The sequence below is a fragment of the Phodopus roborovskii genome, unplaced genomic scaffold, assembly GCF_943737965.1.
Source record: "Phodopus roborovskii unplaced genomic scaffold, PHOROB, whole genome shotgun sequence".
In the NCBI taxonomy this organism is placed as follows: Eukaryota; Metazoa; Chordata; class Mammalia; order Rodentia; family Cricetidae; genus Phodopus; species Phodopus roborovskii.
In genome coordinates this window covers 8,882,053-8,954,141 of record NW_026126578.1, presented here as the reverse complement: position 1 = coordinate 8,954,141, position 72,089 = coordinate 8,882,053, and the positions used below count along the sequence as shown (strand labels likewise).

General features: G+C 39.6%; 4 protein-coding genes and 1 pseudogene across 4 annotated transcripts; 1 reads left to right on the top strand and 4 right to left on the bottom strand.

Moving 5' to 3' along the window:
* Window positions 1–23,737: 23,737 nt before the first annotated feature.
* Window positions 23,738–24,670, top strand: LOC127236207 (olfactory receptor 6M1). The gene has a single exon (XM_051203739.1). The coding sequence runs from the start codon at window positions 23,738–23,740 to the stop codon at window positions 24,668–24,670; it is 933 nt and encodes a 310-aa protein (XP_051059696.1).
* Window positions 24,671–31,932: 7,262 nt separating this feature from the next.
* On the bottom strand, window positions 31,933–33,883 carry LOC127236100 (Y-box-binding protein 1-like; annotated as a pseudogene).
* A 12,357-nt stretch (window positions 33,884–46,240) lies between these two features.
* Window positions 46,241–50,624, bottom strand: LOC127236099 (olfactory receptor 6C75). The gene is made up of 2 exons (XM_051203536.1): window positions 50,337–50,624; window positions 46,241–47,200 (listed from the first exon to the last, which is right to left on the bottom strand). Exons 1-2 carry the CDS (start codon window positions 50,622–50,624, stop codon window positions 46,241–46,243), a joined length of 1,248 nt encoding a protein of 415 aa, XP_051059493.1.
* Window positions 50,625–56,165: 5,541 nt separating this feature from the next.
* LOC127236098 (olfactory receptor 6C4) lies at window positions 56,166–59,803 on the bottom strand. The gene is made up of 2 exons (XM_051203535.1): window positions 59,791–59,803; window positions 56,166–57,145 (listed from the first exon to the last, which is right to left on the bottom strand). The coding sequence occupies exons 1-2, from the start codon at window positions 59,801–59,803 to the stop codon at window positions 56,166–56,168; spliced, it is 993 nt and encodes a 330-aa protein (XP_051059492.1).
* A 9,127-nt stretch (window positions 59,804–68,930) lies between these two features.
* LOC127236192 (olfactory receptor 13A1-like) lies at window positions 68,931–69,916 on the bottom strand. The gene is given in 2 exon segments (XM_051203718.1): window positions 68,931–69,865; window positions 69,868–69,916. Coding segments are annotated over 2 exon segments (984 nt in total).
* Between the last annotated feature and the right edge of the window lie 2,173 nt (window positions 69,917–72,089).

Here is a 72,089-nt window from a genome sequence, read left to right as displayed (position 1 = left end):
CCCTGCCTTGTCCACGAACATAAGACTTTCATTAATTCTTCAGCCTGGTTTCCCTCGTGGCCAATCTTCTTGAAAAGCTGATTTATACTTAAGAGGACTGAAATGAGAGCCAAAGGAATATGAAATTGGGCATAGGCTCTCTATGGCCAGCAGCTATTTCTCCTATAGGAAGTAGTTTTAAATGGGCTTTCTTGGGTGCCATATATAGACAAAGAAACTCTTGGGTTTTAACTAAGAAACCTGTGATTTCACAACCCTCCAGGTGATATTGATGTCCAAAATTTCTACAAGTGGGAACTTAGTAATTGGCTAGAAGTGGTATAATGAGCAAGAAGTATGTGTTGTTAGTACCTATTAAATTATTTTCCTTTGTGTTTGGAAGTCAACTTATCACTGCACCAAGTTGCAGAACAGAGTAGATAAGCAGAACATCCATGCTGGGTATGATGGGTGGACAGTGAGAAAAGCCTACATTTCCCTCTCTACTTTCTGGTTCTAGAAGCATGAATCTCTTAGCTGGTACCCCAAATAATATCTTTGACTGTTACCCCAAATAACATCTTCCTAATAAAACTCCACTCTTCTCTGTAAGTAGTGTTAAAAACTGCTTCACAAGTGTATCTTTTTGCAAAAACATGTATTATTTGGTCCTAGTGTATAGTCCCTTTTTCTCAATAGTCCTTAGAGAATTTTGTACAATGTATTTGGATCATATTCATCCCCCACTCCATTTCCTCTCTGATCCATCTCCATTTCCTACTCATCTAACTTTTGTCTTTAAAAAAAAAACACCAAGTACAATTTGTGCTGTCCATCTATTATGGATTTGTGGCCTTCCACTGGAGCTTGATGAACCTACCATTTATTAACTACTGGTCATAATGCTTGTACTGCCAAGGAGTGATGGTTTGAATGAGAAGGGCCCTCTTAGACTCATATATTTTAGTACTTGGTCCCCAGTTGGTGTAACCCTTTGGGAAGGATCTAGAGGTATGGCCATGTTAGAGATGTATCACTGGGGACTGGTTTGAGACTCCAGCAGACTCCTGCCATTCCCATTATGCTCTTTGCTTTCCCATTTGTGGCTCTGGATGGGAACTCTCAGCTGCTACTCCAGCACTACATCTACCCACCTGCCGCCATGCTGCCTGCCATGATGCCATAGGCTCCTATTCCTCTGGAACTGTAAGTCCAAAATAAACCCTTCCTTTTTATAAGTTACCTCAGTCATGGTGTTTTACCACAGCAACAGAAAAGTAACTAATGTAACAGGTCTTGTTCAGAAAGTTTTTTTCTCGTGCCAGTGCGTTAAGCACATCCCCTACTCTCTCCACCATCACATTTAGGGTTTCATGCCTTTACATTCTACATATGACTACCCAATTTAGCCAGTACCACTTCTTAAAGATGCTATATTTTCTCTGGGGTGCATTTGGGGACTTCTTGGTCAAGAATCAAGTGCCCATACCTATGTGGAGTTACATACTAGTCTCCCATTCTGTTCTATTGATCAATATTTTCATGCCAACACCATGCTGTTTTTATCGCTATAACTCTGTAGTATAACTTGACATCTGGGACGGTGATTTCTCTGCAGTTCTTCTACTATTCAGGGTTATCTTTTAGCTAACTTGGTTTTCACATTTCCACATGAAGTTAAAGATGTGTTTTTCCAATTTGTGTGAATTGTGTTGGAATTTTTGTGGAGATCGTACTGAATCTGTAGACTACTTATGGTAAGGCAGCCATTTTCACAGTAGTAATTCTACTGATCTGAGAACATGGGCAGTCTGCCTATATTTTGACTATTTTGACGTCCTCTTCAATTTCTTTCTTTGATGACTTGAAGATTTTATTATATATGTCTTCCACTTGCTTCATTAGAGTTCTTGAAATGTAATTTTGAGGGCATTATGAAATGCTGCCCCCCCACACTTTTTGTTTGTTTGTTTGCTTTTTTTTTTTTTTTTTTTTTTTTTTTTTGAAACAGGGTTTCTCTGTGAAATCCTGGCTGTCCTGGAGTTTGCACTGTAGACCACATTTCCCTGGAACTTAGAAATCCACCTGCCTCTGCCTCATGAGTGCTGGAATTAAAGGTGTGTGCTACCACACCACACAAGTTTCCCTTCTTTATTTGTCAGTGTTTGTCGTCTGTCTAGGAAGGCTACTGATTCTTGTGTGTTGATTTTATATTCTGTTACTTTGCTGGAAGTGTTTATCTTCTGTATAAATTTCCTGGGAGTCTTTAGGGTCCTCTGTGTATAAAGCCATAATTTCTGCAATAAGAATTCTTTGACTTCTTCCTTTACTATTTGTATCTTCTTTATTTCTTTCAATTGTCTTATTGCCCTAGATAAGATTTAAAGTACTATACTGAACAGGTATCAAGAGAGTTGACAACCTTGTTTTGTTCAGTTAGTGGAAATACTTTGAATTTCTCTACATTTAGAATGATGTTGGCTCTGGGTTGTTGTAAATTCCTTTTATTATATTGAGATGTGTTGCTCATACCCATAGTGTTTCTAGGACTTTTATCATGAAGGAATGTTGGATTTTGTCAAAGGCCTTTTCTGATTCTAATGAGATAATTATGCTTTTGGTCTTTTAGTATGGTTAGGCTGAATATGGTGCTTATTAATTTACATGTGTTGAAGCACCCGTGTATCTTTGGAATGAAGCTAACATGATGATGGTGGGTAATATTTTGATGTACTCTTAAATTCATTTTGCAAATATTTTATTGAGAATTTTTAGGTAATTTGGGTAAAGGTTTGCAAATCTTGTTAATTTTTTTTTAAAGAACCAGTTGTTAATTTCAATGCTTTTTTTAAATTGTTTCCTGTTTGTGTTTGTTTTTAGTTTCTTAATTACATCCTAAGTTTGATTATTTCTTCTCATCAACTCTTTGTGGGTGTTTTGTTTTGTTTTCTTCTTGTCTTTCTAAACCTTTCAAGTGTGTCATTAAGCTATTAATATGAGCCATTCAAGGTTTTTAATGTAGGTACTTAATTCTAGAACTTTTCTTAGTGTTGCTGTCACATGTCACAGTTGATTATAGTCACAACAGATGGCATAAATTTGTAGATTAATGTTGAGGAACATTGCTAAACCAGCAATGCCCTTTTGTAATTATGGAATGCCTTTCATTTATTTGGGCCTTACACTCAAATTCTTGCTTCAGGTTCTGCTTTCCAAATTATGGTAATGAATTTCCTTCCTGTTCTTATGCCTTTTACTAATCCTTCCAGAAGTGTGTATGTGTGTGTGTGTGATTCCATTTACTTTACCACTTACAATACAAGTTATCCAAAGTAAATTAAATATTTAAGTGTAGATTTAACTTCATAACCATTGTAATATAAACAGTCCTGTTATGAAGGTTATTTTGTGACTCAATCATTATTTCAATTCAAATTAGCTTTCACCCAAGAAATGCCTTTATCAAAACAAAACAAAAAGCAACAACAACAAACCCTTTCACTTTAAAGTAATTTTAGAGGGATAGAGTTCATTGAAACGTTTCCTAATGGAGCATGAGCCCAAGAGTGGAGCTCTGTACTACCCTTCCCTTTTTAATTTGTTGGGATTGCTGGGGCTATTTTATGAATCATGTTGACAATCACTGTCTTGTCTTTTCAGAATCATTAAGTATGAGGTAGAATAACTGAATAATTCACTATTTAACTAGGACTTTTGAGAGAAGGAAGATTAATAATTATGCCATCTAACAGCCATTGAATAGATGAAGCCATGTAGCCTTCCTCTTTATCCAGACTTCACTCCTGGTGGTTTGGAATAGTGCATGCTGACTATCTATGTCTATGTCAATGTGTGGGGTCCCTATTTTTTAGGGCTCACATCAACATTCTGCTTTCCATCAACAATAGTAACTATATACTCAAAGATGGATACTATCCTAATTTCTAGCATCATAGATTGCTTTTTGACATTTTTGAAATTTGTATAATTTCTGAGATATGGATGGTTTTATACATCTGACTTATTTTACTCAACTTTATTTTTGTTTGAGAATTTCTTACTTGCATATATAATCAGATCTTTGTCCCTAATCCACCCCTTCTAATCAATTCCCTAACCCTCTACCACTTTACCCCCTCACCTTTTTTAAACCCACTGAATCTACTTAGTTCTGCTATTATGTGCATTGATATGGAACCATCTACTAGAACATGAGTAGTCTCTGATAGTCCTCATCACTGAAGAAAATGGACCTTTCCTCCCCCAGCAACCATCAACTACCAAACGTTTCTCAGATAGGGGTGGGACTTCATTAGTGTCTCCACATCCATGCTGGGAGTTTGGCTGGCCTGATCTTGTGTAAGTCTGGAGCACGAAGTCTTATCTGCTATTGGTTTTTGTGTGTGATATATCCAGCAAATATTGTTTCACTGTGGATGTCCACTATGTATGGATCTTACAACATGTCTGCCCCCTTTTTGGATGATCCCTGAGACTATAGCTAAGCATTCTACTCGCTCTTATTCTCTGTATGTTGACCAACATGGATCACCATCTATGACTGAAAGATTTTTCTCATAAGGATTGAGAGATGCATTAATATATTCTATTTAGGTAAGAATTGTGGGGGGGCAGTTATAACTAAGTCCCTTAGAAAACTAATACTAAGTTCTCCGCTATGGCCTATGTCCTGGTCTTCCATGGGTCTTTAGCCCAGACACTGTAGGTATGCATTCTGTCTTTAAAGCCAATCAGAAAGTACTTGATTACTCCCACAACATTTGTGTCTCATTTACACCAGTGGGCATATCTTATCAGGTTATTGTAGCTCACAGGATTCATAATTGGGCGACACCACCAATCATTTTTCTCCCCCAGTAGCATACATGGAACCTTCTAGCACTATGAAAACTATCCATCGGGGATGAAGTTTCCAAGTAATTACCAGCTGAATTTTCCCATGGCCTATGACTCAGATATATGGTCTGTGGTGGTTTGAATAAGAATGGCCCCCGTAGGCTCATATGTTTGAATGCTCACTTACCAGGCAGTGAAACTATTTGAAAGGCTCACAAGGATTAGGTGTTGCCTTGTTGGAATGGATATGGACATGTTGGAGGAAGTGTGTTATTAGAAGTGGGCTTTTAGGATTGCAAAAGCCCATGTGAGGCCTAGCCCATCCCCCTCTCTTGGATCAGGATATAGCCCTCAGCTACTGCTCCAACTCCATATGTGTCACAATGCTCCCTGCCATGATGGTAACTAAACTCTGAAATTGTAAGCAAGTCCCTAATGTCTTCTTTTATAAGAGTTGCTTTGGTCATGGTGTCTCTTCCCAGCAATAGAATGGTGACTTTGACAGAAATGGGTACCAAAAAGAAAGATACTACTGTGACAAGCATGACCATGTTATTTGTTGAAGGAATATGGAAACCTTTAGGACTTTGGACTACAAAAACAGCTAACACTCTAAACTGGGGCTTAATGGGCTGTCCTAGCAGCCAGGGCTGAGGGCAACTTGAACTGTGAGAACTCAGCTCAAAAAGTTTTAAAGAGGGCAAAGTATTAGTAAGGGGCCTAAAAGTCATTCTTGTGATATTTTGACAAACAATGTGGCCATTTTTTTTTATCTTGTCCTAAAATTCTCCCTGAGGCTAAACTGAGAGTTTTGGGTTAATGGTATGGGTAGAGAAGATTTCAAAACAGCCTCATATTGGCTGACTCTTGTGGCTATTAGTAAGCACTCTTATCCAAATCTGTGATGAAAGAAAGCAAGCTGGACAAAGAGAAACACAAAGTGCACAGTTGGAGAAGAAAGGGAGCATCGCAAAGTGTATGGAGCTCAGTCCGGTGCTCAAGGATGTAAGAAGTTTAAAAACAAGCCTGGTGCTAAGTGTAGTAAAGGAAGCAGTGACCCCACCCAGCTAAACTTCCAACTTGTATAAAGGAATTAAAGAAAAGCTTAAGCAGTGAAGGAAACTATCAACAACAGAAACCTAGTACACATGTGATTGAATAGCAGACCCAAGTTCCAGAGCATCAAGCAGTAGAATTTGTCAGCTTCAGCTACATGGCTCTGGCTTTAGAGTCAAAGCTACAAGAAAGGGATTGTAAAATCTCCCTCTGTGGCTAAGGAAAGCTGCTGAAGCCAAGCATGTGGCAGGGGTGTCCTGTAGTGATGCTAAGACAAGCCATTATGTGAAGCAGTGGAGGTGAAGTCTGCATTTCCTTGGAGACCTCAAGATGTTGGAGATGCCAGAGTCATGAGTCATGGGTTATCCACTAAGAAGAGTTTCAGACCTGGTGTGGAACCAGCCCAATAAAGCTGGAAGGATTTGGAGTTCTAAGAGTCCTTTGACATGAGACATGGAGATGCAGAATTTGGTGTTTGCCCTGCTAGATTTCAGTCATCTTTGGTCCAGTATTTCCTCACTATTCTCACTTTCCTCCCTTTTGTAATGGTAATGTATGACCTGTACCATTGTATGCTGGAAGTATGCAATCTGTTTATTATTATTATTATTATTATTATTATTATTATTATTATTATTATTTTGATTTCATAGGGGATTACAGTTAAGAGATTGCCATGAGTCTCAGGAGAGACTATGAACTTTGGACTTTTAATAGTATTGAGACTGAAAGACTGTGGGGTTTCTGAAGTTGGACTGAATACATTTTGCATTGCAATATGGCTAAAAGCCTGTGGTGGCCAGGGAATGGAATATGATTTGGACAAGAACTTGGATCATATATTTGAACACCTCTTCACCAGGGAGTAGAGATGTTTGGAAAGAGGACAAGGGTTAGGAAGTGTGACCTCCTTGGAGGAAGTGTATCACTGAAGTAGGCTTTGAGAAATCTTTGAGATTTTCAAAAGCATATGCCAGGCCTGGCCCCACCCCCACCCCCTCTGCCTTTGGATCAGGATTTAGCTCTCAGCTACTACTCCAGTGCCATGCACGCTGCCATGCTCTGTGCCGTGATGACGATGGACTAAACCTTTGGCACTGTAAGCCAGCCTTCAATTTAGAACAGTGACTAAGACATGGGATTTTCGGCAATAAAGTCTTTCCATCATGATCTGGTGAGTAACCAAGAGCAAAGGCAATATTCTGTAATGTTTGGATGGTTCGTGGGACCCCACTGAACAACACATTTTTTTTAAAAAAAATGGTAACTTGTACCTGACACCGAGCTTTTCATTTGAGAACCTATAGTGTCTAGAAGACACCATAGGGGACCTTCTATAATAGAATAACTCCATTTAAACTCAATTTATGTATTTACATACATCTATTTAATGAAGATCTACAGTAGTGGGTTTTTATATGTCCTTTTCAAAGATCTTTACTATTAGTTATCCCTCCTCATAATCCTTCTACTCTTCCCTCTCACTCCTCATCCCACTTAATCTTTCCTACTCCATTATTCCTCTTTCCCCGCTTATGCCATTTGTGTTTTATCCCCCTTCCCTTGAAATCAGCCCCATCATTCTTCTTAGTAGGATTTTTGGTTGTGAGCCTAGCCTTTAACAGCCGAGCCATCTCTCCAGCTCTCTCCGTAGTAGGGTTTTTAATGTATGCAAGTACTCTATTTTAAACACACACATGTGCTGGTTAGTTTTTGGTGTGTGTGTGTGTGTGTGTGTGTGTGTGTGTGTGTGTTTTGTCAACTTGAAGTAAGATGACATCATGTGGAAAAAGGGAACCTCTTGAGAAAATGCCTTCATAAGACTGGCCTCTTGACAAGTCTATGAGGTGTTTTATTGATTACATATTGATGTGGGAGGCCCCAGCACACCATGGGTAGTGTGACTTTGTGAAGGGGGTCCTTAGTTATCAGAAAGCAAACTGAGTGATCCATGGGGAGCAAGCCAGTGTTCTTCTATGGCCTCTGCTTCAGTTCATGCCTATGATCCCGGCTTCTGCTTGAGTTCTTGCTCTGATTTCCCTCAATGATGGGCTGTGATCAAAATGTGTAAACCAAATAAGCCCCTTCCTCTCAAAGTTCAGTTTGGTCAGAGTTACCACAGAAATAGAAAACAAACTAAGAAGAAACTGGTACTAGTTTAATGGGGAATTACTGTGACACATTTGCCCATTTTTCTTTTTATTTTACATATCCATCCCAGTTCCCTCTCCCTCCTTTATTCTCCCTCTCTCTCCCTCCCATGTCCCCTGACCACTCTCCCATCCCATCCCCCCCCATTCCACATGTAGGGTGATGCCTTCCTGGAGGGGTCATCTATGTCTGTCAAGTCATTTGGAGTAGGGTCTAGGCCCTCTCTCCTGTCTCTAGGTTGAGGGAGTATCCCTCCATGGGGAATGTCTTCCCAAAGTCCTTTTGTGCACCAGAGATACATCCATTTTTTCTTTTAATTTAATAAAATGTAATCATTTCCCTTCCTTCTCATCCCTCCAATAACATCCATGTTTTCTTTTTCCCTTTCAAATTCATGGCCTCTTTTTCTTTAATTTTTATTGGTGTGTGTGTGTGTGTGTGTGTGTGTGTGTGTGTGTGTGTGTGTGTGAGTGTATAAATCAACCTACTGAGTCCATTTGGTATTGATTGTATAGATATATTTCAGACTGGCCTTTTGGGATTTGATAACCACTGAGGGAATCATCTCGGGAGAAGACAAACTCTCACAGTCTCAGTGGTTTTTAATAGCCTGTAGTCCTTTTATTTATTTTTTTCTTTGTCTTAGTAAGATTTGTTTTATTTGGTTGGCGCATCTGAGAAGCACAGAAATCAAGGGAAAGGTCAAAAGAGGACAATAATATCGAGGAAACACGATTTGAATATCTAAAGTCTACTTGAAAATGTACCGGAAAGAAGAAGAAACATCTTAATTCAAAGATGCTCTTCCTCTTGCAGAAGATGTCCTTCTTGTACAGAGGTCTGTGTTTTTGACAGAAATAATTTTTTGTAAAAAGGTAACTATCAAACTATAAGTAAAAGACAAGGCTGGAAGGACCTAGAATGAACAGATCTCATTTTTTTTCAATTAAAAATATTTATTTAAATTTCATTTTACATTCCAAAGTTCCCCCTCCCACCACTCATCCTGGCCCTCTCCCTTCTTCTGCAACCCATCCCCTATCCACTCCTAGCTGGTAAGAGCTCCCATGGGGAGTTGACACAGTGTGGCACATTTAGTTGGGCAGGACCAAGCCCCTCCCCTCCACATTTTCTGAGCATGGCATCCATTTATAGGGAATGGACCCTAACAAGCCAGTTCATACACCAGAGATAGATCCTGATCCTACTTCAAGGGGCCCCTCAAGTAGCCCAAGCTTCACAACTATCTCCCACACACGTAGGACCTAGATCAGACCCATGGAGGCTCCACAGCTGTCAGTTCAGAGTTCATGAGTTTCCACGAGTTTGGTTCAGCTGACTCTAGATTTCTTCATTATGACCTTGTCCATCCTTGCTCATATATTCCCTCCTCCCTCTCTTTGACTGGATTCCTGGTGTTTAGCCTGGTGCTTGGTTGTGGATCTCTGCATCTGATTCCATCAATTACTGGCTGTGGATTGTAGTCGGGTTATCCTTTGCTTTATATCTACTTAGGAGTGAGTACATACCATGTTTATCTTTCCAAGTCTGGGTTACCTCACTCAGGATGTTTTTTTCTAGTTCCACCCATTTGCAAATTTCATGATGTTACTGTTTTATGATTTGTTTTTGGCTTTCTATTTTTTATTTATGATAATTTTTATTTAAATTTGAAACAATCTTGTTTTACATATTAATCCCAGTTACCTCACCCTCCCCTCCTCCCCTTCCCCCGCAACCCCCCTCATCCCATTCCCTTTCTACTCTCCAGGGGATCTTCAAAGTCTGTTATATCATTGGGAGTAGGGCCTCCCTTGTGTGTCTAGGCTGAGAGAGTATCCCTCTATGTGGAATGGACTCCCAAAGTTCATTTGAATGCTAGGGATAAATACTGATCCACTACCAAAGGCCCCATAGACTTCCCAGTCCTCCTAACTAACACCCACGTTCAGGTGGTCTGGGTCTGGGTTGGTCCTATGCTTGTTTCCCAGCTATCAGACTGGGGTCCATGAGCTCCCCCTTGTTCAGGTCAGCTGTTTCTGTGGGTTTCTCCAGCCTGTCTTGACCCCTTTGCTCATCATTCCTTCCTCTCTGCAACTGGATTCCAGGAGTTGGGCTCAGTGTTTAGCTGTGGGTGTCTGCTTCTGCTTCCATCAGCTACTAGATGAAGGCTCTAGGATGGCATATAAGGTAGTCACCAATCTCATTATCAGGGAAGAAAATTTAAAGTAGCTTCTCCACTATTGCTTACATTGTTGGTTGGGTCATCCTTGTAGATCTCTGGACCTCCCTAGTGCCAGATTTCTCTTTAAATCTATAATGGCTCCCTCTATTATGGTATCTCTTTTCTTGCTCTCCTCTATTCTTTCCCTGACTCAATCTTCCTGTTCCTTCATGCCCTCCTCTCCTCTTCCCTCCTCTTCTCTCTTTCCCTTCTCTTTCTCCTAACTCCCTCTCCCTTCCCCCATGCACCCAATTTTCTCAGGACATCTTGTCCCTTTCCCCTTCTTGGGGGAGCATTTTGTCTCTCTCAGGGTCCTCCTTGTTTCCTAGCTTTTCTGGCAGTGTGGATTTATAGGCTGGCAATCCTTTTCTCTATGTCTAAAATTCATATATGAGTGAGTATATGCCATGTTTGTCTTACTCGGTATGGTTTCTTCTAGTTCCATCCATTTGCCTGCCAATTTCAAGATTCCATTGTGTAAATGTATCACATTTTCTGCATCCATTCTTCAGTTGAGGGGCATTTAGGTCCCTTTCAGGTTCTGGCTATTACAAATAATGCTGCTATGAACATATTTGAACAGATGTTTTGTTGAATGAATGTGCATCATTTGGGTATATGCCTAAGAGTGGGATTATTGGATCTTGTGGTAGACTGATTCCCATTTTCCTGAGGAACGGTCATACTGATTTCCAAAGTAGCTGTATGAGTTTGCACTCCCACCAGCAGTGGAGGAGTGTTCCCCTTTCTCCACATCCTCTCCAGCATAAACTGCCTTTGGCATTTTTGATTTTAGCCATTCTGACAGGAGTAATATGGTATCTCAGAGTTCTTTTGATTTGCATTTCCCTGATGGCTGTGAATGTTGAGCACTTTCTTAAGTGTCTTTTAGCCATTTTAGATACCTCTATTGAGAAATCTCTATTTAGTTCTGTACCCCACTTTTTAATTGGATTATTTGGTGCTTTGGTAACTAGCTTCTTGAGTTCTTTGTATATCTTGGAAATCAGCCCTCTGTCAGATGTGCAGTTGGTGAAGATCTTTTCCCATTCTGTGGGCTGCCGTTTGTCTTATTGACTGTGTCCTTTGCCTTACAGAAACTTTTCAATATCAGGAGGCTCTATTTATTTATTAATTGTTGATCTCAGTGTCTGTGCTACTGGTGTTTTGTTCAGGAAGCAGTCTCCTGTACCAATTTGTTCAATGGTACCTCCCACTTTCTTTTCTAAGAGGTTCAATGTGGCTGAATTTATGTTGAGTATTTTTGCATCAATGTTCATGAGGTAGCTTGGTCTGTAGCTCTCTTTCTTAGTTGTGTCTTTGTGTGGCTTGGGTTCCACGATAATTATAACCTCATAAAAAGAGTTTGGCAAAGATCCTTCTCCTTCTCTTGTTTGGAACACTTTGAGGAGTATTGGTATTAGCTGTTCTTTGGATTTCTATTAGAATCCTGCACTGAAACCACCTGGCCCTGGGCATTTTTTTTTTTTTTTTGAGTTTACAGTTGTGCTGTTAATTCCCCAGTGTGACTATTCTCCAGTTTCTTCATGTGGACACTTAGTGCTATGAAATTTCCTCTTAGCATTACTTTCAAAGTGTCCCATAAATTTGGGTATGTTGTGTCTTCATTCTCAATGAATTCTAGGAAGTCTTTAATTTCTTTCTTTATTTCTTCCCTGACCCAGGAATGATGTAATTGCACATTTTTCAGTTTCTATGAGTTTGTAGGGTTTATGTACTTTGTGTTGTTGTTGAATTCTAACTTTAAAGCATGGTGGTCTGATAAGATAGAGGGGGTTATTCCATTTTTTTTTTTTTTTTACCGATTGAGGTTTGCGATATTGCCAGGTATGTGGTTGATTTTAGAGAAGGTTCCATGTGGAGCTGAGAATAAGGTATATTCTTTTGTGTTTGGATGGAATGTTCTACAAATGTCTGTTAAACCCAGTTGGGTCATAACTTCTGTTAGTTCCTTTGTTTCTTTGTTATGTTTCTGTCTGGTGGACCTGTCTAGTATTGGAAGTAGGATGTTGATATCTCCCACTCTAAGTGTGTGAGGTTTTCTGTGTGATTTGAGTTTTAGTAATTTTTTTTATGAATGTGGGTGCCTTTGTATTTGGGGCATAGATGTTCAGAATTGAGACTTCATCTTGATGGATTTCTCTTGTGATGAATAAGAAATGACCCCTGGAGTCTCCAGAGTTGTAGCTCTAGAGTTCATGAGTTTCCACAAGCTTGGTTCAGCTGTCTCTAGATTTCTCCATCATGATCTTAATCTCCCTTGCTCATATATTCCCTCTTGGTTCTTGGTTGTAGATCTCTGTATCTGGTTCCATCAATTACTGGATGAGGGCTCTTTGATGATAGAGTATTCATCAATCTGGTTACAGGGGTAGCCCAGTTCAAGCATCCCCTCTAATACTGTTAGGAGTCTTAGCTGGGGTCCTCCTTATGGATTCTTGGGAGTTACCATAGCACCATAGTAACTCTCCCTAAGCCCATAGTAACTCTCTCTTTTAAGATATCTCTTTTATTGTTCTTCCCTTGTAAACCTCCCCACCTTAGCCATCTCGTTGTTTCCCCTGTTCTCATCCCTCCTCCTCTTCCCCTTGCCCCCATCCCCATCCCCAGTTTTCTCCATAAAACACATCTAATTTCCCTTCCAAGGGTGATCCATGTGCCCCTCTTAGGGTTCTCCTTATTACCTAGCTTCTCTGGCATCGTGGATTGTAGCCTGGTTATCCTTTGCTTTACATCTAATATACAATTTTACTATTCTTTAAAATTGAGCAGTATTCCATAGTGAATATTCACCACATTTCCAATATCCATTCATCAGTTGGAGGATGTTTGGGTAGTTTTCATTTCCAATCTATTTCAAGTAGAGAGTCAGTTCAAATGGATGGGCAAATATATGTGGAGAAGGATGTTGAATCCTTTTAGCATAAGAGAAGTAATGCTGTAACTGGGTTGGTCACATGGTAGGTTTATGTTCAGCTTTCTGATGGTTCTCTACACTGATTTCCAGAGTGACAGACCAGTTTGCAATCCCACCAAGAGTGAATATGGTTCCTTTTTCTTCACATCATCTCCAGAAATTGTTGTCTGTTGTTTTGGTGATCATACTGGAGTAAGATAAAAAGCTCAAAGTTGTTTTAATTTGCATTTCCAAAATTCCCAGGGATGATGAATATATTTTAAGACACTTATTATCCATCTTTATTTATCATTTTGAGAACTCTCTATTTGGAACCATAGCCCATTCTTTGAATGGGTTGTTTGCTGTTGTGATATCTTGTTTAGACAAAGTGTGTCTGTTTGAAGATTAGGGGGCGGAGCTTGCCACTAGCTAACAGATAGACAGACAGGAAGTGAGGTGACTGGGCAGAGAAAGGATTACAGGCAGGAGGAAACAGTAACTCATTCTCTTTCCAGATGGGAAGTTAGAAAGGTAAGGCGTGGCTATGGCTTGCTCCTTCATCTCTTTGATTTTTCAGCTTTTACCCCTATATCTGATTCTGGGCCTTTATTATTAAAGCCTATCAGAACCTGTGATACAGTTTGTTTGCTTGATTCTTTGCTTTTCGAATTCTTTATATATCCTGGCTGTTAATTCTCTGTCAGGGTTATAGATAGAAAGAAAAGATTTTCTCCCATTCTGTGAGCTCTTCACTCAATTGATTGTTTCCCTTTCTGTACAGATACTTTTTTTTTTTAATTTTATAAGAACGCTTGTCAATTGTTGGCCTTAATTCTTGGGCAAATGGTGTCCTATCCAGAAAGGCCTTTTCTACATCTATAATCTATAGGGTGCTGCCTATTTTTTTCTTTTGGTAGTTCCTATATTTCAAGTTTCACATTGAGATCTTTGATACATTTGGAGTTAGTCTTTGTGAAAAATGATGAATATGAACCTAATGATACCTTCCACTTATGGACATCTATGTTTTTTCAGTACCAGTTGTTGTTGAAGATACTTGTCCAGTGTATATTTTTTTGGCATCTTTGTCAAATATCAGATGTTATAGTTACAATTTCACATATTTGGGTTTTTTCCATTGGTCTACATGTATGTTTCTGTACCAGTGGCATTTTTTAATTACTATGGCTCTATAATATATCTTTAGATCTGGAATGGTAAACCTTCCAGTATTGTTCCTTTTGCTCAGGACTGCTTTGGCTGCCAAAGGTCTTTTGTGGTTCTAGATGAGCTTTAGGAGAATTTGTTCTATTTCTAGTTTTTTAAAATGCCATTACAGAAAACCACAACCAATCAAAATGCAGACTTGTGGAGCTCAGTCCTAGTGGCTATATCTACAGATAATTCCCAAAGCTAAGGCTTAGGGTTGTGGAAGAGGAGCAGAAAGATTTCTAATAGCCAGAGGATCTGTGAGTTAGTCCTTTCATTTTTTTTAAAGACTGTTGTACCCATGATGCTTTATGACTCATTTTGTTCATATTGTTTAGTATTTTAGATTCTAAAAGGTTAAGTGCAATATGTACTTACTTAACTATAATTTGACAATGGCGGATACAGTTGTGCTATACCGATGTGATAATCTGCACGTTTCTTTACTCTCATCTGTAACATACAGTGAAGTCTGGAAAAAGGTTCTCTCAATGAGACCCTGAACTTAAAGCAGTTATGTATTAGGCATATTGAAAAGTCTATGTAAGCATTAGCTTTTATAATTTATTATTAAAACATTTTTAGAATTTCCTAATGACTAAATCTAAGAATTATAAAATGGAGCAGTCAGGTTAGAGCTGTTTAATGCATTAAAATGGCCACAAAAACCATGAATATTTTCCTAGGGTAGAGAACACTATGAGCATTTATTGTCACCTAAAGCAGCTTCTGTGGGAAGTTTCCACATTGTTTTGAATAATGACAGTAATGTTATAGTGAATTTATAGAATACTTACTTAGAGCATATATTATCAGAAGCTGAATGGCTTAAAGTAACAGTGCGAACGTTCTAGAACATTTCCTTCTGCGTGCTCAGGAGAGAATGTTTTGTGTGTGATTTGGCATTGCCTCTGCTACTTGGCAGTGCTTTGCTTGCCGCTCATCTCTCTGATCTCAGTCTGGTCCCACTGTAGCTCATTCTATTTGTTTCCATCTAGGCTCAGAATCTCCTTTTGAATAACACAAGTTATGTGTTGACATTTTCATTTCTATTTTAAAACTCTAAACACCCAACTTTCAAATAAGGTTATATTCACAAGCACTAGAAGACAGAATGTGAATTTATAATGTTTTAGAGTCACAACTGAATCAAAATAGTAAATAAAATATGGCATTTTGTAAGAAAAAAAAGAGCCAGTGCTGAGATGGGGGTTTTAGTTGGGATTGAATTGAATTTGTAAATGAGTCATGGTAGAATGGTTATTTTCATATTAGTTCTTACAATTCATTAATTAATAGGGTGTCTTTCTACTTCCTACTGTCTTTGTCAATGTCTTTCCTCAGAGACTTCAGATACTATTATAGGAGTCTTTAACATCTTCAGTTAGGTATGTTGTAGACACTTCATTTTCTTTTAAGCTCTTATGAATAGAGTGTGTCCCAGTTAGCTCCCACTAGTTCAGGTCAGCTGTCTCTATGGTTTTCCCCATCATGATCTTGGCCCCCACCTTGCTCATATGTTCCCTCCTCCCTCTCTTCAGCTGAACTCCAAGAGCTCCAGTGTTTGGCTCTGGGTTACTGCATCTGCTTCCATCAGTTACTGGATGAAGGTTCTCTGGTGACAGGGTGGTCACTAATCTGATTATAGGGAAAGGCCAGTTCAGGCACCCTCTCCACTATTGCTACGAGTCTTAGCTGGGCTCATCCTTGCGGATTCCTAGGAGTTTCTCTAGCACCAGGTTTCTCCCTAACCTCATAATGGCTCCCTCTGTCAAGATATCTCTTTCATTGCTCTGTCTCTCTTTATCCCTCCCCCAACTCAGCCATCTCCACCCCTCATGTTCCCATCCCTTCCCTTTTATCCACCCCACAGTTTAGCCAGTAGATCTTAACTATTTACCCTTCCTGGGCCCTCCTTTTTATCTAGCTTCACTGAGGCTGTGGATTGTTAGGAATAATGCAGTTATGAACATAGTTGAGCAAGTGTCCTTGTGCACCCTTTGAGTATATCCCAAAGAGTGATATCTCTGGGTCTTGAGGTAAACTGAGTCCCAAGAGAAGCCACCATACCAATTTCCAAGTTTGCACTTCCACCAGCAATGGAGGAATGTTTTTTCCTTATGCCACATAAGATGTGTTTCTTGCAGACAACAGATACATGGTGTAATTTTGAGAAAGTGTCATTCAAGAGAAAGATGACATGGGACAGAGTTTAAACGGAGGTTGAGGTTGTTGTTGTTGTTTTTTTTTTTTTTAAATGAGGAAAAACGGATTGTAAAAAGGGGAAAGGGGGGAGACTGACCCCCAGGGACAAACAGCATGAGAGAGGAAAGAGAGAAGGACAGACAGAGGGAGGGAGAGAAAGGAATGAAAGAAAGAAAGAGAGAGAGAGAGAAAGGAAGGATGGGAGAGAGGGAGGGAGAAGAGAGAGGGATGGAGGAGAGAGAGAGAGAAAGGGAGGATGAGAGAGAGGGAGGGAGAGAGGGAAGGAGGGGTGGAGGAGAGAGAGAGAGAGAGAGAGAGAGAGAGAGAGAGAGAGAGAGAGGAGAATGGGAGGTGGGCAGGGCTCTTTGAAAAGGGAACCTAGTGAAGGTGCACAGGTTGTACTCTTAGTGGCAGCAGCTCAGGGCTTATCCTGTCAGGACTCCCAGGGCAGGCCAGTACAAATGCCTAAATACTAATATATGGATTTTGTTTCATAATCTATTCAGCCAGCCTGTGTCGTTTGATTGGAGAATGAAGGCCATTAATATTTAAATGTATTACTGAAAGGCATGTATTAGTTGTATTCATTGCATTGTTGATTTTTGATGATGTTTGTGTTCTTGTGGGTTCTATCTGTTTCAGTAATACAGTTTCATTTGTTTCCTTGCTACAGTCCTTTGTCTATGCTCATTTTTTTAAAAAATTTAGTCCAAAATATGATTTTCTGTATATTCTTCAGGTTTGGTCTATTGGATATGGGTATATATTTTTAGGTTGTTTATATCATGGAAATTTCCCCTTTGTCCTTCAACTGTGGCAGAAACTTTTGCTGAGTGCCATAGTCTAGGTTGATAATCTAGGTCTTTTAGGACTTGAAATGCATTACTGCAAGCTCTTCTGGCTTTCAAAGTTGCTACTGAGATCAACTGTTATTGTGATGAATTTTCCCTTGTAATGAATTGTGGTTTTTCTCTTGCAGCTCCCTATACTCTTTCTTTGTTGTGTTGTGTATACATGTATACTTAGTGTTTTAACTATGATATTCCATAGGGACAAATGGCTTTTCCCGGTTGGGGGGGAGTTTTCTTCCATGTGCTTGTTGAAGATCTGATCTATCCCATTGACCTGGAAATTTTCTCCTTCATCTATGACTGTAGTTAGAAGATTTAGGTTTGTTTGTTTGTTTGTTTTTAATCCCACATTTCTTCAGTGTTCTTGTCCTATGTCTTTAATTTTCTCATATCCTTTGCTTATTGGGTCTAAATTGTCTAATTTATCTACAGATCCTGATAATCTATTTTCTGTTTGAAACTCCCAAACATGCTGTTCAATCAGTCCTTTTTCTGTTGGCCATCTATTTTTGGGCATGTGGCTTTGTCTTTCAGTTTGGGGATTATATGTATTGTTTTAAATTTGTTAAGCCATCCTTGAATCTCTAAGATGAAGCCTACTTGATCACAATGGGTGATCTTTTGATGTGTTCTTGAATTTGGCTTGCAAGAATTTTATTAAGAATTTTTGCATCTATTTTCATAAGGGAAATGGTGGATTCTCTTTTTGTTGTTGTTGTTGGGTTTCTATGTGGTTTGGGTATCTACATAACTATTGCCTCATAAAACCAACTGGGAAGTGTTCCTTGTGTTTCTATTTGGTGAAATAATTTGAGAGATATTGGTGTTAACTCATTGAAAGTTTTCTAGAATCTACGCTAAAACCATCTGGCCCTGGGCTCTTTTTGATTGGTAGTGTTTTTGTTATGGCTTTGATTGTACTTGAGGATAAAGGTTTGTTTAAATTGCCTATCTGATCTTGATTTAGGTAAGTGGTTTGTACAGAGAAAATTATCCATTTCTTGTAGATTTTCCAATTTTGTGAAGTACAGGTTTGTGAAGAATGTCCTTGTGATTCTCAGGATTTCCTCAGTGTCAGTTATGTCCCCTCTTTCAGGTCTAAGTTTGTTAATTTGGATTTTTCCCTGCCTTTTAATTTGGTCAAGGGTTTGTCAATCTTGTTTATTTTCTTGGATAACCAACTCTTTGTTTCATTGATTGTTTATATTGCTTTTGTTGGTTTATATTTTAATTTCATCTGAGTTTGCTTATTTACTTGCTATGTATTTCCTTTGAGTGTGATTTCTTTTTGTTTTAGACTTTTCAGGTTCCTGTTAGATGAGACATCATGATTTTTTTTTTTTAATGTAGGCACTTAGTCTTTGCATTTGCTGTTTAGACCCTTCTTTGTGCCCCATAAATTTGTGTATGTTGTGTGTTTATTTTTATTCAATTTTAGAAAGAATTTAATTTCTTTCTTGATGTAACCTGAATTCTAATTGTTCTTAATAATAAAAACCCAGAGTAATCTATCAGGGGTGAAAGCTGAAAGATCAGAGAAGCAGAGCAGCCAATCACTAGTTCTTACCTCTGCCTCAGATCAAAAGAGCGATCCTGTTTCTAAGACTCCTGAGGCTAAATGCCCAGAGCTCCTGTCTCCTCCCACCTTATATTCATCTGTCCACCCAGCCACATCCCTTCCTGTCTCCACCTCCCTAGTGCTGGGATTAAAGGTATATAACTCCCAAGTGCTGGGATTAAAGGTGTGTGCCACCACTGCCTGGCCTCCATGGCTAACTAGTGGCTTAGCACTACCCTCTGATCATCAGGCAAGCTTTATTTGTTAGAGCACAAAATATCACATTTAAAATGAAAATTATCTTGACCCATTTTTTCAGTCAGCAATGAGTTAAGTTTCCATGAGTTTGTAAACTTTCTGGGTTTTTGTTGTTGTTATTGATACCCAGCTTTAATTGTGGTAGTCAGATAGGATTCCGAATGTTATTTCAATTTTCTGGCATCTATTGAGACTTGCTCTGTGTGTGAATAGGTGATCAGTTTTGATGTTCCCACTATCAGTATATTTTGTGAAGATCAGTATGTAGGTAAGCTGCAGTAATGTTTCTTTTATGAACTTGGGTGCTCTTGTGTTCAGGGCATAGATGTTGAAATTGCAATGCTCTCTCAGTAGATTTTTTTTCCTTTGGATGAGTAGTTAGAGTCTTTCCCAAACTCTTCTGATTAATATTAGTTTGAAGTCCGTTTTGTCAGATATTAAAATGGCTACATTGGCTTGATCCTTGGGTCCACTTGTTTGCAATATCTTTTTCTATTGTTTAATCCTGAGGTAGCATCTATCCTTGATATTAATATACAGCTGAATGATGAGTCTTGTTTTTGCATCCATCTGTTAACCTGTGTCCTTTTATTGAGGAGTTGAGACCATTGATGTTGAGTTGTCATGAATAGTCTTTGTTGATTCCTATTTTTTTGGTGTTGTGATGGTGTGTGTGTGTGTGTGTGTGTGTGTGTGTGTGTGTGTGTGTGTGTTTCCTCTCTTTTTATTTGCTTGTCTGGAAATATTTATTCCACATTATTTTGGAGCTGCTATTATTCTCCTCCTGTTGAAAATTTCATTCTAATGCCTCCTGTAGGGCTGGATTTGTAGCTAGATATTGCTTAAATGTGGTTTTACCATGCAGTGCCTTATAACCACTTTACTAGACAACTGATCACTAGCTGCATTAGAAAACTTAGCCTTTTCCCAACAGTAAATATGGTTTTCACCCTTCATCAAAGAAGCTCCTCTTTATAGCAAATGAAGACAATTACAAAACATCACATGGGTCACAGAACAGAAATCAATAGATTGTGTGGAGCCCAGCCTCAATGATTATGTCTACAACACAACTCTTGACCCTAAGACTTGGGGACCATTGGGAAAGAGGGGATAAAAGGTTACAAGATCCAGAATCCTAGGAAGTCTTCTGTGAGATTGTATTTCCCTGAAATGACTGGGAAACTACACTCATGACACCTCAACAATATGGATGCTTAAACAAGGTGTGGGCAATGATAATATCAGTGGGTATGCTAATGAAGAAGGGAGAAATCTCACAGATTACTACACCTAGACTAGACAAGAGCTACAGGTTACTAATGATGGCAGAGAGAGGGAATATTAACATCTCCCAGGGATGAGCCCCCTACTTGGTCCTTCAATACAAAGTGATCTGCCCTGAAATTATACACACACAGGCCATGCTAACCGGACTCAGTAGGTTATAGTTATATAATTATGTATATATTTATGTGTAATAAGAATAAAAAAGAGGTCATGAATTTAAGAAGGACTAACAGTACAGGGAGTTTTAGAGGCAGGTTGATATGAGAAGGATTGGAAGAAGGGACATGGTGTAATTATATTTCAATTAAAAGTTTTAATAAAATAAATAATAAAAAGACATTCTACAATATTTTCTTTTGAATAGTAAATTGTTAAACCATTTATTTTAGATCTATTAAATGTCTGGATTTGTTTTCTTTCATTTTCTGATTTCATTCTTACATGATTGTGGTGATATTTTGTTGATGATCTAAAAAGCTTGCCTGAAGATCAGAGTGCAAAGTTAGCCACACTAGTTAGCCATAGAGGTCAAGCAGTAGTAGCACACACCTTTAATCTCAGCACTGGGGGAGACAGAGGCAAATGGATCTCTGTGAGTTCAAGGCCACCCTGAGCTACAGGAAACTGATCCAGTCTAAAAGAGAAACAACTCACACAAAGTTGTTTCCTAACCCTTGGAGTGACACGCCTTTAATCCCAGCACTAGGGAGGTGGAGACAGGAAGGGATGTTGCTGGGCATAGTGAGGAATGTAAGGTGGGAGGAGACAGCAGCTCATGACAGACTGGGGATGCAATCTGAGGAATCAGTCTGGGGATTTGTGGAGAAGAGATTGCCCATTCAGTCTGAGGTAGAGGTTAGAGATATCTGACTCCAGGTTCTTATTGTGGAGAACAATTAGAATTCACATCTGGCACCCAACTTTTGGGGTACAAATTCACAAAACAGCCATTTGCCTGTGACTTTGCAGCCACCAGCATAGGCCAGAGCTACATGCAGCTGGAGTCACCCTCCTACAGGCTAGATTTTCTTTTCTTCTCTCCTAGTGGGCTTTCCCTGGACCTCCTTTCATGGGCTGCTGCCAAACTAGATAGGTACCTTGAAACTGATTGCATGGTGTGTAATAGCATCTGGCCTTGCCAGTGAATTTGTGTTAGTGCCCATACGCCTTTGGGCGTGCCAGGAGATACATGACCTTCCATGTATCTTTATGGAGAAATAAGGATTACATTTCCCTATTTAAGGAGGCTGGGCCAGCAAAGAAAGTACTCGGCTGATAAAAAAAAAAAAGAAAGAAAGAAACTGCAGTGACTGGTACCCATATATACCCATATAAGCATGTGCAGAAGAAATATTAACCTTACATATGTTAATTTCCACTCCAATTGTTTATCAGGTTAAAATATAATGGAAATGATATTCACACGCATAGGTGAACAGATGAAGGTAAAATCCACTCTCTTTTGCACACCTTCCTTCTCCATAAGTCTGACAAAAACAAGAGACAGAGACGAGTTCCTTATGATCATGTGTTTGCATTTAGTACATTGCTTTGGCCTCGGTATACATATCACATGTAGAAAATGAAGTCTGGACTTTGGCTTTTGCAAGTTGAGATCTGAGAAATCCTTAGTGAATTAGAGGAAAATGTCTCAGCAGAGGACAGTATGCACTTCCTGTCACCCAGACAGGAAACATTGTTCCACCAAGAACTCTTGTTCTCAAAAGTGACCAATTAGACGTCTCTAGGGGGCCCAACTGTTCAAAAATTTTTTTTTCTTATTCCTTCCACTCATAACAAGCTCTGAGAGCACCCTATTCCCTGGCTGGGGACATCATGCTAGTGACCAAATTCTTGTGGGGAAATCATCAAAGACATATTAGACCTGTGTTTTGCAAGATTTTCATTCTTGATAAAACTGAACACAAACAATTCTGTGATTAGTTATGTGGATTACAAAGGAGAAAATCACGTAGCAGGAAGGTCAGTTGCACACCCAAGAGATGAACAGTGTGCCATAATATTCCTTAGGCTACTCCTCGGGTCCTGAAGCATGAAGGAGAGTGAAGTAATCAGTATATTCAGGTCTTGGCCATGGCAGTGTGGGACACACGCATATTACACCCTGCTGCCAGCAACTTGGCACTCAGATGAGATGGAAGAGAAATTGACAAAGTTGGGGACCACTGCTATGAGTGAAGGTTAATGCTTTGAAGACCTCCACCAACATCTTCATCTGTGCCAGAAGTGCCAGGTTAAGTCTTTGATCTACCCTGTAACAGTAGTGCCCGGTCATCTCAATGTCCTTCTGTTAGGTGGTTGTGTGTGCTGAGACATATCTGGTCTAAGAACTATAGTGTCCTTAGGACCACCCTATGCCATTACTATCACTGGATGAGAAAGTGGGGTCAATAGAGTGTACCTATCACATATATTGGAGAGATTGTCAGTTGGACATTTTTGTGGGGAAAAATTTTCGTTCTTGGTGTAAGTGAACACAAACAATTCCGCACTCAGTTATGTGGGATTACAAAGGAGAAAGATCAGGTATAAAAGTCTCTTATAAAGAATATCATTTCTGGTATTTGTCTCCAAGCCTAATGACATGAATTTGATCTCCAGGACCCATAAGGTGCAAGAAGAAACTGACTTCTGCAAACTGTCTTCTTACCTCCACACACATGTCCCCCACATGTACAGTTATTCTAACAATAAATACAAATGTAATACATTAAAAGACTTTGTCATAATATTGAGAAACAGCAGGAGTTTTGGAATCCAGTAGGAGTTCAGTCTTTAACTGGTATATGAGCCAACCTCTCTGAGACTCTGAAAATTTTGATCTCTCCTCCTGGTGAAACAGGGTTGATAAAAACCTAATGCTTATGATGCTGTGGGGACAGAGAGGAATACTGACTTCAGGTGGTTGGTATAGTAGCGTAAGCGGTGATGGTGACAGTTAAAGGTGACTGTGATGGCTGACCCCAAGAATAATATGCCAATAATTATATTATAGCTTAATTTAGGAACATATGGGTTTATGTCAAAAGGAAAGAGAGTAACATGTTTCCTCATATTTAATCTTCATTACACTTTGAACAGGCTGCTGAATGACCCATTTGTGGGCACCGTGAGAACATCTCTGCTCTCTGTGATCTCTTTACCATAAGACAGTAGAAATGGTGAATGTGACAACTGTCCAGGAATTTACCCTGGAGGGATTTCCTGCTGTCCAGCACCTGGGGAGGCTGCTCTTCTCGGTGCACCTGCTGGCATACCTGGCCTCCATCACAGGAAATGTAGTCATTGTCTCCGTCATCTGTACCAGTACCCATCTGAAAACCCCCATGTACTTTTTCCTTGGTATTTTCTCCTTCTTTGAGTGTTGTTTTACCAGTGCTGTTATTCCTAAGTTGTTGGCTATATTTCTTTTAGGGAAACAAACAATTTCCTTTGTTGCCTGTTTCATACAAGCCTTTATCTTTGTATTCATTGGGGCATTTGGTTTTCTTCTCATAGCTGTGATGTCAGTGGACAGGTGTGTGGCTATTTGCAAGCCTCTGCATTATCCCACCATAATGAACCTGAGGACCTGCACCCTCCTAGTCATAGCCTGCCTTACTATGACCTTCGCCCTTATCACTTGCATAATAGGGAAAGTATCACGGTTATCCTTCTGTGGCCCCCATGTCATCCCACACTTCTTCTGTGACATTGGTCCTCTGATCCATCTCTCCTGCTCAGACACCAGATCTGCTGAAACTCTGACTTTTGGCCTTGCTTTTGTTATCATTCTCTCATCCCTCGTTATAACCACCATTGCATACAGCAGCATAGTAGTCACAATTGTACGTCTCCCATCAGCCAAGGAGAGACAGAAAGCTTTCTCCACCTGCTCATCCCATCTCATCGTCCTCTCTCTAATGTATGGTAGCTGTGTATTTATATATGTGAAACCAAAGCAAACAAGTAGGCTAGAATCCAACAGAGAGGCTGCTCTTGTGAACACAGTGGTGACACCGCTTCTGAACCCTGTCATCTACACCCTGCGCAACAAGCAGGTCCACCAAGCTCTGAGGGAAACTGTGAGCAAAATAAAAATATCAAGATAAGAAAACACCATGTGTTCTTGGGGTGGAAATCATCAAAAAATTTTCTGCAATTTAACAAGTGCACAAGCCTTAGCATTTTAGAACACAGAATTCACATGCCTTCCATGTGAATATATCCATAAGATGCCCATGTTTGTCAACTCATGGTACATTTTAATGCACCATGTGCCTAATCCATTCTCTTTATTACACATATGTCTGGTAATAGATTTTTTTGTTTGTTCAATTTTCAAGGCATGGTCTCCCTGTGTAATCCTAGCTGTCCTGGAACTCACTCTGTAGACTAAGTTGGCCTCAAATTCACAGAAATCCACCTGCCTCTAACTCCTGAGTACTGGGATTAAAGATGTGCGCCATCACTGCCCAGCCAGGCAATAGACTTTGACTGCAAAATCTACTGAACTTTTTCATTCAAGTGATAGGTACTGTGTGCTTGAAATATCTGAAGTATATTGAACTATATCATTTAAATTGTGCGGTCTTCATGAATTAGTATAGTTTAGCAGAAATAATAGTTATTTACCAATGATGGTAAAATAACTAAAACAATTAGTGATTTTATTTGAATTGAAGCTTTGAAAATATTAGTGGAAATCACCTATGCTTAGCCCATATTCCCTGTGTAACTAGTTGGAGGGAATGTGGTCACAGAATCCTTCACCTTGTAAAATAGATGTCATAGTGTGTGTCATCTCCATGTCTCTTCTCTTAACTTGGCTCAACTGTATATGAATGACTCATTCCAATGCTAAAGTGAAATACACCATTGGGGTGGTCTCAGTTCATTCTTCAAAATGTGAAACTGGCTACTGCCTCCCAAGTGCTGGGATTAAAAGCATGCACCACCACACCTAGCTTCCTTCCTTCCTTCCTTTCTTTCTTTTTTTTTCTTTCTTTCTTTGTAATTTCTATTCTGATCTGTTACTAAGAAAAATGTACATAAGCTGGTTGAGAGAGGTCATACTTAATATTCATTAGCAGGAGTTTCTTCAGATTCAAGGGTAGTTGTTTATCTGCTTGGAGTTATTAGTCAAAATAATTTAAACCAATTAGAGATTGTGTTTCCTGGTAGAATTGTGCTTTCAATTACAGTTACCTTCTAATTAATTACCTACTTTAAAGCCTGTTGCTCAGATTTTTACTTTGCATGCAGTTGGTCCAATTGTCCAGGATATAGTAAGTCTGTCTTATCTTTAGAAGAAATACCTCTGAAAAGGTTATGATTTATTATTGTGTGTTTTGAAATCAGCTCTCACTATGTGGTAGGTTTGGACTTTCATGTGCCTTATGCTTTAGACACCTGAGTCCAGTGATAGCCGAAATGGGGCACCTTGCCCAGATCTTTCCTTTTAGCTGAACGAAATGATTATACAACCACAAATAACATTTTATGAAATTACTTTAGGCTCATGATTGGCCTTGAAAATCACAATTCACACTTCACCCAAACTCACAGGCACAGCCCAAATTACAAACTCCAGCTGCACAGTTCCTGCTCTAGCTTGGTCTTGTGGGTCCCCTCAAAATTAAGCCTGCCCACACCATGTTCATGCTTCCAGACCTATCTCTGAACACACAAAACCCGTACTGCTTTGCCTGGTGGGTCCTCTTGGAACCAAGTCTGCCCCTGCCATCTCCACAATCCTAGGCCCACCTCTACAAATTCAGCTCACACACCAGTTCTGCCAGATGACCTCTCCTGATCCTAAACTATGCATCTTACATCTCCATAACAGCAGCCTAGACCCAATCTAGCAGCTTCTATAGTAATTGAACATGGCCTAAATCCAGTCATGTGGCTCCTGTCCAACCTGAGGTAGTCTAGATTTTTACCTCAGACACATGTCCAATGAAATAAGTTCACATGCCCAGGTCACATCACAAACACATACACACACACACACACACACACACACACACACACAAATGATAGGACAAGACAGTGTGTCCCACCTCAAACCCACCACCTCTATCAGAATGCTCTCTAATAAGAATGTCCTAGATGAGCCCTATGGCAGAGTTTAAAAGAACAATTATAAATCCATCAAAGAATTCAAGGGCTTTAACGAAGACACACAAAAATCAGTGCAACCACATTAGAGAGACTAAACAATAAATGTCAGAGTGATTCACAAGGAATCATTACTATGCTGCTAGATGAGATGATGAAGACAATACAGGATTCAGAAGTTGAACTCAGTAAAGAGATTAAAATATTGAAGGGGATTCAAGCTGAAATTAAGATTGAATTAAAAAAACGTAACAATCCAAATTAAAACCCGTGGGGGAAAGCCCTAGAGATGGGCTGGATAAGCAGGTGATAAAATATCATGACTCAAAAGTAAAACAGAAGAACTGGACAACTCAAGCAAAGAATATGACAAGAATACACAAGAACTGTGTGACACCATGAAAATATCATGTCTTTGAATTATAAACATGGATGAATGCGAAGAATCCCAGGCCAAATCACAGACCGAATTGTCAACATTCCCCAAATAAAGGAAAAACACAGCCATAAAATAAAAGAAGCACACGGAACCAAATAGACCTAAAAAAGAAACTCCTCATTGCATATTGTAATTGAAACATTAAAGATACAAATCCAAGAGAGGCTAATGAAAAATGCCGAGAAAAACTCCAAGCCACATAAATATAAAACCGAATAACAGCTGATTTCTCCATGGAAATTTTAAAATCCAGAAGAGCCTTGAATATACTTTAAGTTCAAAAAGAATCATACATGCCAACATAGATTATTGTATCCAGCAAAACTATCTACCAGTTGAATAAGAAAGAAAGCATTTCCAAGGTACAAACAGGCCAAAAGAATGCATTTTCATCATATCAGCCCTACAGAGAATATTAGAGGCAACACTTCAGACTAAAGAGAGGGATAAGCATAGCCAAGACACTACACAGAGCAAAGAAGTGAAGCCACAATTCCTACAATCATGAAGGGGAGTCAAACAATAATGCAATCATCACATAACCTTCAATAACTTTAAATGTTAATAAACTTAGCTTGCCCATCAAGACACACATTAGCTCAAGAAAGAAAAACCCTTCTTTCTGTTTGTCTACAAAAAACCTCTTATTTTTAATGATAGGCTCCACTTTAAGTTGATAACAAGAAAATGGGATTAATGATAGGATCCACTTTAAGTTGACAGCAAAAAAAAAAAAAAAAAAAAAAAAAAAAGGATCTGGAAGTGAGCATTTGGAGATATTTGGAGATATTCTAGCATCTGTTAAAATAGAGTTCAAAACAAAACTATTCAGAAGAAATAAAGGGCACTTTAATCAAGGAATTAACCAAGAAGACATTGCAATCCTAAACATAGGTGCACGAAACTCTAGTACACTCAATGTCATAAAAAGCACATTATGAGACTTAAAGATACAGATAAAAACCCAGCTCAGTTGCAGTAAGTGTCTTAGTTTGCCTTTTATTGCTATGAAAAGACAACATGACACTCATAAAGAACACATCTAAGTTTAATTAAGATGGTAGTTTACAGTTTCAGAGGTTCAGTCCATTGTCATCGTGACCAGGAACATGGCTGCATACAGGCATACATGGTGATGGCTACATCTTGGCAGAAGGAGCAGGAAGCTGATTGACTCAGTGAGTGGAATATTCTGAGCATAGAAAACCCCAAAGTCTACTCTCCCAGGGACGCCACAAAGAGAGAAAACTACAGGCCAATATTTTTGTTCAGTGTACGTGTAAAAATGCTCAATAAAATACTTGCAAGCTGAATGTAGGCACATATCCAGAACTTTTTGGTAGGTTTTGTACTAAAAATGTAGGGTTGGTTCAACATAAGTTAATAAATATAATAAATTATATAAATGGACAAAAGTCGAAAGATTATTTCAATAGATGCAGAAGAAGCTTTTGACCTGAATCTATCATCTTGCACAAGAAATAAATTGACCAAAGATCTCGATATGAAACACTTGAAATTCCAGAAGAAAATATAGGCAGTGCCCTACATGATACATATGTAAGAAAGGACTCTTTCCTTTTCCCCCAGGAACTAGGATCAACAATTGACAAACGGGGCCTCATAAAACTAAAAGGCATGTGTCCATCTAAAGAAACATCAATTGATTGAAGAGGAATTACACTGGCTGCTGTATTTCCATAGAAAATAAAGTCAGCATGTTGAGATATCTGCATTCTCATATTTTATCCAGCACCAAAATGCACAACCACCATATATCCACCAGGAAAACGAACAAAGAAAATGTGGTATATGTACATAATGGAGTTACAGTCAGGCATTCAGAATGCACTGTGATCTAGATATGGTTGAACCTGGAAAGCACATTAAGTGAAATAATTGAGGAACATAAAGATAAAAATATCACATGACCAAAGCCATAATATGGAATTGAAAATACCACGGTATTAGAGAGCACAAGCATAACTTGTGGTGATTCACGGGAATACTGTATCTGACCCAGGACTCTGGGAACACTGAAGAGGAGGCTGAATGTCAGAGCAGGATGATAGGGTGTGGGCCACTGGGAAACGCTATCCTCTGCACATGGCATGGTTCTTACAGTCGTGAACACACAGCAGCCATGGTCACCTGCACAAGCGAGCCACAAGTCTGACATGAGTGGGAGAGGGTCCTCTCCAGGCCATGCCCACCGCGGAAAGCTGCTGGCAGTTGATAGCTGGCGGAAGTGGGACCATGCTATTCTGAGAGTGCTCTCACTGGTAGCTTTCCCGTGATGGCCCCGCACTCATGCACATTTGGACAACACTAGCTGGACTCAGGTTATGAGAAGGGGGAAGTGGAAAAGGAAAAAGAAAAGAAGGTGAGGAGGAGGACACAAAGTTACAGGGGATGTGTTGGGAGGATGGGGAAAGACAGGGGAGGGAAATATGGAGTGGGTAAGAGTGGGCACATATTTCATGTGCACATGTATAAAATTCTCACAAATAATGAAAAATAACAATATAAAAAAACATAATTTGCAGAAGCTGGAAGTAGCAGGAGGGTGGAGAGAGGCTGACTGACTGGTACAATGCACACAGTAGATAGAATGATGTGACCCAGAGTTCAAGTGGCATAGCAGGATGGCTACAGTCTATGAAAATATATTGGTTTTCCAAAGTAGCTAAAAGTGCATTGTATCAAGCTATGGCAACAATTTCCAATGCTAAGTTTTCTTTAAATGATGTTGGGAGTTGGTGATGTCTGCATCCAGGGAAACTAGGAAAAAATACAGTTTTCAGTCGTGTGGAAGGACAGTGTACTTGTAGATGCCGAAGTCTGCTCAATGAACTTCTACAGAGGGGAGGGAAGAACCTCTATGTATGAGGGCCCAGCTATGAAACGGGTCTCTCTTCCAAGCTGTGCTCATGCCATTGCACAGTCTTTTTGTTATGGTATGTTACCAATTTACATCTAGATATAGGTAAAATATAGCTAAAATTTAGAACTTTGAGTATTTCACAGAAAGAAACAACAACAACAAAAAAAAAACAAATAGCTGAAGTGATGGACATAATAATTACCCTCCATTGATCAACACAAAACATACATGCATCAAAGTATACTACTGTGCCTATGCACATATATGACTATTATATATGAAAAACAAAGGACTCTGGGTAAAATAGCTGACGTTGTTACTGCATTAGCCAGTAAGATAGGAAGTTGTAATAAGAAAAAATAGATCATATCGCAGAGAGAGAAATAGGGGAAGAGGATTGGAAATGCACAAGAAAGTTAAAGGACACCAGGTTATGATGGAAAGCAGATGGTGACATGGATAAGCGATGGGAACATGGCCTCATTAAAGCCTCTGGCAGGCAAGAAGAAACAGAATTTCCTTAAAACGTAAGCTAGATGAAAGATGGGTAATCAAGTCTCAGAACAAACCTGTAAGAGTTGAATCTGCTGTGGCTTTTGATAAGACAGGATTCCTCCGACAGACAGGTTAGTGGTAGAAGAAAAGCCAATTTTATTTGGCTCTGTGATTCAAGTAGCAGTGATCAGGTGCCATCTTGAGAAAGAATCTAGTTAGAGTGTCCTGGGGACCTGAGATCAAGGAACCGGGCTCAGTGTGGCCAGTGTGGCCAGTCACTTTCTCTGGGAAAGGGAAGGCTCATAGATCAAGTCTTGAGGGTGGAAGGGTCAGATGTTGAGACAAAGGGTGCAAACTCCCGCTGGGAAGTTCTTAAGGTCAGTCGCTTCAGCCTCAGCGATCCTGAATAGATCTCATCAAGGGACAAAACCTTGCAGTTTGGTAGCTCTGAGCTGAGACCAATAGCTGGATCAAACCGGAGAACCTAAGAACTATGAAGTTCTACGATGCACTTGATATTTACAGTTGCACCCCTCCAGCATAGTGGCCTCCCTGCAAGTACAAAGACAAGTTAATCACCGCAAAGTCCTGTTTGAGTCCCACACACCCAAGACACTAATTACTCCAGGGGGTGGATCTGTGAGAAAACGCCACATCACAGGCGCAAAGCTAAATGTGGCCAGTAGAGGTCGCTAGTACACAAAGGAGTAAATCTGCCAGTCTGCCTACAGTTTACAGGACATCATGGGCAGGAGCATAGGCACTTACACACACACCCTTATAGGATTCGCACTCTCCTCACACCTAAAGCAGTCTTCAAGTTTTGAGGACACAGCGATTCTCCAAGACCTCATAGTTTTTTGTTTTTTTTTTTTTTAATTTCTCTCCACAGCGAGTCCCACTTTTAAAAAGTACGCGTGTAGCAGGATTTTTACATTATTTTCTAATTTTTTTAATTTTTTTATTCTTCTTCATATGTCCATCTAATTCTTTTTATGGATTAGTTCCACTATTGGTCAATATTCCTTCCTTTTTTTATTATTTAAGACTTTTAGTAACAGTGCTTGCAGTTTGTTGACTTGTTTTAAAATCAAGTTGTAAAGTTTTATTACAAATTAAAAATGAAGTTCTTAAAAATCTCAACTTGACCACATATGAAACAATTTTAAAACCATTAAATGTGTATTGAGAAAAACCAGACCTTTAAAAACAAAAACATGTTTGTCATTACCAAAAAGAGACATCTTTAAGTAAAAATAATAAACACCCCATGCTGCACAGATAATACTGATAGTTCTAGTGTATCCGGCCAACGGGCAAAAAGCAAGGTCTTCAGCTTCAATCTTTGTTCATTTCTTATTGCTAGAATTTCGTTTTCATTTCTTCTTGTTGGATGACCAACCCGGATGATGGTAGAGACGGTAAGCGGACATTTACTCGGCCCTGCCCTGCTCAGCCTCGGAAGCAGACGAATTCACAGCTAGTGGATTAGCTTTTGTCTCTTTGCCATCTTGTGGTTTAGTTCTCTGGGCATCTGTGTCAGTAATTAAAGTTGCAGCAATACTGACGTTGAGGTTGCTGCAGACCCTGGGTCTCATGTCCTTGATTTTCTTTGTCCTCTTCATTGCCATCCTCTCTAGGCTGTCTTTGGCGAGGAGGGCCCCGCGGGATTGTGGTCTGTAACCCCGATACATATTCTGTCTCACTGGTCCTTGCTCTCCTGCACCCTGGTTGTCAGCACCCTCCATCACTTCTCATTGCACGGGAGGGTTGGAATACAGAGTCCACGCCCACACGAAGGTGGGGACCTTAGAGCCAGCTTGTTGGGCTTGGCCTTCAGGAGCGCTTTCTGATCCCTCGTTCTTTTCCCCACTCTCACTATTCTGCTGTTCTGGGAGTTTTGCTGGCAATCGTGTGGAGGAGCCCTACGACGTGGAGAGCGTCTGTAATGGTTACAATCTGCTGCCTATTTACTGCCCTGAACCGGAACTCCACCAGGGGGCCTGTAACTTTTGCTGCCTCCGCACCCTCTACATCAAACCCCACAGTCTCTCCATCTCCTACACTGCGCAGGTACTTCCTGGGGTTCTTCTTTATGGCAGTCTGGTGTACAAATGCGTCTTCCTTGGTGTCATTGCTGTTGATGAAACCGTATTTGCTCCTTACATTGAACCATTTTACTGTTCCCAAAACCTTCCCAAAACTGCCGATGTGAGGCCACTCGGGCCGCCACTACCCGCGCCGCTGACCTTGGAGTGGTGGTGTTTGGGGCCTGCTGTGACCACTGTGGCTCCTCCAGTGTGATGCCCACTGACTAGGAGGTGGGGCTGTCAGGGCTCTCTGGGTTCCTTGGGGTCCACTCTCCGCTCCTGCTCCTGATCGAATTCAATATTCCTTCATTTTCTCAAGTTTTTCTTTCAAGTTTGCTTCCTGTGTTTCTTCGCCCCTATATTTAGTAATGTTTTTATTTTGCTTTACCACCGTTTTTAACTTTTAGCTCTCCCTCTTGCCTTTTAACTTTTTCAGTATTGGGAATTTTTTTTAATCTCTTACTATTTATTCTTTCCTGCCTCGATATTCTTCTCCTTCCCACTTCTTTCATCCGCCTAACCTGCTCCTCACTTACCTTCCTCCTTTCTTACTGGTTCCACGCTTAATCAAAGTTAATAGAACATTTAACTCCGTTCTGCAGTACTATTTGCATTTCTTGTCACTGATGGCATGTTGATGGGTTGTATTGGTTTTAAGTGTATTTCAATATCATGTGTGGATTATTCAATATCATTACGATGTTTATCCAGCCATTTATTTTCTCCTGTTGAGTGGTATTGGGCCTGAGCCTTCAAGGGCACAGAAGACTGCCCCCTCAAAAAGTCAAAGATGCGTATGTCTCAGTGAAGAAATTTATGGAACCTGAGAAAGCAGGCAGCATGTCACATCCCAAAATCCCACCTTCACACCTGCTAAACTCAAAGGCACTGAGAGACATTTTCTGTTATGAACGACAAGGCCTGAAAGAAGATACAAATGTTCAGAAGAATCCAAGCCAGGGCCCAGAGTAGAAAGTCAGAAACACACAGGAAAAAAAAAATCAATGAAATGGTGAGGGATAACTAAGCCTCAATGGGCCTGAGTGACAGCCGGAGCATGAGCGGTCCTGACAGCCCCGCTGGGTCTGCCAGAGGGCCTTATAATAGCAGATGAGAGATGATGTGGGCCTATGGACAGTGACCATGTCACCTCAGCAGATGCCAGCTCAGTAGGTCTCCTCTCCCGGGGCAGGGTTGGGGAGTATATAATGCTCACCCATTCCTGGAAAAATTGAGCTTGTTGTTTTAACTTGTGCCCGATGCCTGTATCATTGGTGCCCGATGCCTGTATCATTGGTGCCCGTGCTGACCCTACTCTCCTCCAACCCCAAGGGACACCTGTTGGGACCCTGCAACAAAATGGAAAAACATTCTGGATAAAATTAACCTGAGTTCACCATGAATTTTGAGATCTTGAAAAGAAAAGCCAAATTGATGTGTCGAAAGTGAAACTTCTGCGAATCAAGTAAACACTGTGGAAAGCATCCCTGAAGACCAAAGGGAATAAAAAGCATCAAGGATGGAGGACAAGATTCATGAAAATTTATGTTTACACATCAATATGGATAAAATAATTAAAGCATTACCAGAACATCCAAGAATGCTGGTTCATGATAAAAATGTGAAACTTATGAATTCACATAGAGAAGAAAGTACTGATACAAATGTTTAAAGCTTGCAGGCGTATTCAACCCATGGCCAGCAGGCTACATGTAACACATATAGACAACACAAAATATGGACTTACTGAAAACAGTGTATGATCATTTGCAATATTTTGAACTCAGTTGTGTGGTTCTTGAGTATGGACTTTTATGTGGCAATGTGGTGTCATGATGTGGGAAAGCTGCACATGCCTAGTATCTGTTCATGGAAAGGAACACTTCAGAATCATAGAAAGAAGGGAACATTCAAACTTAAGAGACATGTAGAAGAAACATTCTGTACCATATAGTGTACATTCCAAAAACACAAAGCAAACAACCCAATATTAACAGCTATGAGTGAAAAATGCCAACTTCCTTATGAAGGCAAAACATCAGATCTCTCTTCATCAATCCAAACAACAGCAGAAATAGAATGCATGTCTTGAACCTGGAAGTAAAAATGTGATTGCTATATCCAAGGGAGCTACATTTAAACAGAGAGAGAGAGAGGAGGATAATTCAAGCCAAGCACAAACCCAAGCTAGAGCAGTTTGTGACCCACAAGCCAGTCCTCTGGATTATGTTGAAAGTGACACTGCAGTAGGTTAGCCTTCTCCTCTCAAAGCCCCCACCCATCCTGGCAGCCCCGTGGCTGCTTGCTAGGGACTATAACCTCCTCCTAACCCCTCTCCCTCCTTTCAGGACTCAATAGTTAACTCAGCATAAACCTCACAAAGGACTCTCCATCCAACACACAAGGCTGGAAGATTCAAACCATTCCTTCCCTTCAAGAATTGTTGGAGCCCTACTAGCTGCCTAGTCGGGACTGTCACACTATGAGGGGAAAAGTATTCTAAAATACTTGACCAAGCTGCTCAAGGAAACTAATTACAGCTGTCAAGCAGAAGATATGAGAAAGAGGTTGCACCTCCTCCCAGTCTACCTCCATCCACTCATGACTGGGCCCCTTGAGGCTTACCAAGAATGCCCATTTCTTCAACACAAACAATTTCAGCCTCTCATGATATCATGATAGCCTGTCTCCTTTCCTTAGTGACTTTCAGCCAGCCCACAGAACAGCTTTCTACCAGGGACCCACAACCATCAAAACTGGCTGGATCGAGGTAAGCTACCTGCATTCTCCTTCCTCTCCCTCAGATCCCACCCATCTCCTAGAAAGAACTACTTTATAGGTAATTCTTAAACATGTTGCCTCTTACTCTCCTGAATCTCTCTTCATATTCACCTCCATCCACAGGACTTGGCCTCTTGGGACAGACTCAGGATCCATATTCCTCCTAATTATCCACCACTGTCCCTTTCAGCCATTCCTTCTAGTGCAATTCTGTTTTTTGTTGTTGCTGTTTGTTTGTTTGGCTTTTGTTTTTGTTGTGTGTGTGTGTGTGTGTGTGTGTGTGTGTGTGTGTGTGTGTGTGTGTGTGATTCTCCCCCAACCCCAGAACTGTTCTCTACCAGAGACTCCAGAGCCACCACATTGGTGAGGAACCAGAGTGGGCAACAGAGAGCAAAGAATGGAATACCCACCCAACAAGCAGACACCAGATATGTACACTAAGAAACACTTGAAGCCGGGTATTGGTGGTGCATGCACTCCCAGCACTCAGGAGGCAGAAGCAGGCAAATCTCTGTGAGTTAGAGACCAGTCTGGTCTACAGAGCTAGCTCCAGGACAGCCTCCAAAGCAGTACAGAGAAACCCTGTCTCAAAAAACCAAAACCAAACAACCAAACAAACAAGCAAAACCACTTGTAACATCCTAACTCCAGATGTATAGATCTCAGCACAAAAACACAAACATAAGCAGCATTTCAAAACATGAAAGTAGAATTTAACAGATTAAAAAGAGTCACAAAAAAATCCAGACTAAAAGAAACATAGAAATGAAAATTACAGTCTAACAGAATGCAAAAACAGGATCCATCCTCCTGCGTCCAAGAAACACACCTCAATATCAAGGATAAACATCACTTTACAATTAAAAGATGGAAAAAGATATCTCAAGCAAGTGGAAATAAGAAGCAAGCCTGTGTAGCTATTTTAATATCTAAAAAGTAGACTTTAAACTACCGCTAATCAGAAAAGGCAGGAAGGGACACTATATTCTCACCAAAACAAAAATCCACCATGAGAACATTGAAGTTGTTAACACCTATGCACCAAACACAGGGGCATCCAAATTCATAAAAGAAACGCTGCTACAGCTTAAATCACATAATGACCCTCATACACACTGGTAGTGGTGTCTTCAAAACTCCCCTCATACCAGTAGACAGGTCATTTAGACAAAAAATAAATGGAGAAACCCTGCAGCTAACTGATATGAACAAAAGTGATATAACATACTTATATAACATCTCCCCCAAACAAGAACAACAAAAAAGCTTCTTCTCAACAGCTTATGGGACTTTCTCTAAAACTGACTACATGCTCAGACACAAAACAAGTCTCAACAAACACAAGAAAATTGAAATAGCATCCTGAATCCTGTCAGACCATTGTGGACTAAAGAGGGCTATCAACAACAGAAATAATGGAAAGCTTACAAACTCATGGAATTTGAACAATTTGCTATTAAATGAAAAACTGGTCAAGACAGAAATTAAGAAAAAATAAGGACATTCTAGAATTGAATGAAAATAAAAACACAACATACCCAAACTTAATGAGGCATAATGAAGGCAATTTTAAGAGTAAAGTTCATAGCACCAACTGTCTACATAAAAAATTATAGATATTTCATACCACACACACACATACACACACACACACACACAATCAATGAAACAAAAAGTTGGTTCTTTGAGAAAAATCAATAAACGCTCAGTTAATTTAACTAAAAGATGGACAGAGAAGAATCAAATTAGTGAAGTTACAGATAAAAAGGACGAAATAACAACATTTCTTCAGATAGAACCAAAGAAATCCAGAGACTAATAAAGAGACTCTCTACAAGACTGCGCTCCATTAAATTGGAAAATCCAAAAGAAATGGATAGTATTGTCAATGCATACAACATACCAACATTAAATCAAGACCAGATAAGCAATTTAAACAGACCCATAGAGAAATAGAAGCAGTAACTAAAAGACTGTCAACCAAAAAGATCTCAGGGCCACATGGTTTTAGCACAGAATTCTACCAGACTCAAAGAAGAGTTAACACCAATATGTCTCAACTTATAACACAAAACAGAAATAGAAGGAACATTGTCCATTTTGTTTTGTGAGGCCACAGTTTCCCTGATACCCAGACCACATAATGACCCAACAAAGAAAGAGAATTACAGATGAATCTCCTTTATGAATTTAGATGTAAACATTCTGAATAAAATACTTAGCAAACGAAATCCAAGAATACATCAAGGAGATCAACCACCATGATCACATAATCTTCATCCCAGAAATGCAGGGATGGTTCAACATACATACCTTGGTAAATGTAATCCACCATATAAACAAACTGAAAGAGAAAAAACACATAATCACCTCATTACATGCAGAAAAGTCCTTTTGGCAAAAATCCAATACCCCTTTATGATAAAAATTCTGGAGAGATTAGGGATAGAAGGGACATACCTTAATATAATAAAGGTGGTTTATAACAAGCCCATAGCAAGTCAAGGTTTTCTGTAGGGAATCTTGGAGTTGGCCTGCTCATGCTGCCCTGAGAAGTATGTGTCATAGGTTTTTCAGATTAGATTCCATGGCTCCTGGGATACTGTGTGGTTTTCAATTCCTTATAAGTGAGGCACTACCTCAGGCAGTGAAGCATTCGGGTAGCTAGCTCTGTGTCCCTCTGTGTTCCCTAGAAGTCAAGGTAGCATATAGAAGCTTCACAGGACAATTAATCATATGTACCCTGTATAGCTTGTAAATGTCATTATATCTTGGCAACTACTAATGTATTGTTCCTGGCAGCCACCATTTACACTGTTTCTGATAAGGAGACAAAAAAGTCTGAGTGCTTGCAATAAACTTGTCTCAGCCTCTCAGTCTTGCTGAGGCCCTTTCATCACAGCCTGGTTAAGAGTCATTCCTCACCAAACATTTTCAGGGAACCTTGACCCAGTAAGTAAGCACTGAGGCTTGCAGTTTTCCACTCTCTCCATATCTTGAAATCTCAGCTAGAGCAATATGACACCTGAAGAGGACCAAGGAGATACAAGTTAGAAAGAAAAATATCAAAGTATCTGTATTTGCAGATAATATGATAGTATGCATAAGTTACCCTAAAAATCCAACCAGAGAACTTCTACAGCTGATCAACACCTTCAGCAAGTGCTGGATACAAAAATCAGTAGCCTTCCTAGACTCAAATGACAAGAAGACTAAGAAAGAAATTAGGGGAACAGCACCTTTCACAATAGCCTCAAATATATAAAAATATCTTGGGGTAACTCTAACCAAGCAGGTGAAAGACTTGTATGATAAAATCTTTAAGACAGTGATAAAATAAATTAGATGGAAAGATCTCCCATGTTCGTGGGTCAGTAGGATTAGTATAGTATAAATGGCCATGCTACCAAAATCAATCTACAAATTCATTGCAACCCCATCAAAATCCCAATACAATTCTTCACAGATCTTGATAAGACATTTTCAGCTTCATATGGAAAATTAAAAGCCCAGGACAGCTAAAACAATCCTGAATAATAAAAGAACTGCTAGAGGTATCGTCATCCCAAATAATACTGCAGTGCTAGTATTGGCACAAAAACAGACAGATAAATAAGCCAGAATACATATGAAAAAGAAAGCATCTTTAACAAATGGTGCTGGTCAAACTGGATAGCTGCAGGGAGAAGAATTCAAATAGAGCCATACTTATCACCCTTCACAAAACTCTACTCCAAATGTATCAAACACTTCAACATAAGCCAGATACACTGAATCGGATAGAAGAGAAAGCCTTGAACTACTGGACCAAACACCATTAGCACAGGCACCAAGAACAACAATTAAAAAATGGGACCTCATGAAACTAAGGAGCTTCTGCAAGACAAAAGGCACCACCATTCAGACAAAGGGGCAGCTTATAGAATTTTTACCAGGTATGCATATAATATGGGACTAATATCCAAAATATGTAAAGAACTCAAAAACTAGATATTAATAAAACAACCAAATTAAAACTAGTACAGATCTAATCAGAATTCTCAAAAAAGTAAACTCAGATAGCTGAGAAGCATTTAAAGAATTGTCCAATAGCCTCAGTAATCATGGAAATGCATATGAAAATTACTTTGAGATTTCATTTTATACCCATCAGAATTGCTAAAAATCAGTAAAAACAAGTGCTGGCAAGGATGGGGAGTAAGAGGAACACTCATCCATTGCTGCTGGAACTGCTAACTTGAAGGGCCACTATGTAATGATGAGAACTGAACTACCTCAAGATCAAGTTAAACCACTCTTGGGCACATACCCAAAGGATGTTTCATCCTACCACAGTGACAGGTGCTCGACCATGATCAATGCTACCTTATTCAGAATAGCAAGAAATAGGAAACAATCTAAATGTCCCTCAACAGATTAATGGATAAAGAAAATGTGGCACAGTCACACAATGGAATATTTACTCGTCCATGAATCATGAAATTCACAGATAAATGGATAGAACTAGAAAAATCATCCAGATGAGGTAAACCAGAACCAGAGAGAGAAAAATATTACATGTATCCATTTACATGTGAATATTAGCTGTTAAGTCAACGATAACCAAGCTACAATACGTAGAACCACAGAGGTTAGGTAGAGTAAGGAACTAGCAGAGTACAGATAGATCTCCCTAAGAAAGGGAAATAGAATAGATATGGATTGATTGGTGGTTGGGGACCAGAACAGAAGGGTGAAGAAGGGGAGGGAAGGGGGTGATTGAAGGAATACAGGGAGAGGCAGCAAAGATGAATGACCTTTTGGGGGGTAGTATAGAAACATAACACAGTAGAAACTTTGGTGTGTATGTGTAATTTATATTACACACACACACACACACACATACATATACATATACATACATACATACATACATATATATATATATATATATATATATATATAATGACAGCATAAATAAAATTACCAAATAATGGGGGATACAGAGCCAAACTGGACATCCTTTATCACCAAGTGAAGCTTCAGTACCAGAAAAGTGTTACAATTAATTGGGTTTTTGGCCAAAGGGGTTCCATGGAAACCCCCAAACAAGCTTTGGTCAAGCCTATATGTAGGTTGCTCTGCACAAACCAACAGCAAGGCCCTGTTGCTGAAGACAACACCTGCACAATTCATAGAGTAGTCAAGCTGGTGTCTACCTGGAACCTTCACCACCACTGGCTAGTGTCCTTGGTAGCAGAAGAAGGTTCCATGTTACCAAAGGAGAAACATAAACACCAACCCAGCTACAAACCCTCCTGTCTACAATGGTGTCCTGCCTACAAGATACACCAGTGCAGTGGTGGCACAAAGATTGTGGGACCAGTATCTGATTAGATTTAAGGCCCACTCCATGAGATGGAATCCATACTGGACACTGCTTGGTGACCGACAGCGTTAGACTAGATAGCCCAGGAAACTAAGGATAAAACCAAATACTACTGTTCTACTAAAGAAACAGGAGCGTAGCAATAAAATGACTTCTAATGACATTCTGCAAAGCTCATAGATCAGTGTCTTGCCCAGCCATTGTAGCACGAATTACAGTTGGTATTAATAATAAAAACTCAGAATCAACTATCAGGGGTAAAAGCTGACAGATCAGAGAAGCAGAGCAGGCACTAGAGAGTTCTTACCTTTACCAGTGCTCAGACCAAAGGGGCCATCCTGTCCTCAGACTGCTTCCTCAGACTGACTGCTGCAGACTGCATCTCCTCAGACTGCAATGAGCTCCTGTCTCTCCTGCCTTATATTCCTCTCTCTGCCCAGCCATATCGCTCCTGTCTCCACCTCCCTAGTGCTGGGATTAAAGGTGTGTGCCACCACTGCCTGACCTCTATGGCTAGCTCAGCGCTCTGATTCTCAGGCAAGCTTTATTTGTTAGATCATAAACAAAATATTACCACAAGCCATCATCAGAGAAGCTTCCTCCTGTAGCAGATGGGATCAGATACAGGGCCTCACAGCCAGACAACATGCAGAGAGTGAGAGACCTTGGAACACTCAACCCTAACTGGGATGTGTCCATCAAATCCCTCTCCTCAGTGCTCAGGGAACCCTGGAGAAGAGGAGGCAGAAATCAGGTAAGAGCCAGAGGGGATGGAGGCTGTAACACGACAAATAAGAGACCCAGAGGAAGATACTGGGGTTCGAGCTTCAAGCTGAAGATCAGAGAAGCAAAGTAGCTGGCCACTAGCTCTTACCTCTTCCTCAGGTCACACCAAAGGGGCGATCCTCAAACTGCTCCCAACTTCACTGCTCCTCAGATTCACCCAGACTGATATGTTCTCCTCAACGTGGCTAAAGATTAATTCTCTCTGACTCTGCTTTTGCTTATATTCCTCTCTCCTCCCAGCCATATCACTCCTGTCTCCTCCTCCCTAGTGCTGGGATTAAAGGCGTGAGCTCTGTTACTCTTCACTCTTCCATCTGCCTGCCTCCTGGGATTAAAGGTGTGTGCCACCACTGCCTGGCTCAATGGCTGCTGGGATTAAAGGTGTGTATAATCATTGCCTGACCTCTAGGACTTGTGACTGACTTTGCTTTCTGAATCCTCAGGCAAGCTTTAATAAATCATAAATAATACATCACCACAGGAGGACCCCAAATAATAAAGCCTGTAGACACAGTATGACAGACACATGTTTAAATTCATAAAGGCAGAGGCAACATACACAGGGCCTGCATGAGTCTGCATCAGTTGGGGTCCTACATCTAAAAGAAGAAGTAGACACATGTCCCCAACCCTAACCCAAACCTACCTCCAACTGATAACCATTTGCAAGTGAAACTTTAGTTTTCTCAGGAGTCTCACTGGGGAAGCAAGGTTGCATGTCCAGCAGTAGATGGCCAACAGAAAACAAATTCAATGGTATCTTTGGAGTTCCTTGACTCATAATGTTTTCCTTTATTATCTTCTTTTTTATTTTTTATTTTTACTTTTACTTTTTTCTTTCTTACTCTCTCTCTCTCTCTCTCTCTCTCTATATATATATATATATATATATATACATACATATATATACATATATAAAAATGTATGTATATGTATACTCTCTCTCTATAAATGATCTTCTGGTCTTGTGTTTTTATGGTTGTCCTGAGTGTAGGACTGAGTGAGTCTCTGTGTTTATATCTGTTTCTTGTGACTTTTCTTAGGCTCTTTTCCTTCTGTTTATTTTTTTCCTATTCTGATGTGCTTGCTTTATTTTGTAATGTTTTATTCTATTATTATCCCTTAGAAGCCTGTTTGTTTTCTAATGAGAGGAAAAGAGAAGATGGACATGAATGGGAGGAGAGGTTGGAGAAACTGGGAGGAGTTCAGGGAGAGGGAAGCATAATCAGGATGCTTTGTATGAGGGAAAAACTATTTTAATAAAAAGGAAAAAAACCCTGCTTATATATGTTGAGTAAAAACTCCAGTTTAACATAAAGGGGGGCGGGCTTCCCTCGCTAAGTTGCTTTTGGTCATGGTGTTTTATCACAACAATAGAAACCTTCACTAAGATACCAGGCAAATGTGGCTGGTGGACACACTTTGGGCTTCAAATATAGATCTGAGTCTATGGAAATGGAGAATGGGGGTGTGGGGGAAGGGAATAAACAACCTGTCTATGTCAAGAGCTGGAAGGGAGGCAGAAGCTCATGCTGGAGTCAGAGGGTCCAGGGATCCCTTACCTGTGTGACCTGGGGTACTGAAAGCTAGGGATGGTAGCAAAAGTGAGTGAGGGCAACTGAAGGCCCCCAAACCGCTTGCCTTTCAACACTGATGGTTAGGAGGGCAGAAAACCCTTATTCCAGTTCTTAATAGAAATAGAATCTTAACATCTGGTAGTAGTTTAAGACAGTAATGCCAAAAGTCAGCAAGTATACAAAAGAAGAAACTGAGTTATTCATTGATGGCTGTTGAGAATGCAAAATAGTATGCCACTTTGGAATACAGCATTTCAGTTTACCATAAAAGTGCAATATACAACTAAAGTACAACCAACAATTCCATTTTGTGCATTTATTACAAACAAAAACTTACATTATATGTAAACATGTGCTCAAATCTTTAGAGAAGTTGATAGCTGAAAATTGAAAACAGGGAATATATCCTTCAACAGGTAGATCATCATATAAAATATGATATATGTACACATATGTGTATATGTATGTATACATAAAATGCCATATATGCATACTATGAGACATTACTCAACAATAAAAATGGATGATCTAATAATATATACAATATCTTAAATGAATCTTCAGGTAATTATGAAAAAAGAAAAAAAAACAATTCCAAAGGTTGCATCCTATATGACTACATACATACACATATACTTCTTAGCATATACATAATCATATATACACACACATATGCATATGTAAATATATTTGTAAAATAAAAGTCTTCTGAAATGGAGACCTGAATAGTAATTATGTCAGGAAAAAAGTGAGCATGGCTCTGTGAGACTCTATGGTGATGATAGAAATGGCCTTAATTTGACCTCTTCAGTGTCAATGTATGTAATATACATACATATATAATTATATTAGATAGATATCAAATGTTACTTTTGGAGAAAATTAGGTCAAGAGATTATGGAGACACTTTGTATTAGTTAAGAATGAACACTAATCTATAAATATCCTAAAACTAAAAGTTTAGTTTTTTCAATTTATTTACTCACTAGTGTATGCCTCTGTGTGTGTGTGAGAGAGAGAGACAGAGACAGAGAGAGGTACACATACACACATGCCACAAAGAGTATGCCAAGGTCGAAGGACAACCCGAAGGAAGGAATCAATTCTCTCCTTCCACCATGTGGGTCCCAGGGAACAAACTCAGGTCATCCATCTTGATGGCAAGTGCCTTTACCTACTGAGGCATCTCATAAGATACCTAAAAGTTTAATTTTTAAAAAATATTTTTTTATTTTATTACATTTATTTATTTAGTGGGAGTCACAAATATCACAATGCATGTGTGGTGTCAGAGGGCATCACCACATGGTTTTAGGACAAACTATGGCAATCGGGCGGCAAGCATATCTACCAACTAAGCCATCTTGTTACCCCAAAATTTAATCACTTTCAAAGTTCATCCTTTTTTTTCAGGGTAATTTATGGAAAGCCTATCCTCTGGGAACCACGTTTTGCTCACTGAAATAACAGCCAGAATTCTATTCAGCATTTCCCAAAACACCATAAAGAAGTGTGTTGTTCATTGTGACTTCCATGCCCCAGAGAGATTCCAGTGCAGGTGTCTGATAGGTACCCTGTGAAAGACAGCATCTTTTTAATAACAAATGCACACAGAAAACTGAGTTCAAAGTTCCTGAGTGAATGACTGACTCTCCTGTGGGGTATCATGGTCCCTCTCTACCTGGATTGTAAGAATGTAAGAATGTACATCAGATTTCTGATATTTACAGATGGCAGTGCACACTGTCAGGACTCCTAAGAATTCTTTCCTGCTGATTCAGAAATGTCTTTTGTAGACAGGAAAGACACAGATGGATCTCTTAGCAGATGTAAGTCTCAGGACATTTTATAATCAAGTCTTTTCCATATATAAAAAGTTTTGTAACTCAACTGTCTTTAAAAGTATAAAGCTTTTTTTATCAGATTATGCATTAAAGTAATTAATATTTAATATGCCTTAAATAAATAAATAATAATTAATTTTAAATATCCAGAAAAGGAAATGTACACTTAAATAACACACACACACACACACACACACACACACACATATCAAATACACACCATAGCCTAGATTTACTACAAGTCACTTCTTCAGGAAATCAAAGAACCATGACTGACTTTATCTTAATACATTTTATTACTAAGTCATGTGTTTGTATATGTACTAAACTTTCATGATTGTGAGCTCTACTAATCTGTTATGAATTGGCAGCCAGAACTTGACTTAACCCAAAACATCACTGGCAGACACAAAATTGTATTAGCAGAAATATCTCCTACATGAGAAGACAGAAACTGGTATAGGACCATCTCTTAGCAACCTAACTTCTGCAGGGCTTTGCAATATAAATTCTAAGGAAAAGGATTCATATACTAAGATGTTTTGCATTATTTTGCTTCAAGAATCCATTAAAGCAAAATATTAATAATCTATAGCACATCTGGATGATGATAAATTTAAAGTATGCATATCAAGCACCCAGAGCTACACTAAACTATTTATGTCTTTAAAATAAATGGATCCAAAGAGAGAAATATAATATGTTTACTATTGATTTGTTTCAAACCCAATTTGTTTCTGAGGTTTTATAAATTGAACTTAGCAAATAAAGTAGTGAAGAAGAAATTTTACAAATTTGTCCTTAAATATCAGAAAAATCAAGCAAAATAATGTATCACACACATTAAATATTGAAACTGACTGGTAACTTATATTTAGTGTGAGTCCAATCTGTCAACATCCTTTAGGACTGTTTACAGGAACTTCATGAGTAGCAAAATCTATAGATATTCAAGACCCATATGTAAAGTGACATAACATTTGCATACAATCTATGGAGCCTGCAGACATATGGTTCACAGATATGAATTCTCTGTAAACACTATCTAGGCTGAATGAATATAAAGCCACTGAGTAGAAATGATGGAAGATATTTTCAGGAGAATGTTCTGAATATATATATATAAATATATATTGCTTTCAAACTGTAAAGGGCTTTGTAAGATAAGACAGCAGAGATCTAATGAGATTAACATAAACTAGAACACCATACAGGCATTTTTATAGAGAAGGTTTTCACTGTGGGGGAGCTTCAGTTAGATGATGAAGAACACTCACCTTCTGAAGCAAGTGGTACTATTTCTGTAAGTTCACCCTGGACAGTGCATTCCTCAGAGCCTGGTGGACCTGCTTGTTGCGCAGGGTGTAGATGACAGGGTTCAGAAGTGGTGTCACCACCGTGTTCACAAGAGCAGCCTCTCTGTTGGATTCTAGCCTACTTGTTTGCTTTGGTTTCACATATATAAATACACAGCTACCATACATTAGAGAGAGGACGATGAGGTGGGATGAGCAGGTGGAGAAAGCTTTCTGTCTATCCTTGGCACATGGAAGGTGCATTATTGAGATTAGTATGTTGCTATATGCAAATACAGCTGTAATGACAGATGTGAAAAGGACAAACAATGCAGCGCCAAATGCCATTCTTTCAAGAGACTGGGTGTCTGAGGAGGAGAGATGAATTAAGGAGCCAAGGTCACAGAAGAAATGGGGGATGACATTGGAGCCACAGAAAGACAACCAGGAAAGCTTCAGAATTAAACCAGTTATTAGGATGAAGGAAATCACATAGCTGAAGAAAACCAGAAGGAAACAGACCCTGGGGTTCATGATGGTTGGGTAGTGCAGAGGCTTGCAAATGGCCAGGTAGCGATCCAAGGACATCACAGCCATGTGGAAGAAAATCGTTGACCCAAGAAACAAAAAGAAAAACGCTTGCATGATACAAGGAGTGAAATGAATTGCTCTGTCTCCAAAAAGAAAGATAGATAGCAGCTTGGGGATCACAGTAGAGATGAAACAGCACTCACAGAAGGAGAAGCTTCTGAGGAAGAAGTACATAGGGGTCTGCAGGTGAGGATCAGTCCAAGTAATGGCAATGATGAGTGTGTTTCCTGCGACTGAGGCCAGATACACCAGCAGGTGCACCAAGAACAGGACCTTGCCCAGGTGCTGAGCCACATGGAAACCCTCCAGCACAAATGCCAGGACCATTGTCTCATTCTTTGTCTCCATCCGTACTCCTTCTTTGATGTGCTAAGCAAATCTGCTATCACCAAAGAATAAATAATGTAATTGGTGGCCACTGCTTTTAAAAGTTGTTTGCCCTAAGCATAGGGCCTGCAGGGATCTGCACCAGGTCCTCTGTGTATGTTATGGCCATCAGCTTGGTGTTTTTGTGGGACTCCTAATAGTGGGATCAATGTATCTCTGACTCCTTTGCCTGCTCTTGGGACTCTTTTCCTCCTGTTGGGTTGCCATGCCCAGCTTCATTATGGGGGCTTTTGTCTTGTCTTATAGTATCTTATTTTGTTGTATTTGGTTGATGTCTCTTGGAGACATGATCTTTTCTGAAGGGAAATGGAAAACGAGTGGCTCTGGTGGAGAGTGGAGATGGCAAGAGCTTGGAGGAATTGAGGGAGGGGAAACTGTGGTCTGGATGTATTGTATGAGGAAAGAACGTATTTTCAGTTTTAAAATGTTCAAAAAAAATTTGCTTGCCCTCGTTACTCTAAGGAGTCATATTTTAATTTTGAAATATTTTATTTTCTCATTTCTAAAACACAAATGTGCAGTTTTATGTTGAGTTTTAGAATTTTATATCCTTAAAAATATTATCTTTGGATAATATCACATCAGGTAAAGAATAAAAACTGAGAATCATTCTTTTGAAGATGAAACATACAAGTATCACAGAACATTGCAAGAAAACAATGCTTGTTTCTAGACTGCAGACTTGTATGGCTTGTATGTGCTGATTGTAGCATCTGGAAATATTATGGAAAAAGCTATGCTCCAACTATCCCATACCAAGCTGATTTTTAAACAAAGTCTGTTTAGAATGAGTTATTTCCCACTTAACAGAAGGGGCACACATGCTTGCTACCATAATATTCTCATAACTATCCAATGAGATTAAGAGGAACTATGTGTAATTATGGCAAAATAGGTCAATGGTGTTTTGTTCAGGCACAAAGAAGAAAACCATAATGTGTGACTCGTGTCCTGTGCTCTCTATTGTCCTTGCAGAGTGGAAGTCTCTGATTCTGCTGTCCTTCACAATTTGTTCATGGTCCTTCCCTTCCTGTGAACATTGTTAATAGAAGATGCTACTGTGGTTCAAATCAACAGCTGAAGGCACGTTAATATTCTTAAAGCCACTGCCTGGCAGAATGGCCTGCATCTGCTCTATAGGGAAGAGTCTGGGCATTTGAGGAAAGCTGGTGCTCCAAGTGGAAAACCCAACACTGCTCAGTCTACTAATTTCTTGACTGCCCAGATCTACGGCTTTAACTGTGCAGGAACCACAGTACTAGCTTAACGAGCAATCTGTTTCAAATTGCACATCCTCCCTGTGGCCACACACTTACCTGGAAGCAGCTCCCAGTAAAGAGATGTTTTAGTTAAATCTTCCTTCTTCCAAGAAATCAAAATCTTCCTCCTAGGCACAAAAAAAAAAAAAAACCTTAATTAAGAGCTATATGTCTTTGACCAACAAAACAAATAATATACACTTTCTATTTCAAGACAGGAAATTATTAAGACTACTTGTTTTTAAGAAATAAGGAGATTTATAAATGTTTGTTCTATGGAATTGTCACCAATTCTCTGGGACATGATAGCACACTCATTCCACAAAGTATATTAACATTATATTGGACCTGAAGACATAGACTAACATGAACATCATACCTATCTGGTGGCACATCCATTCAAAGAAACTTAGGGAAAGAAGACAATAAATGTCAAATCCTCTTGTTCATGGAGGCTAGTAGCTATTTTCTTGCTAACTAGTTATGGAAGACCATTATGTAACTGCAGTCATGAATGAGACTACATTTATAGACCTTATGATATATTGCTACAGGATTGTTTACTATCATGGGAAGTCACACAAGGTCTAAAAGGACAAACCTCTAGGACATTCATTAGAGAAATATGAGAAAAAGATTCAAAACTAAAACAACAGAATCCCAGGAGACAGTTCATTGTTCGTTGCTGAAAATAGAAAATTTCAGGAGAATACTATAATTAACATTTCATTGCATATGGCAACTTCTGACCTCATTCAGTCCTCTGTAAAAGTCTTTAGTGGTATATTTCCCATGGCTCCCAAAATTACATATGTGAGGAAACACAGGATTACAATGCCCATAGTTTATCACATTTTCAAAGATTTACTTGTTTCTATTTTATGTGGTTTTTGCCTATAAGTATATATGTGTACCATGTACAAGCCTGTTACCTATGGATGCCAGCACATGGAGTCAGAGCCCCCAGGAGTTATAACTACAGATGGCAGTGATTTGCCATATGGATTCTGGGAAGTGAACCTGGGGTCTCTGTAAGAGAATGAGTCCTCTTAAGTGCTGAGCCATCTCTCTGGCCGCACAGTTCACATATTTTCAAATAAAGAAATGTAAGCATACAGGTGGATTTTTATACGAAGGAAGGGTATATAACCACTTCTCAAACTTTGACATTTCCCACTTTGCTGTAAAGTTCTCTGTCCGTTGACAATAAATAATGCTCACAGAAGAAAATTACTATAATTTCTACCATCAAAGTTGCTTTTGCCTGTCCATGACCAGGGCAGAGTAGGTGTCCATCTTGCTAAGCCTTTGTTACCCTTCAGCAGGTGTCTGAGGTCCATTCATACTGTGTCAGTAGCCTATTCTTTTATACTCGCTGTCATAAGCCACAGCTTTCCAGTCTCCCTTGAAGGACATTTATGTGCAGTCCAGTTCCAGGCTACAGTGAGGCAAGATGCCATGACTATTTCCTACAAGTTGTAGGAAAACAGAAGGATTTGATGCTCTTGAGTAACTAATATTCAATTAACAGCATGTACAAGATATAACTAATGGGCTGGATCTTTTGTACATCGTACAAAGATATTGGTTTCGTTACAGCAATTTTTGTGTGTCTGTGTATCATATACTTTACCCATCATGAGAGCCCCATTACTCTCTCTTATATACACATTGGTTATCTTCTTGCTATGCTTTCCTTTCTTACACGTGCACCTTTGTTTTTAAATCTAGATTCTGAATATGTGAGAATACATGTAACATTGGCACATGCCTGGTTTGCTTTACTTAACATTGTGATCTCCAGTTCTCCTTCTGCAAATGGCATGTGTATCTTACTTTCTGTAGCACACTTTCTTTACCCACTCATCTTCTGATAGATATCTACGATGATTCCATAAACTTTCCATTGCTGCTATGACAATCAAGCACATGCAGACATCTTTGTAGTGTGCTAACCAGATCTCTTCAGGATTGCAGAAGAACTGCTGAATCATTGGTAGTTCTGTTTCTATGGAGTTTGTTGTGTTTTTAGGAGAAGGGGGTCTTGCTCTGTAGCTCAGGCTGGCTGTGATCACACAGAAATCTCCCTTTTCTTCATTATCCAACCGAGTGCTAGGAGTACAGACATGAGCCACCACACCCAACATTTTCAGGAAAGCTCATACTTGGTTTCTTAGCAAATGCAATACTTAAATTCCCACTAAGAGTGTCACAGAGACACCATTTCTCTACATCCTCCCCAGAATTTGTTGTTTATTTGAACATTGCCAATATAATTTGAATGACATGGAATTTCCATGTGGTTTTGGTTAACAATTTCCTAATGTTAAGTATATTGGAAGTTTTTCCATGTATTTATTAGCCATTTGTGTTTCTTCTTTTAAGATTTTTTTTTTGGATAGTCTGTTCTATTTCATTAAGCTGGGTATATTTTTTGTGCTCATACTGTGCTGTTTTTATTGTTATTGTTCTGAAATACAATTTAAAATTCACTATTCTGATGCATTATTCTTTTGACTTAGAAATACTTCAGCCATTCCAAACCGTTTGTTCCTTTGTGTTAATTTAAGGGTAGTTTTAACTTTCTGTGAGAATGTCAGTGAAATTTTTATTAGAATTGCTTGAATTTGTAGATTTTTTATAATATAGATGTTTTCACAATATTAGTTGATTAACTCGGGAGTATTGTAGACTTTCTACCTTCTGGTGTCTTCAATTGTCCCTTTTGATATTTAATGTTTTCGCTGCAGATGCTCCTACCCCTAGGTTTATTCTTAGATAATGGTAAAGCTATTGTGAATGGCACTATTTTCATGTTTACTGTCTCAGCATATTTATTACTGAGGTATAGAAAAGCTACTGTTGGACCCTAATTCTGGTAGTGGATCAGTATTTATCCCTAGTGTACAGATAGACTTTGGGAGCCCATTCCACATAGAGGGATACTCCCTCAGTCTAGCCACATGGGGGAGGGCCTAGGCCCTGCTCCAAATGATATGACAGACTTTGAAGACTGCCCATGGGAGGCCTCACCCTCCCTGGGGAGCAGAAAGGAGATGGGATGGGGTTTGGTGGGGGGAACAGGGGAGGACAGGAGGGTGTGGGAACTGGGATTGATATGTAAAAGAAACTTGTTTCAAATTTAAATTTTGTGTGTGTGTGTGTGTGTGTGTGTGTGTGTGTGTGTGTCTCAATCTTCTGATCAAAAGACACTTGACTGGCTGATAGGTTAAAAAACGAAATCCATCCTTCTGCTGTCTAAAAAAAAAGGCCTTAGCTTTAAAGACAGCCATTACCTTAAGATAAAAGGATGGACAAAAGAACGCCAATCAAATGGGACAACAAAGCATCATTGCTGGCATAATATCATACAAAATAAACTTTAAACTAAAACTAATCCAAAGAGGTAGAAAGGGACACTTCACTTTACCCAAGGAAACAATTAACCAAGAGAACATTATTATCTTAAACATAGATGCATCAAAATCTGGTGTACTTGATCTCATGAAATCATACCACTAGAAATAAAGACATAGCCAAATATTACATCGTTCACAACAGAAAAGATAATGGCAAAAGCAACATAGAGTAAACCATAAGTTTAGAAATTAATAAAAGTTAAGATGATGGTGAGTGAATGAAATAAAGGAAAGTGTCAGAGAAGGGAAATGATTAGCAAAATTAACTTAAAAATGAAGACGCCCACAAAGCACTTGAAACATGAGGCTTCCAACCTAAAGAGTTTGTAATGAACGCCACCCACTCTTCCTTTCTACCTGCCTGCCAGTCACCCCCACGACAAACCAGCCAGGCACTGGTGCCCTGCAACTTCCCACCAAAAGAGAGAATCCCTAGTCTGACCAATGGTATTATTATGCCTGTCTGCTAGTTGTCACACTCACCACCCAGGCGGATGTCTGTACCACAAGGAGCCTGACCAGAACTTCCACCACTCAGACTTCTTTGGATACCCAAATCACAAGCCAAAGAGGGTAGCTCCAACATTGAATAACAAGTACCATTCACGGGCCACAATCTGACAGCTTGGGCACAATGCCAATCAAGTGTCCAAACAACTGCTTAGCAAAAAAGAGACCAGATACTCACACCAAGAACTAGTGTCAAAGACCTAATTCTAGATGCCTAGATCATATCACAAAAAGCAAACAAACAATGAATAACTGGGATAGTATGTCTCCTCCAGACATTAGTACTTTAAATATACTAATATCTGAGAAAAACCAACTTAGAAAATGTATACACAGGACAATGATTTAAAAATAATAATTATAAACATTCAATAAACTCATGCCTGAACAATAGCAATGAAAACATAAAGAAACAATGGAATAATAAATACAATTAAAGACATGAAAATAGCATTTAATAAAGAGATGGAATCTCTAAAATACTATCCAAAGTGAAATAAAACTTGAAATGAAAACTCATGAAGTCAAACAATATGTTCAAAGCAAAGTATCTCAAACAGATTGAATCAAATAAAAGACAGAATATCTAGTGTCAAGATAGAATGTTCAAAGAAAATGTTAAATCTCAAAAGAAACCAAGAATTTAATATGCAGGTTATATGGGACACTATAAAATGACTAAACTTGAAAATATTGGTATACAAGAAGGAGAAAAAAAACATGTTTAAGTGCACAGAAAATATTCTTAATAGAACCATAGAAGGAAATTGAATCTAATATTCAAAACAAAGAATGGATATTGAGAAGAGACAATGACACACATAGAGACAGGACAGTGGAATAACATTTGACTTTTTGATGGAAACTTTCAAAGCCAGAAGAGTCTAGACTGATATTTTAGAAATTCTGAAGAACTATGGATACCAAGTCAAACTGTTATACCCAGCAAAACTATCAGTCATCATCAAAGAAGAAATAAAAAAATTTCCATCATTTAAACAGATTTAAAAAATTTACGTTCATAAACCACCTCTACAGTAGATACTAGAAGGAATACTTGGGGCTAAAGAGAAGATAAAACTTAATATCCAGGAAAGCACAAGGAATAGAACAATCCCAGAACAGTTAACCAAAAGCAATAAAAAAAAACCCTCCAAAATAAATAAATAAATAGGAATTATTAATCAATAATAACTCTAGATATTAGTTTTTCAATTCCCCAACAAAAAGACGCAGACTAATGGATTGAATCAGAAGACAAGATCAATCTTTTTCTCTGCCTCTAAGATACACACCTCACTATCAGTAGATAGCACCTTAGGGTAGAAGAATGGAGAAGCTTTCAGGAAAGGTTTGGTATCACAAATACAAATTTGGAATAGAAATAACAAATGGACAAGAGGATAATGGTGCTGTCTTTCTTCTCCTGTTGGTTAGGTAAGTTTATTTCTCAAAGACAAAGTTCTATTTTACCTTGGTTATCAAACTTGTTTGCATGAAGATGTTTATCATATGATATTATTGTTCTTGTAAAACCTTTAGGATATATGGAGTCGCACCCCTTCTTCACATAGAAACCTTTCCTGGTCCTCTCTGTCCCTCTCACTCTGTTTCTGCTTAAACTTAATGAATTTCATTATGAGTCACTTCAAAGAATGAAATTCTGCTTTGCTTATTTTCACTCTGCCTCCAGATTCTTTGATTGATTGAATACATATTAGTTGAAAACATGCTCAAATCCCCTTCATTTGGATTCAAATTATGTTTTTCCCTTTAAATTTAAATGCTTACATTTGCACAAGGTTTGATAAGAGCTATTATTTTCTTTTTCTGAAAAATGCCTTCAAATTTTGTTAGTAATATTTTCTGTCATCAAATCATTATTTACAATGAGTTCTTTACAGCCAATGATAAGCTCTCTCAGATAATTTATTCTTATTTTGTTGTTTATTTCTCTTTTACTCTGTGGCTGAAGAACATATCCTATATTTCCATTCTTGTCAAGGGTTTTGAGGTTGAGTTTACAACGCAGTAGAAATTCTGTCACGATAAAATCCCCATGTGCTCACGAAAGCAATATGCATGCTTCAAACTGGTAAACCTGCAATAATTAGTCAAGCCCATTTTTTTCACTAACAGACTTATGTAAGTCTGAACACTTGCCATTATTTACCCCTTAATCACTGCAACAATGTTAAACTTCCATTGTGTGTTCTTTATTATCTGGTTAGTAATGCCACTTTTTCATATGCTTTTAAACTTCCATTGTCTATCATACATGTGTAGTTACCAATCTTCTTTGTTCAGTCTACTTGGATTAGTATTAATTCAGTATTATTAGTTTTTTTCCTTGAAATTTTGCAATTTTGAACTTAAGGCTGTCTCTATGTCCCTAAATTTTATGCCATAACCAATCATAGTCAAACCATCCTTTTTTTTTTTAAAAAAAAAAAGGGGGGGGATCTTAATCTACTTACATTTCATCATAATTGCAAAGTTAGATTTATCTCTGTGGCCTCAGTATTTATTTCAATTTGTCCTTTCTATTATATATATATATGTGTCCTACTTAGCTTTCTGTTGCTATGATAAACTCCGTGGCCAAAAGCAGCTTGTGGAGGAAACAGGTTTATTTGGTTTCCAGGTTACAGTTCATCATTGAGAGAAGCCAAGGAAGGAACTCAGGGTGGGGAGCTTAAGCAGAAATGGGGATATGGTTTGCTGGTTACTCCCAAGGTCACAGTCAGTTGCTGAGGATGACACTGCCCGTGTGTGATGGTCCCTCCCACATCAGTCAACAATCAAGAAAATACCCCTCAGACATGCCCACAGCCCATTTGACGGAGGCAATTCTTCAACTGAGTGTCAATCTGACAACCAAACTAACCAGGACAAGGGTGTTTTTTCCTGCCTTGTCACCTATTCAGTTTGTCTCATGACTCCTGATCAACCAATAGCTTCATTTTGCGTTATGACCTTGTCCATAAATTCATCTCAAGAGTATTATCGTCACAAGTAGACTTCTTTCCCCTCAGAAGTTCTTCTGAGTTGTTGCCATTTCCCCAGCACGGTAGCCAACATAACAACTGCACTCTGCTCCACAGTCCATAGCTCCTCTGGCCCTTTGTTAGTCCTTCAGGTTTGGAGGTTCAGACTGTAATCAGCCTGGCAAATGAATGAAAGCAATGGGAACTTCTGATTTCAATGCTTTTCATAGTGCTGAAAACTAGAGGTGTAACAATGTCTGTTTACGAATAAAAGTCCTTCATGGGAAATAATTATAATGAATGGCACTAAATAATTTATTAATTTGTAAGTTATTGTTTATGCATCGTTCCGTTCAAATTTTGGTATGATGACCACATAAATCTGTTGTTGAATACATTTTATATTCTTGGTATTCCCGAATTCAATTCTTCATTCCCAACTCTATCCTCATAGCATCTCTTAGTTTCCCTATGACTACAAATGATCTGTGAAACCATGGCTTCCCAGACCCAACATATATCAAATAAAAGCATGGACAATTTGAGACACTTTGTTGAAAATGTAACACCTATGTAATATGCATGAGGCTTTGAGTTTAATTGCCACCAAAGCATATATAGAAAGATTTTCATCACAAGATTATTAGTCTTCAGATGGAATCACTGGAAAAATCAGCCATCATTTTAAGACTAAATAAGGCAGAATTTGAAAAAAAATAACATACCTGATGATTTATACAGAACATCTATATTAAAATGGAGTTAGACTAAATCAATGAGGAAGTGCATTCTTCCTGTGATATGTGTGCAATTTGACCCTGGACAGTGCATCCCTGAGAGCCTGGTGGACCTGCTTGTTGCGCAGAGTGTAGATGACAGGGTTCAGAAGCGGTGTCACCACCGTGTTCACAAGAGCAGCCTCTCTGTTGGTGTCCAGCCTGCTTGACTGCTCCGGCTTCATGTATATAAACACACAGCTGCCATACATCAGTGAGAGTACAAGGAGGTGAGAGGAACAAGTGGAAAAAGCTCTCTGTCGCTCCCTAGCGGATGGGAGCCGCACTATCGTGGCAACTATATTGCTGTACGCAAAGATGGCTATAAGAAGGGTTGTAAAAAGCACAATTAAAGCAAGATTAAAAAACAGCATTTCAATAGACCTGGTTTCTGAACAGGAGAGACTTGCCAGTGGTCCAAAATCACAGAAAAAGTGAGGAATAACATTGGGGCCACAGTAAAATGACTGGGAAAGCATCACAACCGGAATGGCCATGAAGAGGAATCCCAGAACCAAACAACCAGTAACGAGAACGAAGCACATCCTTGGGCTCATGATGGTGGGATAACGCAGTGGTTTGCAGATGGCCAGATACCGGTCCAGGGATAACACGGCCAGAAGGAAAAAGTCAGTTGCCCCCCAAAAGAGGAAGACGAAGGCTTGTGTGAAGCAAGCTACAAAGGAAATCTTCTGCCTCCCTGAAAGAAAGATGGCTAGCAGCTGGGGGATAACGCTAGTTATAAAACAACACTCGACAAACGAGAAACTGCTAAGGAAGAAGTACATGGGCATCTGTAAGCGGTGGTCCTCAAAGGTGACGACAATTATGAGCATGTTGCCCATAAGGGAAGCCAGGTAGGCCAGCAAGTGCACTAGAAAAAGCAGCATCCCCAGGTGCTGAGCTGCAGGGAACCCCTCGAGGATAAACTCCTGAATGGCTGTTCCGTTTCTTGTTTTTTCTGGCATCAGCATGTCTATTCTTCAGTCTGTCACTGAGGGGTTTTGCAGAATCGGGACTGAAAGGTGGAGAACTGTGTGTTACTACAACTGTAAACGACGTGGGAAGGTGATCTGGCTCATAAACAGTGCATTCCGTATGTCATTTTGCTCATTGTTAAGGAAAAATAACTGATTTTAAATGATGACTGACTTTATAGTGCATGGACCCTAAAATACTAGCTGTAGAAAAATTGTATGTGCCACACACCTTCCTTAGGAATAATGTCTTTCAACAGTGTTGATTTTTACATGTGGTTCACTGCCTACTTTTGTCTATTTAGTCACAATACACATTTCTGGTAAAATAGCTTTCATGTCATACAGGCACAGATAAGCATTGCAAAAGGAAACGACAACTTAAAAATCAACCCAGATGTTGGGGTGTAGCTCATAGGTAGTGTACCTTTCTTATATGTGTGAAACTATGGTTTTAATTCTCACCAATGCAAAATGAAAGAAGGCAGACAAAATAAAATTTAATTCATAGATACTAAATAGATGGCTCAGCAGCTAAGGGCATTTGTTGTTTATGCAGAGAACCTGGGGTCAGATCCCAGAACCCACATGGCAACCCATAATCATCAGTATCTCCAGTTCCAGGGGCCTCAGTGTCCTCTTCGGACTTCTGAGGGCAACAGGCAGGCAGGCTGCATACATATATACAGGAAAGAAAAATACTCAATACACATAAAATAAAAAAAAATTCAAAATTTTAATTCACAGAAGCCATTCATCCCACAAAATATATTCATTCATCGTACCTTAGCATTTGTTTCCATGTTTGGCCATATTATTATTAGCAAAATATCCTGTCGTCCCATAATCCCGTCTGTAGTCCTATGAAGTGAATTAGGTTAGAAGAGCCACATGAGTAACTCTGGTTGGATTGTCAAAGTTTCCTGTCTGGCTGCTCTCATCTAGGGCCCCAGATAGACAGTGAAAGAGAAATATTTCTCCTCCACCCCATGCTTGATGGTCAGTCCAGGGGGGAAATTCTATCAGGTGATCTAACACACACAGAACACACAGATACACAAACAGAAATGCATACACATGCATATACCACACATGCATATAACACACAAACACATTAGAACATACACGCACATGCATATGCACAAAGAAAAGAGTGAAAAACTAAGAATGCCCAAATTTGAGAGATAGCTCAGTATACAGTGTGAGTTTTGTTCCCTATAGCCCAAATGTAAGGAGAAGGAAGAGGAAAGAAGAGCATGGTAGCAGCTGATTGCTCAGCTGAGGAAGATGGACAGATCCCTGGGTTTGCTTGCCAGCCAGGCCGGCCTTTTTAGCAAGTTCTAGAACAAATTTCAAAAATAAAAGTTGATGGTGCCTGAGAAATACACCTGTGGTTGTACTCTGAATACCACACACATGAACCCAGGTATGTATACACACACACACACACACACACACACACACACACACACTCACACACATGCACACACATGCCCAGACCCATACACACAGAACAACAACAACAAGAACACCTAACAGAGTAAAAGAGGTTTCATGACTAACTCCAATGAATATTCTGATGCATTCTTCATTCTAACCCCTATGTTAGTAGGATAAATATTCTTTGCCCCTAAATTAATAAAACCCTGTGTGTGAACCTTTGTCTCCGGTCAACGGGAACCCATCTCACATATCAGTCCTCCATGTCTGACTTAGAACAACCACATACTCTCACTCTTGTTGTCAGAGCTGTGGTGAAACCAGAGGGAATAAAAGCACACTGCCATTTACAGCAACCCAATAAATGACCAGAGACTCCACTCACACGGAGGCCACACCCCTGCCACAATCACAGCACTCACACGGAGGCCACACCCCTGCCACAATCACAGCACTCACACGGAGGCCACACCCATGCCACAATCACAGCACTCACACAGAGGCCACACCCCTGCCACAAGCAGCTCACAACCACCAGAACTCCGCTCCCTGCTATTTTCACTCTCTGAAAAAATTCAGCACATTGGTCTGGACAGCTAAAATGTGCATACATAATCGTTCCTAATTTTCAAGAGATAAATTCAGCATGTGCATACATCTGCCAGCTCTTCTTTTCCACTCAATTTACAGCCTGAGAACTGGATTAAAGCAAACTTTTATCTCAGTGGAAATCTTACATGGTGACAGCACGGGAAAACGAGAACACACATCTCTTCATTGTTCTCTGAGAATTGGGAAATGAGTTCACATGGACATCCCCAGGCCCCCACATCCCACCCTATCCTGCATGTTCCAGTGTCAGCAAGCACCATGCAGCAAGGGACATACTCCAGTTAGGGTACAGGCAAGACACTCACCACTCAAACTGAATGCAAGCTATTTCTACATAGACCGTATTTTTTGTGAAACGCTCTCTAAGGCACTGGATTTGCTACTCCCAACACTGCCACCCAACACGTACATGTTTCCAGACTGAGAAGATACTTACACCACCAGAGGCAGAAATGAAAGGGGCATGAATTTGTTCCAACATATGTTTAGCCCTGGACTGTCTCCTGATACTAATCAGGGTCTTCCAGGTCCAGTGGGTGGCACCAAGGGACACTAAGTATCATTAGTAGATGGAACAAAGCCATCCACAGACCTGTGTCCCTCATAATTGGTAATGTAACATGGTTGTGAATGGAATACCACTCAATTAATTGTAACAATAATAGTAAATTTGTGTAATGCATTTTTGTGTCTGATAATATATGATGATTACTAAATGTAATGGTTGCCCTTTCCTTGTGTACAAAAATATAGTATGAGCTCCCAAATGTCTTCATGAAAATATTTTAGTGTACATATAAGTTCATTAATTTCCAAGTTGCATAATGTTGTTAATGTAGGGTTGAAAGGTCAAATGGAGCCAGCTAACACAGCACATGCCTGTATAATCATGCATTCATGTAACTAAGGCAAGAGGATTACCGTGAGCTTGAGGCTAGCCTGGGATTCACAGTGAATACCAAGCCAGGCAGGACTGGATAGCTAGATAACATGCATTGATCTATTTTTTAAAGTCTCATAGAGAACTGGATCACTAGGTCCCTGTACAAGTCAGCTTTATCCAGAGAAAGAGTGGTAACTGAAAAAAAAAAAAAAACACTCATTACAAAGAGAATTCACTAGGTTGGCTTACACAATATGTATGAGTAGTCCAACAATGGCTGGCTAGATCCTGAGAACTCAGTATGTGCTCAGCCCATCATCCATGTTGCCTTTGCAGTTCTAATTTGGTGCTGAAAGCTGGGATAATTCCTAGAGACATGCTGGTCTTCCGTCCACATTGGAAGGCTGATGAAGCTGCTGTGTGACAGCAAGGTTGATGCACTCATCAGCGAGAAGTGAAGGAAAGCAGGCCAAAGAACTGGTTCCTCTCCAGTCCTCTTTACAGATTGGATAAACACCAGAGGATGCTAAAAGGCTCTTGGGAAGGGTCTTCCTCTCTCAGTTAAAACAGAAAACATCCCCACCGTTACCCAGAGACACCCTTCTAGGCTAGCCTCAAGCTCACGGTAATCCTCTTGCCTTAGTTACATGAATGCATGATTATACAGGCATGTGCTGTGTTAGCTGGCTCCATTTGACCTTTCAACCCTACATTAACAATATTATGCAACTTGGAAATTAATGAACTTTGGGGGATTATATGTACACTAAAATATTTTCATGAATATTTTCATGATTCCAGCTTCAAACAAGTTGACACAAAAAACTAACCTCTACAAGTCCACCCTTTGTCCGCATAACACCCAATAAAATCTTATGTCATGTTGAACTTACAAAGAAGAGAACATCAATATCATAACTACACCTAACAAAACACAAATATCTCATTGCACTGGCTAGTTTTATGTCAACTTGACCACATGCTAGAATTATTTTTAAAAAGGAAACCTCAACTGAAAACTGACTCAGCCAGAATGGCCTGTTGTGTATGGTAAAGTGTAGGAAATAAGAATCTGGGAAACAATAGACTGATGGATGTTTATTCGGGGAGAAATCACTTACACCGGAAACAGATAACCGCCACAGGTTCCAGTTCCTAGGATGCCTCCAGATGCTCTCTATCTCTGAACAGGAAGTAAGAGAGCAAGCTGGGGTCCCAGACCCCCAACCTAGTCCCCCCAGATCAAGCCCACGCCTGTTTCCAAGCCCCAGCTGGCATGGTCAGTGCAACAGGTGTGAGCAGGGTAGGTATCTCACTACAATTCCCCTTTTAGTATAAAGAAAAGATTTAGGCTTAATATAAAACTATATACAAAGACAGTAAATATCAAGTATGCTCTAGGAAAAGGAAAATTAAGAACATATACACTTAAGATCTATTGCCAGTGAGGTAACAAGAATAAATGGCAAGAACTACCCAGTCCTAGGGTGAAGGCATAACAGAGATTACTATAGAGTTGTCCTAAGCTGGAAAGCTTAAGCCTTGTATCTAATGTTTCTATCTATGGAGAGAGAACAATAATTGTGACCATCTAATCTGCAACCTCATCGAAGACCTGAGAAGGAAGATAACAATACTAGGGTAGGCAGGAAGGGCAGGCAAGAAGCTTCCAAAAGGTGCAGCGAAGGTAGAAACAGCAGGCTACCTGGACAGCCACCCAAAGTCTCACAGCAATGTCAGGGCAACCAGTTTTTTGCTAAGGCCTAGAGTATCTGACATACCAAAACAGAAGCAGGGAGGTATAAAGGCTGTCTTACTATGAATTGGCAAGGTTCAGTAATCTATGTTTGTCTCCTGCAAGCACAGTAGGACAGCATGTCCAAAGTCAGTAGTCGAGGTGGGGGCAGTCCTTTGCCCAAGAGACCATTAGCTAAGGAAAGGATAGACTCCAGAAGGAGTGACATCAGTGCCCAACATACTCTCAGGAATAGCTCAGGGATGTCAGGAGTAATAGTGTCTCATGTCAATGGAATAATATTATTAAAACATTTAAATGCCATGTTCTCTAGGTCTAGGAAGCGTTTGAAGATCAAACATCTATGTCTGACACTAATCTCATAGGTATAAGAAACATGGGTGAAGATAAACTCAGGAACATAGCTGTGCAAATGGTTAAAATAACCTAAGTAATTTAGCAAGGGCAATGATTTTAGCAATATAACTGTGTGTGTGTGGGGGTGTGTGTGTGTGTAACTCTCTGAAACAGAAGTAGAACTGAAATGTCTTGACGAGAGGTAGAACTGTATGGTGCAACATGATTAAAAAAAAATCCTAAACTGATTCAATATATAAAATATCTTGAACATATGTAAAAGTATACACACATAGAATAAAATAAAGATATTTTTGTACAAAACATTCTAAACAGAAGATCTTACACAACATGACAAAATATAATATACAAATTATCCAAGAAAGGAATACAAACTTAATTTTACATAAGTTACAACAGTATGGGACATTTTCTTGATTGGGAATTGATTTAGGAGGGGTCCAGCACGCTGTGGGTCATGGCACACCTGAGCTGATGGTCCTGGGTACTATTAAAAGAAGCTGAAGATGCCAGTAAGCAGCCTCCTCCTTGATTTCTGCTTCAGTCCCTGCCTCCAGGTTCCTGCCCTGACTTCCCTCTGTTACCTGGAGATATAAGACAAGACAAACTTTTTCCTTCACAAGTTGCGGTATTTTGTCACGGCAATAAAAACCATAATTAAAACAGGAACTGATACCAGGAGTGGGGTATTGCTTGTGACAGACCTGATTATGTATTGCAGGGAGAATCGTGGAAGGACTGTGGAATTTTGATCTGGTAAAGCCACTTAGTGAGTACTTATAGTTTGGTAGAGTATTCTATGGGAACAGAGAAGATATTATTGAGAGCAGTACAGAACAAAGAAGCCTTGCTTGTGGTTGCCAGTTGGTAGTGGCACATGTCTTCAATCCCAGCACTCAGGAGGCAGAGACAGGAGGACCTCTGTGAGGCTGAGGTGAGCATGGTCTACATAGTGAGTTCCAGGAAAGTCTCCAAAAGTTACAGATGGAGAAACCCTGTCTCAAAAAAAAAAAAAAAAAAAAAAAAAAAAAACCAGAAAAAAAGTTCCTTAAAGACTTCATAGGCACAGCTGATATTTTAAATTAAAAATTACAGAAGTTAAACCTCTACTGAGACAAGTGAACTTGTCAGCTGGGCTAAACCATCAAGTGTGGTTAAGAAGCAATCATAATCACTAAGATGAAGTCTCTGGGAAGTGTTTCCTGGGAGTTAGCACACAGACTGTGTCTTCCAAGGTGGCTAAATTTGCTCCTCATTGTAGCGGCATCTTTCCAGTGAACCTGTAACAGTGGCCACACCACTTTGGGCTTGGTTTTCGGCAGGCAGAAGTGGAAAGAGTAAGGTGTCAGGCTGATCTCCCTTGTGCGCTCTTTTTCTCTTGGGTCAGCGGGTCCGATAGGGCTGGCAGAGAAGAACTCGCATGGTTCTTTATTATCTGTGTAAGTGGTCCCCAATAAACACCACTGATTATTTATCTTGGGTCTAGTGAAATCATTACACCTTCGTCTTCAGCATCAGAATCACACAGATGGTACTGGCTTTGAAAGCATGGAGGGGTTATGGAGAACAGCTGAGATTTGGCACAGCGTGGCAGAGTATAGTTCCTGAAGAGAGCCCAGGAGAGGCTCTTGGTGAAGGAGCCCGGTTGCCGTGGAGACCACAATGTTTTGGAGATGCCGCTTCCATGGGACAATTGCCAAGGGCAGAAGCAGCTGTGGAATGGACTTGGGCGGAGCCTAGGAGAAAGCTGTAAGTGCTGTGAATGGCAGAGATGAATAAATGGAGTCTTTGGAAACTTAGGATTGTCTTGTGTACCAGATACCAAGCACTGAACCTTTTATACTGATGTGTTAATTTTGTCTTAATTTGATTGAGAGTGAGTACAGGTTCTTCTTTCCTAAAATAATTTAACTTTTATTTTATTCTACAGAATCCCTGAGTTGAGAGACTTTAGAATGTTAGAGAGACTTGGAAAATGTAGTGAGACTTTGGATTTTTCCCTAATATTTTTATTGTCTATTTGGGAACGTCACATCATAAACCCCAGCATTCTTAGTTCAATTCCTCTCAGATATTCACCCCCAACCCTTGGGACCTTCCCACCCACAAAAAGAAGAAAAACAAACAAACTAACAAAACAAATCCAATATCTATTGCCTATATACTCACTGGAGAATGATGAAACTCCCCGGGACTAGCCTCACAAATGTTTGTCTAAACATTCCTTTAAAATCCATTGTAAAATATAGAGATTGGAAAAATTAGTAGAAACCAAGGTATAAAAATAAATACTCTTCATGGCGTACTGAAAATCTATTCATATCATACTGAGTCATCAGTAGCTGTTGACAATGTCGTATTTATTGAGAACTCTTAGAGATCACTGAAAGCATCAAGATATTACTGGGGTATCATAATTTCACTGTGAAGATTAGACCTATTCCATAAGAATCTATACATAAAGGCTATAGTCAACTATAATTCATCTACTTCTCAAATTTCATGTACAAATCAGTTTGCTTCTAATGAAAAGGATAATAAGAATATGGATGAAGAAAAAGGGACCTCTCATCCCTCCTAAAATAAATACCAACTTGTATTCTTAGCTTCCATTTAATCCTGCAAACTCTATGTGGTTTTATTTTTACCAAAGAAATATCTAAATATTAACATTTTTCCTGTCATCATGACAAAGAGAGTGGATTTTCCCACTAGGGTTTCTAACACAAGAACAGACTCAAGTTCTCCCTGCATGAGATACGGATTTGTCCACCCAGGTTCATTCAGAAACAACAGAAAGATAATGTAGCCTTCTTACAGTGCTTTTGTTACATCTTGCCCATGTACCCACTTGTACCCAGCCCAGGGCAATGAACTAGATCAGACCATCAGAATTCAAACCAACTCAAGAGGTAAGAAACTGGGTATTTTTCTGGGTGCATAAACCACATCATCACAGTAAGGCCAAGAGGTGAACAACAACAACAAAAAACAAAACAAAACAAAAAACCAAAAATTAAAAAAAATAAATAAAAAACAAAACAAAAACTGTTCCACCTTGAATCTAATGTCAGTGAGAAGGGAAAAGCAGAAACAATACATTAACATCAAAAATTGTCCTTTAAACTTAGAGGACTCCAACAGGAAGAGTTGAGGGAGAATAGATGGAATGTGTTCCTTGGGGATCAGAGGTCACCTGAAGCAATTCTACAGTCATGTAATGCTCAGAATGCTATGGGGTCCACATGTATCACTCAAATTCTAAGTGTGATCTTCACATGAATGTTGTGAACCCAAAGAAAAGAAAGGAATTCAATACAGATATAAGACTAAGGCTCAAGGACACTTCTGTCTGATGGGAGATGTCATTCTATAAACATGTTTCTCATATTGGTTAATGAATAAAGCAAGATAGGCGGGACTAGGAGACAAGGAGGTTTCAGAGAGAGGTAGGAGGATTCAACATGTAGGACCAAGAGAACAGAGTTTTCAATCCTCTCCCCAGTAAAATAAGACCACGTGGAAACACTTAGATTAATAGGTATGGGTTAATATTTAAGACAGAGCTAGCCAATAAGAAACTAGTAACTGGCCAAGAATATTATATCTAATAAGGACTCTGTGTGTTATTTGGGGCTGGCCGTGGCTGTGGAACCAGGCCAGCATGAAAACCTGCTTGTATCAAATGGCCTCCAACGTGGAGCACAAAACTTTCACTTAAAACTTAACAAAAACTTAAGAAAGGGTTTTAAAAACAAAAGAACAGAGACAAACAAGGCTTCTTGGTAGCAGCATTTTTTTTTTTTTTCTTTCCGGTTGAACTCTGTTTTGCTAGAGACAAGCAGAGATGTGCGTGGCTCCTTTAAGGGAGATTTCCTAACTCAGCATAGTGGCAAAAACTGCACAGCTTTTAAGAAGCACTGCTAATAATTCAGTACTGTATATGAGCAGCTGGTTTAAAAAAAATAATAGAGAGTGTCTGGGGCATTAGCAGCACATGCCTTTATTTCCAGCACTTGTGATGCAGAGGCAAACAGATCTCTGTGATTTCAAAGCAAACCTGGTATACAGAGTTAATTCCAGGGCAGTCAAAATTACACAGAGGAACCCTTTCTCAAAAAATAAAAAAATAGAAGTAAAAGAAACAGAGTAATTAAAAAGTCATGTAAAGATGGAAAGCACACAAAGGATGTGGATATGGTATGCTATGATGTTGTCTTTGAATTGCTCAATTACTAAGGCAGGAATAATTGCAATACACTTGATTATCAATGCTGCTAAATTAATTCAATTTATATATTTTAAAAATGCTTTGACTTCATAATTTAAGTCTAAGGACAGGTTACTGGGGAAAAGAATTTCTATTTTTGTTTTCACAGAAAATGAAAAGCTGTGGATTTCTTCTAGACTAACATGGTTTGATCAAGCAAGACCCCTTGAAACAGTGTTCCAAGTGATCCACCATTCAAAACAGCTTGAACAAGGCAGCCTTGCAGACCACTAAAGCCAGGAATTCTGCGTCTTCTTAGGATTCCCCATGGCAGTGCCCCCTACCAGTAGGAAGCAGTTTGGAAATAACGACTCCCAAATTCCCAAATATTGTCTATAAATGTTTATTTTCATTTAAATAGAGTTGGTTATAAGTGGTTAATGACCACAACCAATCTCTTTTTTTAAGCTAAAAAGGGGATTATGGTATACATATGAACAATGTTTTGAAATAGATTTTCATTTATTGATGCAAATTTAAGATCAATTTGTAATATGTATATTTCTCCTCTTGTTTAGGTATTGTGTTTATAAAGCTCATTTAGAAATGTAACACAGATTATAGATAGTTACCTATTTATCTAAGTAAAAACTTAGAGTTAAGTTAGTTGGGTTTTCAAGCTGTATTTGAGATGGGTAGGCATTCTTCAAACCTTTCAAAGACCTACAGAATATGGCATTTAAAATGGTTTAGGGTTTTTCTTAACAGTGAGGCACAGCTTCTCCTGCCAACACCACCTGTGTCAAAAAGGAAGATGGGCATCAAAGAAACTCGTTATGGAGTTTACTTCCAATTTGGGCAAGATACTGCTCATGTCTAGACTGTTTAACTCTATGCTGTATAAACTAGACATGCGGGACCCACAGAAATGTGACTTCTGATTTAAGATGGGCATTGCTACAGGGTTCCTGCTTCATGGAAGAGTCTGCCAGACAGTCTGCAGGACACAGAGAAAAGTGATTGACAAACGGCCAATACAGGTGGACAGTTTAAAGTTTCCTGCTTTGCCAAGGAGTCTGCCAGACACACTATCACCTATAGGTTGAAGATGAAACATTACAGAAGAACTTCGGGTGACTGATCAGGTAGCAAGATGTCTCTGTCATTTCTAGAGTTTACATATTATCCTTCTGTGGTCTTTGACGGAGTTGAAGACAGTTAAGGTTATAGTTTTCCTTAGTTGGATTAAAGATAAATTACATATAGGACTTTAGACTCACAAAGATAGGATAGATGATACAATATTTTCTTTAAATCTTACTAAACATTATTGGACTAAATATTGTTAACTGTGGTTACTATTTGATAACTGTTTTGTTATATATTTTGCTATGTTAAGGTTAAAACCCTTCTTTTTTTATAATTTTTTTTTTATTTTACATGTCGATCCCAGTTCCCTCTCCCTCCCTCCTTTCCACCTTTCGTCCCTCCCTGTTACCCTTTCTCCCCCCCCCTCACATGCACCCTGACCACCCTCCCCTCCCATCCCCCCACCCCAATTCCACATGTAGGGCAATGCCATCCAGGTGGGGTCATGTAAATTTGTCAAGTTATTTGAAGTAGGGACTAGGACTACTCTCCTGTCTCTGGGTTTAGGGAGTATCCATCCATGGGGGATGTGTACACAAGGTCCTTTTGTGCACCAGGAATACATTCTGGTTCCACTGTCTGAGGTCCCTTAGACTGTTCAGTCCTTCTAGCTGAGACCCATATTCAGGGGGTCTGAGTCAGTCCCATGCTGGATTCCCAGCTATCAGTCTGGGGCCCCTTAACTCCTCCTTGCTCGGGTCAGCTGTTCTTTTTATTTTAGACAGAAAAGAGATGATTAGAGATGTCATTCAGTAAATGTTTCTCATATTGGTTAGTGAATAAAGCACTGTTGGCCAATAGGAAAGTAAGACAGGAGGGACTAGGAGACAAGGAGGTTTAAGGGGAGACATAGAAGGATTCAACATGTAGGACCAAGAGAACAGAGGTCCCAATCCTCTCTCCTGTAAGACAAAACCACATGGAAATATTTAGATTAAAAGAAATAGGTTAATATTTAAGACAGAGCTAGCTGATAAGAAACTAGTAACTGGCCAACAATATTATATCTAATACAGTGTCTCTGTGTGTTATTTGGGGCTGGCATGCCTGTGGAACCAGGCCGGTGGGAAAACCTGCTCATAACATCTGTCCTCTTAAAGGGTTTTCTTCCTCTGAAAAGAAAGTACTATATGCCCCTGAGTTCAGGCACAGAGACCCCAAGTCTCAGTCTCAGAGCTGTGTGAGCTCACATTCTACCACATTCTTCCACTAGTCACTGTCAGATCACCAGAGTTTTGAGTCATCTCCAAAGACACTGCATTGGGTGGAAAAGGTTAGCTTACTTACATTCTGGGCACACACAAACCCAGCATGTGCCCATGGGAAACCAATCCACCATGAACCCCAATCCCAAGACAAGAGCTCCACAAATCACATTTAATTTTTGAGGAAAGGAAAAAGTTTTCTGAGAGCTGCTTTGACCTCCTTGTTTCTCAAAGTATAGATCAGAGGGTTGAGTGTAGGACTCAACATGGTGTAGAGCACACCAGCAAATTTGCTCTTCTCTGGGTTGTAGCTAGAGACAGGGCTTATGTAGGCATAGAAGATAGAGGTGTAATACATGCACACCACAATGAGGTGGGAAGAGCAGGTAGAGAAGGCTTTCTTCTTCCCTTCAGTAGTTCGCATCTTCAGGATGCTAGAGATGATGAAGGCATATGACACCATTGTTATCAGGAAATTCAATATATCATAAAAAGCGTCAGACAAGACAATCATGACACTGTTCACATAGGTGGAGCTACAGGAGAGGAGCAGTAGAGGCGGTACCTCACAGAAGAAATGTGTAATGACATTGGGGCCACAGAAATCCAGTCGTGTCATAAGTCCTGTGTGGATGGCAGTGTTGCAAGCACAGAGTGCCCACACTCCAGCAGCCAACATGCTGCAAAATGCTTTGCTCATCATGTTGCCATAATGCAGAGGATGGCAGATGGCTGCATAACGGTCATAGGCCATGGCAGTGAGAAGGAGTAACTCTGAAGATGCAGCCCACGTAAGGAAATAGAGCTGGGCCATGCAGCCACCATAGGAAATGGGGTTCCTCACTGACAACAGACCCTTCAGGGCCTTAGGCATAACAGAGGATGTACAGATGATATCCATAGTAGCCAAATTCAACAAGAAAAAGTACATGGGCGTGTGGAGCCCAGGGTTGCAGGTGATGGCCAAGATTATAAGAACATTACCTATGAGGGCCACAGAGTAGAGAGAGAGGAAACAGATAAATAAGGGCAGCTGGTACTGTGGGTGCTCAGAGAAGCCCTGAAGAATGAACTCTGTCACCAAGGTCTGGTTTCTCATTGTCCGTGACTGGCAAGGATATCAGAAACTATTAGATGATCATCGGCCCATGTTTTCATGAGATTCCGGGGCTAGAAAAAGAGGTGAAAGGTTTCTTAAGAGAGGTTATTGCCAAGCTCCATTCACCCCTGACAACATGGCATGAATAAATGACAACACACAGCTTTCTTGTGATAAACTAAGAAATACACCCTACTGTTACATAAACATTCAGTTCATAAAAATAAGTGCAAGTCACCAATTAGGCTCATTAATTCTCAGTATTCCTCAGCAAAAGAGAAACAAATTAAATCAAAGCTCTAGTCTGTCATCCAGGACTGGATGAACTTAAGAAGCTGACAGATTTAGCATCCACATGGCCTTAAAAAAAGGAAGGATGAGGATTGAGGAATAGTGTCCAAAGATGTTCTTTGGCCTCCATATGCTTTTATTTTTTTTTTTTTTTTTTTGCATATAGAGTATTTTTTATTTAATTTTATATAACAAAGTCCAATTAAATGAAAACAAACATTTATACACAATATTTGGGAATTTGGGCGTCGTTCTTTCCAAACTACTTCCTGCTGGTAAGGGGCGCTGTCTTGGGGGATTCGAAGAAGATTCAGATATCCTAGCTGTAGTCTGTAGGGCTGTTTTGTCCAGCTGTTTGGAATGTAGGATCAGCTTGTACTCTGTTTCAGGCGGTCTGGTGTGATCAAACCACATTAGTCTGGAAGGAATCCACATCTTTTCATTTTCTGTGGAAACAAAAATAGAAATACTTTTCCCCAGTAACTTGTTCTTCAACTTAAATTTTGGAGTCAAAGCGTTTTTTTTTTTTTTTTTTTTATTATTATTATTTTACATGTCGATCCCAGTTCCCTCTCCCTCCCTCCCTCCCTCCCCCCAAGCCCTCCCTCCCTCCTTCCCTCCCTTTTGCCCTCTCTACCCTCTCCCATGCACTCTAAACACCCTCCCCTCCCAACCCCCCACCACAATACAATATGTGGGGGAATGCCATCCAGTTGGGGTCATGTAGATCTGACAGGTCCTGTGAAGTAGGGACTAGGGCTTCTCTCCTATCTCTAGAATAAGGCAGTTATCCCTCCATGGGGGATATGTTTGCAAAGTCCTTTTGTGCACCAGGGATACATCCTGGCTCCACTGTCTGAGGTCTCTCAGACTGTTCAGACCTTCTGGCTGAGACCCATATTCAGGGGAGTCCGAGTCAGACCTCTGTTGGCTTCCCAGCTATCAGTCTAGTGGCCCTTAGCTCCTCCTTGTTCAGGTAAGCTGTCTCTATGTACTTCTACCGCATGGTCTTGTCCTCTCCATCTGCTTCTGGGTTCTAGTTTGACTCAGTGTTTATGTATGGGTGTTTGCTCCTGTTTTCAACAGGCATTAGTTGAGGACTCCATGGAGAAGTTAGTTGTTGATCTCACTCTCCGGGAAGGGCATTTATGATAGCCTTTCCACGGAAGCTGAGATTGTTAGTTGGGAGCAGTCTTGTAGTTCCCTCGACCTTTCTTTGTGTTCAACTTTCTCTTCAAACCAATATTGGCTCCCTCTTTTATGTTCTCTCTCTCTGTCTCTGTCTCTCTCTCTCTTTCCTATTTTCCATTCCTAACCAGGCTCAATCCTCCTAGTCACACATGCCTTCCTCTCCTCCCTCTCATTTTCTCCTACTTCTCTCTCCATTAGCTGTCCTCACCCACTATACCTGAGGTCTGGGGGACTTGTCCCTTCCCAGTTCTGTGAGGGACTTTATATGAATCTCTTAGAATACAACTTGTATCCTAGTTCCTCTGGTGATGTGAATTATAGGCTGGTGATCATTTGATCTAGGTCTAAAATCCATATATGAGTGAGTACATACTGTGTTCCTCTTTTTGTGACTGGGTTACCTCATTCAGGATGGTTTCTTCAAGTGCCATCCACTTGCCTGCGAATTTCAAGATACCATTATTTTTTTCTGCAGAGTAGTATTCCATTGTGTAGATGTGCCACATCTTCATTAACCATTCTTCAATTGAAGGGCATCTAGGTTGCTTCCAGGTTCTTGCTATTACAAATAGTGCTGCTATGAACATAGTTGAACAGATGTCTTTGTTGCATTGATGTGAATCCTTTGGGTATATGCCTAAGAGGGGGATTGCCGGGTCCTGTGGTAAACTAATTCCCATTTTCCTGAGGAACCGCCATACTGATCTCCAAAGTGGCTGTATGAGTTTGCACTCCCACCAGCAGTGGAGG

Coding starts and splice junctions, on each gene's coding strand:
- LOC127236207 (XM_051203739.1), top strand. CDS start 23,738: ATGGTGAATGTGACAACTGTCCAGGAATTTACCCTGGAGGGATTTCCT.
- LOC127236099 (XM_051203536.1), bottom strand. CDS start 50,624: ATGTTGGGTGTGGTGGCTCATGTCTGTACTCCTAGCACTCGGTTGGAT. Junction 47,201..50,336: donor ATCTATCAGAAGATGAGTGG/GTAAAGAAAGTG, acceptor AGATTTGCTTAG/CACATCAAAGAAGGAGTACG.